At 35.6% G+C, this 72,089-nt stretch overlaps 1 protein-coding gene across 1 annotated transcript; it reads left to right on the top strand.

Annotated features, from left to right (window-relative positions):
- The first annotated feature begins 28,930 nt into the window (after positions 1-28,930).
- Positions 28,931-71,410, top strand: LOC145248136 (tetratricopeptide repeat protein 36 homolog). The gene is made up of 5 exons (XM_080109951.1): positions 28,931-29,158; positions 29,319-29,528; positions 53,315-53,503; positions 58,995-59,096; positions 69,090-71,410. The coding sequence occupies exons 2-5, from the start codon at positions 29,384-29,386 to the stop codon at positions 69,242-69,244; spliced, it is 591 nt and encodes a 196-aa protein (XP_079966077.1). The 5' UTR covers positions 28,931-29,158; positions 29,319-29,383; the 3' UTR covers positions 69,245-71,410.
- Positions 71,411-72,089: the final 679 nt, after the last annotated feature.

Below are 72,089 nucleotides of genomic sequence, written 5' to 3'. Positions count from 1 at the left end.
TTGCCATTGTTCCTATTTACAATGCCTCCCCACGGGACAGAGTTAGACACAGGGGCGTTTTTTAACGTGGAGAAAAGGAACAAAAATAAAAATTGTCTCAGTCGTGAAGGATTTCTCCTCCACTAACAGAGAACAAGAAATTGAAGTGCAGCATCTGAAGAACAGATACTACACTTTGAGGTATTTATTTGCTCCCCCACTGAGCAAATTAGGCACAAGGCCGATTTTTAAAGTGAGGAGTGAAGGGGAAATGGAGACCAACTCCCCGGGGAGTAAGGGAGCTGGATAGTGACAATTCGTATGAAGGGTTTCCCCTACATTGACCAAGGTCTTATATATAAGGTCTTATATATGGTCTTTGTTTGCAGTATCTGCCGGAACAGATAGTATTTATTTGCTCCCCCACCTAGCAAATTAGGCACAAGGCCGATTTTTAAAGTGAGGAGTGAAGGGGAAATGGGGACCAACTCCCCGGGGAGTAGGGGAGCTGGATAGTGACAATTGGTATGAAGGGTTGCCCCTACATTGACCAAGGTCTTATATGTGGAGTTGCCCCCACATATGGTCTTTGCTTGCAGTATCTGCCGGAACAGATACTACACTTTGAGATATTAAATCTTTTATTCATGTTAAAAAAATACATTCAAAATTAACGTTGAACAAAAAACTTAGGCACATGCCCAACTCAAAAGGGGGGAATTTTGGGGGTCGTTGGTCATCCTTGTCACTCCAGAACTAAACAAAGTCAAAAGTTTCTCCCAGCTAGTATCTTCTTTCACCATAATACCGCATTCACCCTTTCATATTGGGGGGGCGTCCTAGTAACTCCCAATTTTTTAAAACATTTTTTATTGACGTGTAAAAACAAAAAAGATAACAATAAAATGGTAACAATAATTCATTTGTGTCGAGGGCGGGGGAAGAAAAAAACAAAAAGTGATTAGTAGGACCCTCCCAACCCCGTCTAATTGATAGACTGCCCGTTCCACTAGGTTTGTAAAAGGAACCTCGCTTCTGCGGGTCAGTCTCTAGGTGGGGATGCCCTCTAGATGGGGGTGAATGGAGAAAAGAAAATTTTTGTGGGTAAGGGATGGAGGTTAGTTTGTATTTCTTTTTCTCCAAGATGGGTAAAATTTAGAGGAAGGGGTGAAAACAAAAATTGCAGGTAAGAGGGGATGGGGATCTTGGAGGCTTCCTAATCGGGGAGGGATAGAACACACACTCAGCTAGCTGAGAGACTACTTGTTTAATTTTACTTTACAGAACTGCGCGTTCCACACCTAGGCGGGGAACACGTATTCAAATTTGGCTCCTCTTCGTACACACAGACTTGCCACATGTATCCATCTTCTGTCAAATGCCGCGCGATGCAGCCTTTTTCTATCACATCTGATCTTCACCCGTAGTTGGTGTTTAAAGAAAGCGATCAGATCTTGATCAGAAAAAGACAACACCCCCCGGCAACCTTGCAGACGCGACGTCCAAATCACCATTCTCGCCACGGCCAGGATCGTAACGTAGACCATTTGTCTTTCCCGGTCCCACGGCGGCCTCACGTTGTCCACAACATTGGATACAGTAATTGGGCGAGGATGCTCAGGATCGATGCGAGCCGTCACCCCACTGACATACGACCAGTACTGGCGGAGTTCGCGGCAATCGAAGAAAGCGTGATCCGTAGTTTCCACGGCCGTTGTCCCACAACGGGGACAATCAGGCGACTCCAAAAACCCAGAACTGCATTGTATGTTGTTGAGTGGAAGTGCATTTCGGGCCAATCGCCAGGTCAGAGAGAACTCCGAATTGTTCAGATGACTCGAACCTGGCGCCCAGCTCCACGCGGAGCGGATCTCACTCTGCTGCCACCCCAAACGCGCGCATAGCGGGTCGTCAGCGGCCCCCTTCACTAGATCCCTGTGGAGTTCCCTACGGGTAGCAGTCACAAGGTCACTGGACCTTGGTAGTCGTTTTAGCGCGGCTCGGCACTCTTTCATGTAGGCAGATTCTCCCCGCGGCCTGCGACGGCTCTCGATGGAAGGGTCGAGAACGAGGTCGGGGAAGGCGGCAGTAACCACGGGGTGCCACGGTTGGTCCTCCTGCATATAGTGGCTCAGGAAGGCCAGCCTCTCAGCATCTCGATGACACTTCAAGTCCGGCATTCCCAAGCCTCCCTCACACGGACGTTGAATACAGACCTGTCTGCTCACCCAGTGTCTTCCTCTGTCCCAAAGGAGCGAGGACAAGTGTTCGACAAGAGCTTTTAGGTGTTGTGCAGGCAGGGGAAGTACGGCCAGTCGGTAAAGGATGAGAGGAAAGACGTAAGTGGCGCACGCCTCAGCTCTACCCTTTAAGGAAAGTTTCCTAGGAAGCCACGAATTGACTGCAGCCTCCACCTTTGACCGTACCTCCAACCAATTCTTGTCAAGCTGAAGACCCGGTCCGAACCACACGCCGACTTGTTGCGGTTTATCTTGGCCCCTGTAATTCTTTCGTACTGTGTGAGTGCCTCCGACATGACCTCAATGTCTCTGAAGCCCGACACGAAGATCGTGACATCATCGGTGAACGCGGATACCTTGGCAGCTGAGCCGCCAGGCAGAGCCATTCCGCGCAGGGCCGAATTTGCCTCCCCATGTCTCAGCTTGCGGAGAAGAGGCTCCAAAGCCAGGACATAAAGCAGGGGCGACAGCGGACAACCCTGACGAACTGACCGAGAGATAACAAAGGGTTTCGAGCGCTTTCCGTTCACTTGCACGACAGCCATGGGCTGTCGATACATTATGGAGATCCACTTGCAAAAGTCCGGTTTAAAACCGACGGCCTCTAAGACAGATGCCAGGAAACGATGGTCGACCCTATCGAAAGCTTTGGACTGATCTAAGTTTATCAGCGCGGCTTCCGTGTCGTCATCTATTCCCCCCTCTAGGATCATGCGGATCAGGTGCAAGTTGTTCTGAATCGATCTCCCCTTCACAGCGTAGTTCTGTTCCGGTTCAACCAACTCGTCGATAACAACCTGCAGCCGATTCGACAGGACCTTGGCCAAAATCTTCAACTCTGTGTTTAGCAGAGTTATGGGCCTGTAGTCGTCTAACTCTTCCCCTCCATGCCCGTCACCTTTCTTCAGCAATGTGATCACTCCCTTGGTCACCTGCCCTGGGATGGATCCCTGAGCAAACCAATGGTTGAACATATCCGTCAGAAGAGGCAGAAACATGGGCGACAGCCTCAAGTACAGTTCGTATGGCAGACCATCAAGTCCTGGCGATCTGTCACAGCTGACCTGCTTCAGCGCAGTAAAGACCTCCTGCTCCGTCACCCGGCCCTCGCAACCAGCCGCTCTAGCCGCCTCGAGGCGGGGAGAGTCGGCCAAATAGTCGCTAAACTCAAGGACCGGAAGATCGGGCTGCTGCGTAAAACGCTCCTTGAAATGTTCTCGAAACCCCTCGCAGATCTCCCGAGTCGATTCCAGGGTGCGTCCATTCGGATGTTTGATTTTTGCAATGTATTTGTCCGAGCCACGCCTAGAAACCTCACGACGCACGTCTGCATCAGAATTGACTGCTTCGTTGCCTATCTTTCTAAGCCTAGCTCTAACTACTTGGCCTTCGTAACGCTCGCTAGTCTTGCGTAGAAGGTCCTGCTTAGCTAGTTCCTTACTAACCCTATCACCCTCCCCCGTAGCCTGGGCTAGTTTCTGCTCTAGCTTCTTCTTCGTCTTGGCCTTATCTAGTGCGAGGCGCTGGGCATACTTGACGGAGAAGCTTCTGATCTTGGCTTTGAGACCTAACCACCACTTACTCCCGGTAACCGCCCCCACTAGTGCCTTTTTAATCAATTCTCTTAACTGATCTTGGAAGTCTTGTATCTCCAGAAGGGAGGTGTTTAACTTCCAGTACCCCGCTAACTTAGGCCTATTTCCTAGCTTCAGCCGGGCCATAACTAATTTATGGTCCGTCTGGCCTAGCCAAGTGAACGTGGGACAAGATAAGAAGTCTACTTCGCCTCTCCTAACTAACATCCTGTCCAAATAGGTATTTGGATAGGAGGAAACACTATTGGTCCACGTCCACATCTCCCGCCCTGGATGCTCGACCCGAAACCTGTCGACCAGACCGCATCTAGCCATCAGATCAGCCAGGCTGGACTCGCACCTCTCCGATCCTCTAGCTCCGCCTCCTACCTTATCTATGTCGGGGTCTAAGATGGAATTCCAATCCCCCATTAGCACTACCCGCTTCCGACAATCTACAAACGCGTCAAGCTGACTGAAGAATGAGACCCTCTCACGAGCGGTGCTGGGCGCATGAACCGCAATCACCCGAAACACAGAATCTTTTACGGCAACATCGGCCACAACCAGCCTGCCCACCGCATCTCTATGGACAACGTCGACCGTCGCCGACAGGGTACGTTTAACCAGCACGGAAACTCCCTTCCCCCGCGGGCTGCCATATGCTGAGAAAACCTCAAAGTCTCGGGCCAGCACCTGACAGTCCACAGAGGAAACGAAATGCGTCTCCTGAATCGCAGCAACATCCACTCCCAGGGACAAGAGGTCGTGCCGGAGGCGAGCCGCCCGGCCCGATGATCTCAAGCCCCTCGCATTCAGACTAGCCAAATTCAAAGCCATGGTACCTACCTTAAGGTGTGTTACACTCAGCTCCGAAGTCAGCCGGGGAAAGGACACCGACGTTGTGTGCAATGCTCAAGGTGGTCAGGTTTTTCATGTCCTGACCTTCTCTCACAATGCCGCCGACATCCAAAGGGTAAGTCAATTTAAGGGCCCTATAGAGTGACGGATGGACCAACACGGGGACCCTTCCCTCGCATTGTTTTGACAGTTCATCAAGAGAAGGGTCATTTTTTTTCACCAGTTCAATTCCCGGAAACGCCCCTTCAGCGGCCTGCAGCCTTGTCCACAAGTTGGTCTTGCAGGCCTCTGGAGTTCTGACAAAGGTTATTAGGAGTGGGGCGTCCGGGAAATTTGAGGGGATATTTACATCTTTCCCCTCTATCTGTTTGTAATCGAGCAGAGGTTTTAAGTTTTTCCTCTGCCGATGGGAAATGTCTGTGGCCACAGATAGAGGGTCTACATTACATAGTTCCTCAGGGGCAAGGACCTTTGGTCTGCAAGAGGCAGAGGAGTCTCTCCTCTCCCTCGGTTCATTCTTTTCATTTTCTTTTTGGGGTAGTGGCTCAGTTTGCCTTGGTGTGGGGACGGGTGTTTGTGTGGTGCCTGGTGTTGGTGTTGGTGTTGGTGTGGTGTCTGGTGTTGGTGCGGTGTTTGGTGTTGGTGCGGTGTCTGGTGTTGGTGTTGGTGTTGGTGCGGTGTCTCTTGTTGGTGCGGTGTCTCGTGTTGGTGCGGTGTCTCGTGTTGGTGCAGTGTCTGGTGTTGGTGCGGTGTCTGGTGTTGTTGCAGTGTGTGGTTTGGGGGTGGAAGTGGATTTTGTTGTTAGGGGTGGTGTATGTTCACAGGGAGTGGGAGCCACCTTTTCTTCCTCTTTTCTTCTTTTGTTTTTGTTTTTCATTCTTTCGAATGAACCGGGGAGAGGTGAGGTTGAGTTCCTCTCCCTCTCACTTGCGGATTCATCCTCAGAGGAGCAGTCTTTTCTCCGCTTGATCCCCGTCTCGATTGGTGTGGGGACCGTTGGTTGTGTCTGCTCCTCTATTTGCTGCTGCAGCTGTTTTTGTTGTTGCTGCTCTCGCTGGTGTCGTTGCTGCTGCTGCTTCTGCTGCACTTGCTGATTTTGCTGCTGCAGTAGTTGTTGCTGCAGTTGTTTCCGCGGCATTGGCTGCGGTGGCTGTTGTTGTTGCTGCATTTGCAGAGGCTCCTGCCTCGATTTTTGGGCTGGTGGTGGGACGGTGGCAGAAGGGATTATGTGTTTCCGCTTTTGTCTCACTACCGTGCTCCATTCTTCCCCCTTGGCCTCCTGGGTGGTTTGGGTTTTCCTTGGAGCTGGGGTTGGTGCTGCAGTTGCAGGGGTTGTTGCGGCAACAACTGTTTTGGTGCGGGCGTTGTCTCAGGGGTTGTGACCGCCTTTTGGGTTATTGGATTAGGGGTTACCCTTTGGGGGCAACTCCTAGCCATGTGGCCCTGCTTTTGGCAGAACCAACAGTGTGGACGACGGCCCTCCACCACTACCGTTATGCTGGCGTCTTTGTATGTCAGCAGCGGTGGTATTGCTTGAAAACCTTCCCTCTTCAGCCTCATTGCTATTGTGTAGCAGCCCAGGTGAGTCCCAGTTTTTGACCGTACTGGGGTCACCTGTTCTACCTCACCGTACTGGCTGAAGAGGCATCCTAATACTTCCGCAGGTATTTGGGTTGGCACATTAAATACCTGCACCCGAGTCCTTCTCTTGCCCTGGTATTCAGGTGTTAGTTTGACTCTCCCATGCTTTATTTCTTGGAGGGAGAGTCTTTCCGCATCATCCTTGGTGGGTAGGAGGATGTCCCACACAGCGAAGCTCCTCTGGTACAGGTATAGTACTGGGATGTTAAGTTTGTGGAGAAGCCCCGCCATGTCTTCCTTCTTCATTCCTAGGAGGCGGTTTTCCGGTATATCGGAAATGGCAAAGGACAGGACTCTGCCCTCAATCGCCTCCCAGGCCCCTGGTATGGGTTTTATATCTGCCCCCTCTATGTATTGTCTGTACTTTGTCAGGTACAGGTCTCTATACTCTTGAGGGGACAGTTGTTTTTCTACGGTCTTCCCCCACGCAGACCCTCTTGTTGGTGTTGGTATGGGGTCTTTAGTGGGGTTAGATCGTTTTTGGTCTTTTATGGAGGTCGCCCCTGCCTATTTATTGGCGACGCTTCCTGCCTCCCCAGATGTCTTGGTCAGTCCTTTTGTGGGAGTGTCACATTTTTGGGCGGCGGCTCCCTTTTTAGTGTCTTTTTCGAGAGCAGCTTCCCGTTTTGGGGAGTCGGCCTCTTGGGGAGCATGATCCTTTTTGTTTACTTTGAGGCCATCTGCCCCTTCCTCGTTTGTGAGGTCCAGGCGGTATGCCCCCTCATTTTCTTGATCTGCTCCCCTTTTGGGAGAGCAGCCCTCCTGGGGAGCGCTGTCCCCTTTATTGTCCTTTTGGTCCGGCACCTCCTCCTTTTTGTGGTTGGAGTGAGATGCTACGACCGATTTTGGTTTTGCTCCCCTTTGGGGGGAGTCGCCCTCGGGGGGAGCTGTTGTTAAATTTTCCCCCTCCTGGGGAGCGTCCAATGGTGTCATACCTGGGCGGTACGCCCCATCAGCAGTTGTTTTTTCTCCTGTTGGGGATTCGTCCTCTTGGGGAGCAGTAGCTCCCTGGCTGGGGGTATCCATATTGGTGGGCCCCTGGCTGAGGGTATCCATATTGGTGGCCCCCGGGCTGGGGGTGTCCGTTTTGGGTCACTCTTTTAAAAAATTCACTGAAAAAAGTGACGTGGAATCAGCGTCCAAAGTGGGGAGCCGACTTTGGCGCCAAAAAGAGGTGGCGCCAAAAGGCGGCAAGAGGGGAGATAGTACTGAGAGAGGGAGTGGGAAGTTAGTGGAGGGAAGAGAGAAGGTGTTTCCGACCCTCCCTCGCGGGAAGGTCGTAAATTATCAGCTCCGATCCCCCCCGTGGGGGAGGGGGGAGAGCAGAGAAAGACAGACAAAGTGGGGGTGCGGACAGAACGCGACCCAAAAAGCTGGTCAGGTGTTCCGGGCACGAGAATGTGTCGCCAGAACAGCACTGCCTCGCACGATGTAGGCATCAGAACAGATGGTATTTATTTGCTCCCCCACTGAGCAAATTAGGCACAAGGCCGTTTTTAATGTGAGGTAAAAACCAGCTCCCCTAAATGTAGGCAAAAAGGGGGCACTCTGGTTACCAAAAATAATAATTGTCCCAGTATAGAGGGTTTCCCCTCCATTGACTGGTACAAATTATCTTAAGTGCAGCATCTGCCGGAACAGATGGTATTTATTTGCTCCCCCACTGAGCAAATTAGGCACAAGGCCGTTTTTAATGTGAGGTAAAAACCAGCTCCCCTAAAAGGGGTCACTCTGGTTACCAAAAATAATAATTGTCCCAGTATAGAGGGTTTCCCCTCCATTGACTGGTACAAATTATCTTAAGTGTAGTATCTGCCGGAACAGATACTACACTTTGATCTTGTCCCGAAGGAGCAGTGTTAACGTTACGTTCCGCTAGTTGCACAGCCAGTGTAAACCTAACGCCGGCTTTAGTCGATTCGCAGTCAGATAGATACATGACCACCGTAAATAGGTTGCTTAGTTCTCGCCTATTGAAAGAACACCAGGGTCGGAAAGTGGGATAGAGAAGTCAACCACGACTTCCGTAATATATCGCATTAATATTACAGAGAGCCATGAGTCAGCGCCTGCGAGGAAGGGCACTCTGACCTGCAGAAAAATGCCTGAGCAGCCCCGTCGGTATTCCCCGGTAAGGGCGGATCAGGCGATTAGCAATTGCCCCCAACCCCTTTCTCAAATAGAGAAGGCAATGCCTGGGAGGTTAGACCTCCTAGAACTGCACAAAACTGAACTCCCACTGCAAAATCACGTGGCCTACTGACGTCGTCCAATAAAGTCTAACTGTTACGGTTAGACAATGGTTTGGTTCTGCTACAAAGAAACGACAGTGTTATGGTTACATTCAAAGTCAGGACAAACCTAACACCGGCTTAATTAGATATATAGTTTGATAACATAGTTTGTTAAGAGCCCGTTTTTTTTTATTATATTTTTTATTTTATTCAATTATTTATTTATTTTCACAAAAGAATTATTATTACAGAATTTTGAGATGAGGGTTGACTGTTTGCATTACTTGTTTTGGTCGGAGTATTGTTGTCATCTTGAATGTTATTTGTGAAATATTCTGGTCGATGTAGCCTTCGACCTTCGTCAGGCATGTTGGTCGCCATCCTGGCAAAGAAAGGAGAAAAGTTACTGGCTCCGTAGATGGTTTCGTATTCTTGGGATTATTTCTGTTTTTTGCTGTTGTTTTTTTTTTTTTTTTCGCCATGGTTTCGTATATATGAAAAAAAAATTAGAACATCACCATTGCAATTTTTAAAATATTGTTTACTTGAGATCATCGCTTATCCAGGTCCGAAGACTACTCAAGGATACGAATTAATGAGTCTTATATAGATTGCCAGACGATACTTTGATATTCGGTAATGACGGAACTTTGGTAGGATTTGATTATTTAAGAGGGCAGCTCAACAAGAAAATATTTACATTAGATTTGTAAACAACCATGCTATAGTCAGTTGGGAAGTACCCTCGCGATATTGTGTTACACTGAAGTACAGTTCTATGAAAGAAACTATGCTCACGGAATTTTCGTTTAGTTTGAAGGGACTGATAGACAGTAAGGGGGATTATTGACAGTAGTTTAAGAGACGGAGGTGCAATACCGGTTTATTTTTTTATTATTTTTTTTTTCATTTATTTATTTATTATTTATTTTATTTTATTTTATTTTTTAATTTATTTTTAATTTATTTATTATTTATTTTATTTTTTATTTATTTTATTTTTTTTTTTTTTTTTTTTTTGCTAAAATAATTTTTATATAAATTACAATAGAACTCATGGATACGATGGCCCGAGGATACGGTTTTTTCAGATTTTTTGGAATACGATGATTTCCGGACACTGGTTACGGTATTTGCTGCGCCTTGCGGTGTTATTTATAATGTTATTTGATTATATACATGTGTATTATATACTGTACTGTATTTTGCTCCTAATATTTAATGCCGTATCCCGGGGTTCTACTGTAGTAGTAGTAGTAGTAGTAGTAGTAGTAGTAGTAGTAGTAGTGGCTCACAAGCAGCTTTCACACAAGTCGATAAAGATCCCTCCTTGAAAACAATCTGTGATATTCCCTGGAAGTTGAGTGAAGAATCTCCCCAGATTTTCAGTACTCTCCACCTCTTTCGATAACATTTGCAAATAAATTTGCGTTCTCGCAACAGCTACTTACCATTGATTTCTCGCTGGCAGCGGCCATTGGTCTCCACTGGAATTTGAGTGGCAATAAGCCTCCCCAGGGTCCAAGTTCTCTTCGCACTTGTCCAGCGGATGTCTGGTCAGAGCTCTCTACTTGGTTTTTCTTTTCTCCTTAACCCTTCTCGACTATTTGGCATCACTCTTTTTTTTTCTTCTTTTTTTTTGGAGTGGGGGGGGGCGGTGATAGGGCTGTAGGATGAGGATAGGTGAGGGGATAGAGAATTTGTATGCAGCTTCAATGTTCTTGGTTCAGTGTAACGCTTCTTCATGTTTTGCCTGTGCAGCAGTTTGTCTGGCCGGTGTATGTGGCTCATGTGTATTAATCACCGCATTTAAGGGTTTTCCTTAATATTTCAGCTGTTTTCGTTATCGCTAGTCGTTGTATCTTTGCAGCCATTCCTGTGATTCCGATTATTATTATTATTATTATTATTATTAATAATAATAATAATAATAATAATAATAATAATAATAATAATAATAACAGTTCTTATGTTACATGAAAGGGCTGCCCCCTTCTCATGTAAGTAAGAAGACATACTAGATAAGTAAAAATGATATTAGGAACAGGTTAGAATCGAACCCTGTAAGGCAAGTGTTAAAGATAATTGAGAATGGAATGTTAGAAATTAAGCCAATTGTTAATTCTATTAGAAATAGTTAAATATTGTTTATGTCGGGAAAAGAGTCGATTGTCCATTCTTTCAGAAATCTAGATAATAAATATGTCAGTTAAATGAATGCACAATATATTGTTTAAAAATATGTTAGAATTAGAATTGAGGCTTCTTTGTTTGCCAAAAGTGTGTTGGAAGGACATGTGTAGAAAACGTGATATAGTCCCCGTTGGTCGACAGTACACTTCTGACGTCATAAACAAAGGAGATTTCTCAATATAGGAATCTGAGGGTTCGACGTTTAAAAAGTTGATGAGAGAGAGTCAGTTAGGAGAGATCGAGAGGAGAGCCTCGTGGAAGCGAAAGGGGGGGGGGGGGTAGACCATGTAAGATCAAAGTTTGAATTCCTGACATCACCGATCGGCCGATTGAATAATAAAGGAACCATTAATAATTTGTAACTGTTTGTCTCGTGTCGTCATTCCTTACAACCAAAAAGGTAATGTGTGTTTATCGTCATCTTTTAGCGACCTCTTGTATAACCCCCTTACAAGTAATGTGCCTCCTCCATCCTAAGTGAAGTATCCCCTCCCCGCAATATGTGTGAACAAGAATCATCCCAGTCTGATATAAATGTCTCTCCCTCATTATCATCGTTATTCGTGTATTATGATCCCTGTATTACATGTACCCGTTTTATGTCCCCAACATGAGCCTCCCCCTGCTACACAACACTTACACAAGCCATCATCAGTGATTACTCACAATAGCATCCCCATTCTTTTTTCAAAGTTTTTCGGGATTGTTCCTAGTGCTCCTACTATTATAGGTATTATTTTGATTTTCTTCATCTTCCATATCCCTTTCAGCACTCTGGATAGCTCTGTGTACTTGCTTCATTTCTCCTTCTTCTTATTATTTTTTTTAATCGGTCAGACTCTTAGAGCGTGTTTAAATTAAAATCGCATGTTGGAATAAAGTTTAAATATATAAGTAACGGATGTCCCTTCGTGACTTTTGTTTTTTTATCTTTTTTTATTGTTTTGTTTTGTTTTGTTGTTTCTTCTTTTTTTTCTTTTCTTTTCTTTTTTTTTTTTTTCTTTTTTTTTTTTGCATACCACTCTATAGCAGAGATCTCCAAAGTTTTAAACCGGGCTGGGAATGGGGCATATTGCTGAATTTTTAGAGTTACGTGGGCCGAAATAAAAAAGAAATGATTTTCAAAAACCTTATTCTGTTAATCATTTTCTGGACACATTATTTTCACACATTTGCGGGCCGTATTTTGGCGACTCTTGCTCTATAGTGCTGTTTCTTCAATCTCACTCTGAGCCTTGTGTCACATCACCTCACCAAGGCGTTGCCCGGTGATAGCATGCCCCCCTCCGCGTAAGAAATGAAAGTACAGCTGTTGTTGTTGTTGTTGTTGTTGTTGTTGTTGTTGTTGTTGCCCAACTACCAACCTCCTCATGTTAATAATGGCTTTCGAAATAGACACCCCCAACCTCCCTGTGTTAAAAAAACGGCTTTTGGAATAGACACTACATCTTGTGAGTGGGAGTATAGTTGTCAAAAAATTTGCCCCGTTAATAACTTTGATGATCGTTGTTAGGATTTCCATGCGTTAATACTATGAACGATAAAAAAAAGTGATGGTTGCAGAGTTGGTTGGCCCGTGCGTACTAATTTGGGTATGGTTCAGGGTATGGTATTTATGTTGGCAAGACTGAAGTTTAGCTGCCAAAATACTTTCGAACCCTCTGTCATTTAAAACGAACTAAATTCCTAGAGTTATCTGTACGTTACCATGTAAATATGTAAACGCTATTGAAAAAAGAAAAAAAAGATACACTATAAACAGAATGCTTTCTTTAAATAGTAAACAATTATTATCTATTTTAAACAATATATACAGAATTTTGCTTATATTATAAGCAATAGTTTATTATTTGAAACAATGTAAACATTTTTAAATTTGAATTTTAGGCAATAGAAACAGAAATTTTATCTATTTCTGAAATAAATATTGTTCATGGCGAATTAAACCAGATAGATAGTTTCTGGCTGCTGTTCCCGACTGGTAGTACAGGGGCCTAACTCTTTGGTAGCGCTTAGAGCGGCTGCTCCATCAACAGTTGTATAATATCGGGTTGTTTGTAGTGCCATGTCGCGCATGGAAAAGGACCTTACACTCATCTCGGTGGCCTATCTCGAGACCACAATCCTAGTAGATGGCAGGACAACTGATGATCTGCTTGGGTTGCATGTCTGGTATTCTGTATAACCACTTGTTCAGCATCCCTTACCTAAACTGAAACTCTTAAAAAAAATGACAGTACAATAAAAAAAAAAAAAAATTACGCTAAAACCAGGCCCAAACTCAAACAAAACCAACCTGCCTTCTTCCTTGAGGCTTGCATTTACGAACATCTGTGGGCTTAGAACTAATTTAAATGATATCGAAGCATTTCTCCTAACAAACACCCCGGATATCTTAGAACTAAGTGAGACTAACCTACACTCCTCCATCCCCTCTAACTAATTTAACATGCCTGGATACCTCCCACTCTGCCATAAGGACTCTGACAGACATATGCACGGGCTTCGAGTATATATTCGGATCACCCTACTAAACAAAACTAGAATCGGACGATGAAGTATTTATGTGCTTTAGACTAAACATGCAACATAACATTAGCTACTTTTATTTTCTCTACCGCTCTCCCTCGACCCAGGACTGTACCCTAATAAACAAAGTCTCTGACAGCATAGATACCGCACTCTCCCTCGACACCAGCGCACAAGTGTATGTATTTGGTGACTTTAATGCCCACCACAGCAACTGGATTTGGTTTTCTACTCACACAGACGCAGCTGGTATGACTACATATAACTTCTTTATATCTCATTCCCTATCACAGATGGTTACGTTTCCAACCCGTTTCCCAGACCAGCAAGAATAACACGCATCGCTTCTAGATCTGTTTCTGACCACGGTTCCCGATGACTGTGTAACTAATGCCCACAGCCCACTTGGGAACGCCGATCATGCGCGGTAATAATTGAAATAGCCCTAAACATTAGACCCAAAACTGAAGAGCTACTGCTAAAAAAAAACGAGATATTATAAAAAGGCTGACTGTGAAACCATCAGGGATCTCATCAGGGACGCCCCATGGCAAAATATCATTTCACTTCCTGCTGAACAGTGCGCAAATGAGACCACTGAATGGTTCAAAACGGCAATTGAAGCACATGTTCCCACGTGGAAATTTTATAGCAAGCCCCACTCTCCCCAATGGTTTACTTCTACTTGTGCAGTCGCCATCGCGCAAAGGCAGCATGCGTACCGCAGATTTAATCGACATAAGTCCAGTTCAAACAGGCAGAAATATATGGAAGCCAGAAGTAACTGTAAGAAAGAAATAGCGACAGCTAAGAGAGAATTCACTGAAACCACCAAAAAACCCATCGAAGCACAGAAATTAGGAACCCATGACTTCTGAAAAATCTACAACAATGTAGTAAATAATGGGAAATCAACACTCCCCCCACTATCCAACAATCATTAGGTTGTTTGCTCTGCAACAGAGAAGACTAACATGCTTGCCAGTCGGTTTGCTCTGCAACAGAGAAGACTAACATGCTTGCCAGTCGGTTTGCCTCCAACTCCACACTGGACCCTGCCAACCACCCCCTCCCTGGCTTTCCTTTGCGGACAGACGCCACACTAGACAATCTGACAATCACCCCTTCTCAGGTGCATGCTATCATAAGAAATCTTGACACTACAAAAGCATGTGGACTTGGTCTCATCCCAGCTGTGCTATTAAAAAAGTGTTCCGCCGAAGTAGCTCCAGTTCTCTCCAAACTTTACAAAAAATGCCTTAATGAATCTTGCTTTCCTGCCTGCTGTAAAACTGCTTGTGTAGTACCAGTTTTCAAGAATTCTTGCGAAAGAACTGGCCCAATAAATTACCGCCCCATTAGCCTCCTCACACTTTTTGCCAAAATATTTGAGTCCATAATTAACCAAGCTCTAGTCCATCACCTTACAGGTGCTAAACTTCTGACTGACCAACAATATGGATTTAGGCAAGCCCGTTCCACAGCAGACATTCTAACTGTAATCTCCGAGCGTATATACCATTCACTTGACAAAGCAAGGGAGGGTAGAGCGGTAGCTCTAGATATATCTAAGGCTTTTGACAGGGTATGGCATGAAGGTCTTCTCAGGAAAATCAGATCATACGGTATAACTGGAAGAATACTTAACATAATTAAATCGTTCTTAGATAAGAGAAAAATCCAGGTTGTCCTCGATGGTCGGACATCTAAACAATATGGTATAAATGTGGGAGTATCTCAGGGGTCTATCCATGGACCTCAATTATTCCTAATATTCATAAATGATCTCCCTGAAAAAATTGTCTGTGAGATGGGTATATATGCTGACGACACCACACTCTATAACAGACATGACAGGAAAACAAATGAACACATATCTAAAGAAATGGCAGAAGCACTAGAGGATGACCTCCGATCTGTAGTGGAATGGGGACATAAATAGATGGTCACATTCAATGCTGCCAAGACTAAACTCGTTTCCTTCAATAATTACAAGAAACCTTCTCTGCCACCAATAGCAATGGCCAATGCCTCTATCTGAAAGTACATCCTTTAAATTCCTCGGCCTAACGCTCTCAGGAAACATGAGTTGGAACAATTACATCGAGAGTATCGCCAGGACCGCTGCGAAGAAGGTAGGTTCTCTCTACCGTGCGAGAAAGATACTAACGCCCGAAAGTATCCTATACCTCTATAAAGCCACCATTCGCCCATGTATGGAGTATTTTTGTCATATTTGGGCTGGTGCATCTACCACTAGTCTCTCGCTCCTAGACAAGGTTCAAAAGAGAGTCGCCAATCTGATAGGTCCTGAACTGTCATCCAAACTTCAGCCCCTGCTCCATCGACGAAATGTTGCATCCCTCTGCCTTTTCTACAAGTACTTTAACGGTGAATGCTCTGACGAACCGTAAGCACTTGTGCCCCCTCGAGGTAAATATCCCCGACAAACCTGACAAGCAGCTAAATCCCACCCCTTCACAGTAAAGATCCCTAGATGTAAGAGAGCCTTCTACTCCAGTAGTTTCTTCCTCAAGACAGCTAAACTTTGGAATTCCCTTCGGGTCCCTGCTTCCCCAACTGCACTGACATGCAGAAGTTCAAGTGCAACGTGAACCGACATTTTGCTGCCCAACTCTTTACACAGTACTCCTGATGCCCATGTCCCTGATAGTAGCCCCCTACAACAAAGTGGCAATATGCCTTGTTTGGGGTGAAAATGTAATAAAAAAAGAATAAAAAATAGATTCGTGACCTATTTGCACGCAGATGCATGCAAATATCGTCACTGATAAAGAAAAAGACTATAAAGAGGAAGAAGAACACGTTAGCGAAGACGATCACGTTAGAGACGTGGATGACGTTGCAACCATACAAATAAGTCACATGTGGCGGAAGAATAGGAAAATAAATGTCGTTGTTACAAAAAAGCGAGTCGAGTTATTACTTGTTCTATGTTCCTTGCGACGTAGACTGCATACAACGTGTTGGGTCTATATGTGCAAACGTGTGTACCGTTATACATGCATGAATAATAAAAATTTTGAAATAAATGGAATACAGAAAGAATAGACGGGTCACCAGGTAGCAAGTGCTACTTAAAGCATAAACAGAGTTTTGTAAATGAAAAAATTTTTAAAAATGAAATTTTATAACGAAACATCTTTATACAATATAAATAGAATATACAATAATATATAAAAAGTATATTCAGCTATTTATACAACAAACGTGTTTGGTGAAGAAGGCTTAAAAATTTGTAGGTCATATATTCATAGTGTGGATATGCGTGCTTAATACACGTGTGTGAGTATTTGGCAGCGTGACGTTGTGTATGCATGTGTGCTAAATTAGCTTGTTCTTGTTAGTACGTGTATAGCTGTAAGTACTAATCCGTCTATGTTCGTCTAAGTGTTTCTAGTGTGTAGGTATGTTTTTTTTCGTTTGTTGTTTTTGTTTGTTTGTTTTTTTGCGATTTACCTCCCTTTGCCCAAAAGCTCGGACAGATTGAGTGGACGTTCTTAGTTTTTTCCGCATGGCTAACCGGTGAAATCACTTTCACTCTAGCTTTTGGCTATTTGTTTTATAGGAGTCTCTAACTTTACGCCAGCCTACTATTTTCACGTATATGTATTACTTTTAGGGCCTGAAACGAGCTTCAGTGGTTAAAAATTCTTTTTCGCCGTTCCTGTGAAAACTTCCTTGCTTTGGGAAATGAGGAGGAAAGCTATCTCTCTATCTATCTCGTATACTCATTATCTATCTATCTATCTATCTATCTCGTATACTCATTATCTATCTATCTATCTATCTATCTATGCTGCTGGTTCTTCAAGGTGTCCCATCACCCCACTGTGGGAGATAAATAACCTTTGTGACGTTGCCCAAGTGTAGACATCTATATATATATATATATATATATATATATATATATATATATATATATATATATATATATAAGGCGAAATGCGTGTGTATGTATGTATGTGTGTACGCTATTTGTGTATGTCCGCAAAAGGCTTTTTTGCCATGATTCTCGTTCGGCTAGCTCCTTCTTAAAACTTTTAATATCGCGTCTAAACCATAATACCTACGACTTAACAACGGGGATCGCGTGTGTATTTAAGTTGCACGACTTTTACCAGCTAGCCACGTCTTCGAAAAGTGAATGATCTAGCTTGCAGAGCAAAATTAGGTCAGACATCACGCCACTTCCTCGCACCTGTTTATTTCGCTTTATAAACCTTCACTTCACGCGCTTATCAGTTCCTCTCTCCTCGTAGCCGAGACGGTTAGGTGTCTGGCTTTTTCCCCCTTTCGTTTCCACCTTCGGGGTTCAATCCTACCTTCCTACTAAAACCTTTTTCTTTTACCCAGCCAACGTTTTTTTAACAAACACACCTCCAAACACCCGGGCAACGCCGGGTACTCCCCGCTAGTTTGTTATAAAAGAAGAAACTGATTTTATTTGAAATAATCAGATATCTACTAGCACGCAAAGCACGGAGAAAAAAAGGAGGAAAGCAATCATAGCCCTTTAGCAGTCGCAAGAATCACTTCGCGATTTAGTTTCTAGAGTTTGGGTGGGGGTGCTAATTTGTTTATGTTTGTTATTGTGTTTTTGTTTTGTTTTTTTTTTAGTTTTTTTGTTTTTGATGTTGTTTTATTACGCGATTACGCTTTGAACAACTGATCAGTTTATTGAAATTCAGATAATAACCTCAGGGCACGTATACGAAGTGTATTATTATGGACGAATACATAGTTGAAGCCTGTTTTTAAGACGAGGTCCATCCCAATTAATTCCGACTCTCTAATTATTTCCTGGAAAAATAAATCGAATTTTTCTTTCTTTTTTTTTTTTTTTTGCTGTTTTTAAGAAAATGATGCCACGATCAACAGAATGAATTGACGATCCTAATATTTGTAAGAAAAAATCTAATTAATGACAAAAATCTTAAAAGAGACTGGTTCTACCTTATGGATTAAAAACTTGAGAATTAGACCTGCTTTATTTTATATATTAGACTAGCGGGAGGTACCCGGTGTTGCTCGAGTGTTTGTAGGTGTGTGTGTGTTTGGGGGGGGATAAATCAGAACAGAAAGGAAACTTAACGATAGCGATTTTAAAAATTGAAAAAAAAAAGAAGGGGGTGGCCTTGAAGCCAATAGGCTGAGCCTGAACACCTGCGCTACGGCGACAGTGGCAATGTAAGAGCGATTAAAAAGTAAGTCGAGTCAAAGAGGTTTGATTGACAGGTGGCCGCTTAATGAGATCATCGCGGGAGCGTTACGACGACGTAAGCAATGGCTATTCAGCAGTGAATATTTTTAGTGCAGGACAGTTTTTAATGATTTTTTTTTTTAAGGAAAGCGGTTCCCCCGTTTATTATTAGGGGAGGAGTAATAAAGCAATTGTCTGATATGACGGCGAAGCCAACATTGACCAATCGAATCGAGTTTCGCTTTTTTCCTTTTTTTTTAATTATTATACCGAAAAACGAAAGCAACACGCGGCGATCCAAAAATGTGGAATATTTAACGTTTCAAAGTCGGGCAAATTAAATAGACAGGCGACTCCCGTTGTTAAGTCGCATATATTACTATTTAGAGGTCATATAAAAAGTTTTAAGAATGAGGGAGCCGAGCGAGCAGCCCCCGGAAAAAATCCTTTTTGCGGAAATACACAAAAAGTGCACATACATACATACATGCATACATACATACATACATTTAGCTTTTATATTTATAAATAAAAAGGGTATTTTTTTAAGGCGGTGAAGTTTCAATTAAAATAAATCACATAAATATATCTTTCTTGTGCAAATATGTGGTTTATTCCAAAGATTAATTTTTCGCATTTATAATTTAAATAAAATCTCAGTATGTGTATATGCAACAATCTAGAGGTTCAATCTTCACAAACTCTATATAATTAAATTAAGCTGTATTTTAAAAATAAGGCGTCAAATGTTGCCTTTCCGATGATCTATTGTGTCTGGTTTATCAGCGTAGACATAAAACTTTACATATCTCCAAGGAAAATAATCTGATGGGGTTAAATCGCCCGGACAAGGTGTCCAGTCGAAATATCCAATTTAGTGAAATTATTCACCTAACAAACGTTTCAAAATAATTTGCAAAATGAATTTACAGAAATTGCTCGAGCGTCAGTCTCATCATGATGAATTGCCAAATCAAGTTGAACTCAAAATAACTGATAATTGCCAAATCCGCAATTAAAGGAAAAAAGAGATGCCAATTTAAAGTTTGCTACCTCTTAAAAAGAACCCTGGATAACAAATACTGACTAGAGTTTTGGTGTAGTACTTAATAGTAATTAGTAGTAATTAATTACTAGTTAGAAGAGGGTGGAGAAAGGGAGATAATAAGGAAAGAATGATAGTGTAAAAGAAAATATATTTAGAAAATGAAAATGCTTGGCTAGATAGATAGATAGATAGATAGATAGATAGATAGATAGATAGATAGATAGATAGATAGATATTAGGTTGAGAAAAAGTTATTGAGGAATTTATAATTTTGATTTCAAACGACGTATTTTCATTATAATACCTTAACTTTATATATAATTCTAAGGAGAGTCTTTCTATCTAATCGTTTAAATTACAATCGTTTTAAAACAATTATGTCTTCTTTTCAGAACGTTGAATACAAAATAGAAAAAAGCAAATGCACACAATTTTCTTATTTCAAAACGGGCTACGCCGAAAAGCTGCTAAAACAGATCGCGATATCAACGAAACGTTTGACCCAGGAACCAATACTGAACGCACATCACAATAGTGGTTTAAGAAAATTCTGTGGCGGCAATCTTGAAAATGATGAGCGTAGTGGTCGACCATCAGATGTTGATGATCAATTAATAGCTTTAGTCGAAGCGAATCCACGCACAAATGTTCGAGAACTTGCTTCTTAATTAGACGTAATGTATTCGACGATTTTTAACCACTTGAGAGAGATTAGAAATATTAAAAAAAAAAAAAATTAATAAACGGGTGCCTCATGAATTGAATGACAACTAAAAAAAACGCCATTATGAAGTGTAATCTTCCCTTCTTTTATGCGGCAAGAAGAAACCGTTTCTCGACCGGGTGGTGACTTGTAATGAAAGTGGATTCTTTACGAGAACCGGCGACGCTTAGCTCAGTGCTCAGATGTCGACGAAGCTCCACGACACTTCCAAAAGCCAGATTTGCACCAAAAGAAGGTCATGCTGACTCATTGGTGATCTGCGACTGGTCTCATCCATTAGAGTTTTTTTTTAATTCAGGCGAAACCATTACGGCAGGGAAGTACTGTCAACAAACTGATGAAATGCATCAGAAACTTCGACTACAACACCCAGCATTAGTAAACAAAAATGTACAATTTTCCTTCACGACAATGCCCGACTGCACGTTGCTAAACTCTGCATCATCCTCCATACTCTCAAACCTCTCACCTACCGATTTTTTCAAGGATCTCGACAACTTTCTGCGTGATAAATGCTTCAAAAACTTAAGCAATATCCAAAACGCCTTCAGTGACGTCATCGCTACCAAAACGCAATATTTTTACGTTACTGGCATGTGTACAATTGTTTTGTTTGACAAAAATGTGTTCATTCTGATGGTGCTTATTTCGATTAATAAATTTTTGTTTGAGTCGAGATATGTTCGTCGAAATTTAAAAGTTAAAAACCGCAAGAACTTTCTTGTCAACCCTGTAGATAGATAGATAGATAGATAGATAGATAGATAGATAGATACCATTGGTTTCACATCCAACACAAAGTGAACTAGTCTCTGCTCTCTCCTATTATATACGTAATAGATGTCATTTATGGTTCTAGTAAAATTTGTTTAAAAAAATAGAGCGAGCTGTTCATGTGATGTGTTGAAACTTAATAAACTGGGAAAACCAGTTGACGGAGGCAGATATTACGTAATAACTTTAAAGTAAAATCAAGATACAATCCTCACCACACAATCAGAAAAAAGGGATAAATAGCAAAAGCAGTTTCAACAAACGAAGAAAGTTTGTAAATTTCATTCGTTTTTTAAAGATTTATTTTGCAACACTTTTTACTTACAATTCATTATGGCAAATGTTTAGGTCAATCGAGTTTATATTTTAAAGTAAAATTAAAATTTTATTCTTATAACTTTGACCGGTTGAATTACACTTAAATATATTTTAATCCCCCTAGCCAAACTTTCACAAAAAAACACTCGACTAGCTAAAACCACTATATGCAATTCCCCCCCACTCTGTAACTGTGCCTTAATCTAAACGCATATGCCATAAACAAAGCTTCTTTCCCAGAATTGTCCGTAATTTATGTCACACATTAAACGTCAACCATTGTTATTTGTTATCCAATATTTGAATTTGAATAGCAAAACAGCTGATATTTCCCCCCAAAACCTCTGGCCTTGATAGAGGGGAGACTAAAACTTGCTAATATGATTTCAAATTATTTGAAATAATAGCAAGGAGAGACTTGATCCCAAACATTTTAGATTATTCCCAATATTTGTCTATAGATTTGGTGAAATAAATACATGTTAAATCATTTCTATATTTCAATTGAAATATAGAAATGATAGTATTGAGCTCTATACTTATATGTGTGTGTTTGTGTGTGTGTGTGTGTGTGTGTGTGTGTGTGTGTGTGTGTGTGTGTGTGTGTGTGTGTTACAGGAAAGGCTGTCCCCTTTCCATGTAAATCAGAAGAACATTAGATAAGTGAAAATGAGATTAGGATAAGCCAAGACTCGAACCTTGTAAGCAAGATTCAGAAATTGGAATGTTAGAATTGTTAAATTCTATATAAAATAGTTAGATATTGTTTGTATTGTAAAAATAATTGATTGTTCGTTCTTTTATGAAAACTGAATTTAAAATGTCTGCTAAAAAGAATGAACAATACAAATTAAAAATATATTGTACAAAAATAGGTTAGGTTTAAAAAAAAATAGGTTAGTTCGAAAGTGTGTTTGGAAAACGTGTGCTTAGCCACGTGAGTTGATCACGTCTTGGAACCACACTTGTGACGTCATATCAAAAAGGGCATTCTCAATATAGGAGCTAGAATTAGTCGGATCGCAGAGTTGAGGCAGAACAGTTGAGTCTGCTAGTTAGCAGAGATCGGGAGAGTCAATCAGTGGTCAGCTGCCCTTTGGAAGCGAAGGGTAGAAAGATTTAACCATGTAGAACAAATGTGAATTCCTGACGTCATCATCATTCGACCGGTCCAATGAAATAAAGAATCACCATCATTTTTGTAACTGTTTGTTTTCGTGTCATCATTCGACAGATTGAAGGTAATGTGTTAAACATCTTATTATGAACATTGTGTAACCCTTACAAGATATGCATCTCTCCTCCTCCTCTCTATATGTTTTATAAGAAATATAAGAACTGTGCATCTATCACCCTATCATCCTCGCTATATGTGTTAAGAAGAAACATTACCACTGTTATAAATGTCTCCCTTTCCATCTCATCATCATCGTTATATATATATATATTCATATATATATATGTGTGTGTGTGTGTGTGTGTGTGTGTGTGTGTGTGTCCGCCGTCTCTCTTCAATATGAATGTTCCCATATATCTCTTTTAATATGAACTCAGCGTCATCCTTTAATATATACCCTACACAACATATATATATATATATTTATATATATATATATGCGTGTGTGTATATATGTATATATATATGTATATGTATATATATATGTATATATATGTATATGTATGTATATGTATATGTATATATATGTATATATATATGCGTGTGTGTATATATGTATATATATGTATATGTATGTATGTATGTATGTATGTATATGTATTCAGGCAAACATTATTAAAAAACAACAGAGATACCTTGCTTAATGATTCTTTTTTTCATTTTTTCGATCTTTCGTAAGATTTTTTTAACTTCAAGGTGGAAGGTATTTACAAATGTTCAATGCTTCACACGAGCGCTTTCGATTCTTTCTTGAATCATCATCAGGTGGAGATAAAATATTAAAAATAGAAGTGAAATATATAGTTACAAATGATAAAAAGAGTCAATGAAAAGTCGATTAAAATATACATTTACTAGTGATAAAAAACTCGATTAAAAATTAGGATGATAAAACGCAATGTTAGTAAAACCAGTCGTATACTGGTTATGCTATACATTTCAGCACATTATTGCTACTTTCAAAATTAATGCTATTTATAGATGGGTGCTGGGTTTTTATATATAGTGCTTCAAGTTTTTTTTAAATTTTTTACAATTACTTTCTCGTAGCAAAATCCTTGTGTTGTCCATGAGGACCTTTCTAAGATTAGAGGGGGGACAGCTATGTTGATTTGTTTGGTATATTGAGCTAGTACTGTTCAAATGCATCGTTAATCGACGGGACAATGTTATTTTTGTATGTTCAATATATGCGTTTTTATTTTCGGAGTTACACTCTCCTAAGGGGCACTTTTTCTTTTTTTAATTTTTTTATTTTTTTCTTTTTTTTTTTTTTTTTTTTTTTGCTCAACATACATCTCCAAATAACCGGGAAACAATATTGGTTTGCTCCAACATTTTTGTCGCCGGCGAGGAGCTATTTTTAACGATGAGGTTCTGGGTTCGATACTTCTTATAGTATATAATAATTAACGATGCTTTTGAACAGTACTAGTTCTATAGGAACCTATATATAAGATTTCAAGTGCGTAGACCCAACATTATCTGGGGAGTTTGGTAGAGTTCTCAAAAGTCAAATCGTTGAACTTTGACCCCTTTATTGCAAAATTTCTCAGTACGCTATATATCAAATTTCGAGTCTGTAGACTAAAAATTGACAGAGTCATTGCGTATGGAAATGTACACATACACACACACACACAGACATTTTCACTTTTATAGATATACTAGCATTTCAGTCCGGCGTTGCCCGGGTGTTTGGATGTGTATGTTGAGCAAAAAAAAAGTGGTAGTAGGAAGGCAGGCTCGAAACCGTACCGCAAAGGAGGAAAAGAACGGGTTAAAACCTAACGTTTATGCTGTTACGACCACCGCCAAACCGGAAGCGACATTTTTTTAAAGGAGAGGATAACTTTAAAAAATATCGGCGAAAAAAGTGACCCCCCCCCCCTGTAAAAAAGTGTCTAGTTGAAGGGGAAGATATTAATGTTTTTTGCCAATTTTTCGATATTTGTCGTATGAAAGGTCGAACTTTAAAACGATACTGATCTTGGTAAAATCCGTCGCCTCTATTGAAAGTATAAGGCAGACATGCAAACAGAAATACATACATTTATATATTGGTAACTAAAAGTTTTCGACCCAAACTGCTGAAAAAGCTTGCCCTATCTCTGAATACCCTTTATGTAAAATTTCAAATATTTAGACCAGAACTTGTCTGAGTAATTTGGAAGAGACCGCAGAGGTCAATTTTTTTTTAATTTGACCCCTATTATGACCCCCTTAAAATTTATTGTTTTGGGCTCAAATCAAGTTATTTAGATCCATGTCCAATGAACCTATATATATAAAATTTCAAGTGCGTAGACCCCAAATTGTCGGAGGAGTTTGTTAGAGTTCTCAAAGGTCAAATTGTTGAATTTTGACCCCTTAATCACCAAATTTCTGGCCAAAAACCGATCACATCGATTTTCCCAAATCTCAGTACCCTGTATATCAAATTACGAGTCTGTAGACTAAATGTAGATTAAAAATTGAGAGAGTTATTGCGTAGGGAAATGTACACACACACACACACACATGTTCACTTTTATATATATAGATAGATAGATATACTAGCATGGGTGCCAGGCCTTTCCCGGTTATTTGGAGATGTATGTTGAGCAAAAAAAAAAAAAGTGGTCATTTTTTTAACTTTGACCCCTATTATGACCCTTTAAAATTTATTGTTTTGGGTTCAAATCAAGTTATTAAGTTAGATCCATGTCCAATGAACCTATATATTAAATTTCAAGTGTTTAGACCGAAAAATGTCGGAGGAGTTTGTTAGAGTTCTCAAAGGTCAAATCGTTGACCTTTTGCCCCTTAATCGCAAAATTCCTGGCCGAAAACCAATCACATCGATTTTTCCAAATCTCAGTACCATGTATATCAAATTTCGAGTCTGTAGACTAAAAATTGACAGAGTTATTGTGTAGGGAAATGTACACAGACACACACACACACACAGACACTTTCACTTCTCTCTCTCTCTCTCTCTCTCTCTCTCTGTGTATATATATATATATATATATATATATATATATAGAGAGAGAGAGAGAGAGAGAGGGGGGGGGGAGAGAGATAGAGAGAGGTTGGACAAAATGAGAAAAATACCTAACATTTTGTGCATCAATTTATTGAACGTGTTTTAAACAATCAAATCTTGACATATTTTAATGTTTTGTTTTTTTGTTTATTATTTATGTCATATATGCTTAATTAAAACAAATTTCTTTTACAGATATTTTAATATATAAAATCTTTTCCTATAAAAATGGCAAACCTTACGGACATCCAAAGAGTCCAAACTGTTGCAGCTCGTATGGCAGGTGCTAGTGTAACAGAAACTGCACGAATATTTGACGTTTCAAAAACCACTGTCTCAAAAGTGATGACTGCTTTTAAAAGGGAAGAGAAAAACGTCATCAGAAAAGCATAAGTCTGGTCGAAAGATTAAGATGTTTGAAAGATCCCGTCGGACTCTTAAGCGGATTGTTAGAGAAGTTCATAGACTACGGTTCCTAAAATCACAGTAGAGCTCAATAAACATTTACAGGGCCCAGTTTCCACAAAAACTGTTCGCCGAGAGCTGCGCAAATCTGAATTTTTCGAAGGACCTGCTATTAGAAAACCTCTGCTCTCAAAACGATTGGAGTGGCGTAAAACCTCTAAAATTGTCCCTTGAGCAGTGGAAAAATGTAATTTTCTTTCACGAATCATCGTTTTCCTTATTTCTGACCACCGGCCGAGTCTACTTTTGGAGACAACCGAAAGAAGCATTTTATCCAAACTGCCTTCTCTCAACCTTAAAAGAATGGTGGGGGTTCTCTGATGATTTGGGGTGCTATTTCTTGGAAATCCGCTAGACCAATGATTACTCTTCATGGAAGAATTAACAGTCGAGACTATTTAGGAATTTTGTGTGACCAAGTTCATCGTATGGTTCAAGAACTGTTTCTGAAGGGGAACGACTACCTTTTAAGATGATAATACCCCAGTCCATACAGCTAGAATTATTAAACATTGGCACGAAGAGCATTCCAGTGAAGTTGAGCATCTGACGATTTGGTCACCACATCCTCAGATCTTAACATTATTGTATATGCATAGTCGATTTTGGAGATTCAAGTAAGAAATCGATTTCCCTCGCCATCTTCTCTAAAAGAACTGGAGGATGTTTTAGGTGAAGAATGAGATAACATTTCTTTAGAAAAAATACACAATTTGCACGAATCAATACCTCGTAGGCTGTAATTGCCGCAAAAGGTGGATCTACACTATATTAAAATAAGTTTTGTTGATTTTTAAGGTGTTTCTTTTATTTTGTCCAACCTCTGTATAAATATACAGTAGAGCCCTAGGATACGGCACTAATCCTTTTCGGTTTGGGATTATATGATGAAATCGCTGTATGGCGGGGCCTAAGCAACATTTTATACAATACATATTAAAAATTGATAACAAAATACAGTGCAGTGTATAATACACATGTATATAATCAAATAACATTATAAATAACACCGTAAGGCGGGGCGAATAACGTAACCAGGGGCCAGGAAACATCGTATTCCACATCGCAACTTTTAAAAAACGTATTCCGGGGTTATCCTGTATATTGCAAATAAATAATTCAAAGTGTAGATGTGTTTAGGAATCCATCTCCCAGGCATTACGTCCGTCTTTATGGGTGGGCATTAGTGTATTACTAAGTCGTCTGACGCGCCCTCACTGGAGAATACTTACAAGTCAAATAATGCCAGTTTTGTCTCCCAGTCTAGAGTGCTGTCTTTTTATGGCAATTGAGCTTTCTTGCGTTAAGCCAACCTTGTGTCACATCCAGACTTTGTAGGAATCAGAAAAATAACTCTTAACGCATTACATCCTTCTTTTGAAACGACGAATGGTTTATTAATTTTTGTTTCCTTTCAAGGAGGGGGTATTGCTTCTCGTTGGAAATGCCTAGATTCATGAGGGAGCGTCGACGCAATTACGCAGGTATTTTCTCAGAATTTTTGTGAAAAGGTTTAACAATTTGAATATTTTCATCTTGGCTAAGATCAAACTGTAATATCTGTTCGGACACTAAACTTCATCCTTTCTGTTCTCAATTAGTGAAGGAGAAATATTTGTAGACTGGGTCATTTTTTACTTATTTATTTATTTTATTTATTTATTTATTTTTATTTATTTATTTTTTTTTTTTGTCTGAATCCAGAGTGCCCTTTCCACACATTAAAAATCGACCTTGTATGTAATTCTTCCCTCGTGAGGAGGCTAATAAATAGGGATTATTTTTTTCATCTGAGTAATTATTTTCACGACGTTTCGGCCGATGTAACTTTCGACTTTTTTTAAGTGTCTATGTTTCTTTTTTTTTTTTTTTTTCAAACTTAGATATCTTTATGCGCCGAACTTGGGAACCTGAACTAGATTTTTTTTACTGAATTGTTTATTTAATCCACGAGGGGTTGGGTAATTTGTTCTCATTCCGTCAGCCATGACCAGGTAGAAGTCTGAATTTTATGTTATTTTTATTTTTTGTCGCCTGTAAGAAGGATTGAACCTTCAATCCTGAGAAGACTTTCACTTAGTCACTGATCGTTAACTAACGCTAATAACCGTTGGCGTTACGCCATGTATCGATGTTTGTTTGTTTTTGTTTTTGTTGTTTTTATTGTTGTTTCGATTTTTGTTTTGTTATGTTGTTTGTTGTCTTTTGTTTGTTTGTTTGTTTGTTTGTTTGTTTTTTAAGTTCGAAATTTCGTACAGATTCCCCGAGTTCAACTAAAAGGTTTTCAAGTTTGAAAAGATTACTCAGAAGAAGGTCGATGTTTACATTGGCCGAATCGTTGTAAATATATAATCAAGATAAGAATAATAGTCCGAATAAGATAAATAATCATAATGTATAGGTTGCGACCATGGAAGAACGCGAGTAAAAATCAGTTTAGGCATTAAAAATAGTTTTATGTTTTATTTTCGTTACATATTACTAAATGGGGAGTCATTTCCATTAACAATCAAATTAGTATTATGCATCTAAAATTGAGAAAAGCATGCGTGAATAAGCGAAATTACACGACATCAGGTCAAATTCGGTTGCCATTTTATTTTGATTTCGCTTATTCGTATAATTTCGATATTTTTTCAAGCGTGCTTCTTTTCTCCTATATAGATGTATAATACTAATTTGACTTTAATGGAAATGATTTCGCATTGAATAAAAGATAACAAAAACAAAAACTAATTCTAATGCTTAACAGGGTTTTTTATGTATTACCCCATCCCCCACCCGCCGTGGCTGTGACTTTTAAACATTATCCAAATAATACAGGTATTTTTGTTTCCATCCAAATCGCCCCGTTGGCAGTGTTGCGATGGGGGGGGGGGCTGTATGTTTTCGTCGCATTAAAACATCGACTTAGCGTCTATATTTTTCCTCGGAGGTCGGGGTGGGAGACGGTCGTGTAACTATAAACATCTGGGGCACTGTGGGGCACTGGGGAATATACCGTGACCCACGGGGGATATAGATATGAATTAATGAAAGCACGCAGGTAAGAAGTGAGAAGCAGCAGCAACATTGTTATCAAATCTACACGACTGTTTGGCCTTCAATAATAACCGAGATATTTACAAAAAACCGCAACCTTCCCACACGTACGTAAACAGAAACCTCAGCCAGTTTTGGTTAAGCAAATTTTTTTTTTCTTTTTTTTTTTTTCGGAGAAGTGCATAACTTTCTCTTTCCGCTATTCGTAAATATTCATAAAAAAGAACATAAGTAAGTAAAAGAAAGTTTCCATTTTTCTTTAAACAGGCAAAGAATAATAAATAAATAAATAAATAAAATAAAAAAAAAAAAAAGGAATAACGCCCTACAAGATGTCCGAAGAAGGTCGCCATGCCTCCGCGATAAGTGAACACGATAAGGCCGTGTTGGGGAGGATTTTTAACCCTGAAACTCCGTATTTTGACGATGAGAGAGGAGAAGAAGGGACATTTGCGACGAGCTGTAATAACCAATGCTGTAAGTATTTATTTCTTCTTATTTATTTATTTTGCGTGTTTACCTAGCCGACGTTGCCCGGGTGTTATGTTACTTTAATTTTTATCTCGCTTTTTTTTTTTTTTTTTTTTTTTTTATTTACGCCATATGTTCGCATATTTTTGTTCGAAATTGTCTACGGTACCGGAGCCGGAGCATTTTTCAGTTTAGCCAAGAAAATAAAAAAAACGGTAAAAAAAACAAATACATGTAACAAATAACAAATATTACCAAAGGCAAGATAAGTTGTTCTTCTGCCTATCTGGCTAAGGGTGCTTTGCTTGGGCCTAGATTTTGTAGTCGATAAATGAAGTTTTCAGAAAAAAAAAAAAAAAAAAAAAACAATGGATTAAACTGATTCTTTTTTTTTTTTTTTTGTCAATTCTAATAAGTTACAATGGTAACTTCCAAATCATGCAGTCGAAATTACCTGAATATTATTATTCAAAAAATTATTATTAAAAAAAAAGACTTTAATCATGTTAGCAGGTGAAACATTGCCGCCGTCTTGTTTAAATCGAAAAGGAAAATTACCTCCCTTTTGAACTCTCCTGTGTCTTACGATCGTTTTCATTAAATTCTGTTTTTTATTGTCTTTAATAAATAATTTTCTACCGTATTGATTTTCGTAATTTGGATATAATCATCTTAAAAATACGAGGAATACGTAGATACCATTGTTTTCATGTGAAATTCAGTTTTACGATGTCCGAAATTTTGTCCCAATAGTGTAGAAACGCTGTGTTTTAACTTATTTAAAAGTGTTTTTTTTTTTTTTTCGAAATACAAGTAGTGTTGAATGGCAAGTTAGAACAAGAAAAAGATGGCCGACATAAGACGGTCATTTGGGGAGTCCCGATACTCGCTCAAAAATCGAAAATTTTCTCGTAGAACATTAGAACACCGGCGACACCGCCAATAAATGTTACTAATTGTACAGAAATGTATTGTTCTATCAGAAGTATTTTGTTTAATTTTCGATTTTTGAGCGATTAGTATAACTAATGCTTGTTACTATATCTATATTATTACTAAAAATCAATTTTAAGTGAGTAATAAGAATTCGTTGGCATTACAACAAAAATTTCACACATCATGTTGAGGCTTTAAACGGATCAAAACAGTACGTGGCATGTTGAAATTTGTATAAATTCCAAAAATTACGAAAATTGATCCAGTAGATATACTAGATATTTTTTTAACAAAAAAGTCATCCGCAATTGCGTTCTGACATTTTTTGTTTAAAAATGGCGGACCCATAATTTTAAGTCAGGGGAGATAAGTCAGTTTGCCATACTGAATCGGTCACACAACTTCTCGGCATTAAAACACACAACAAAAATTTGGTAATTCGATAAATTTTATTTTTATAGTAACTATTTTTCTACTGGATCATTTTTCGTAATTTTAAGAATTTATACTAATTTCGACATGACATGTAAGGAGGTAGTAATGTTTCCGCCTGAAACGCATTGCTTTAAAACATCACTAATCACTTTGGATTTCAATAAATAACGAGCAACCGATTAAAAGTTAATTTTTTTAAATAATCTATATGAACACTACTGTATTTCTTCACCACCACCACCACCACGAACACCCCCCCCCAAAAAAAATGAGATTCGAGGGGGGGGCTGTATATGTAAACACATATGTAGTACATATAAACAGTCTGAAAAACTATTTGGTAAAATAAATTAAACAAAAAATATTTTAAAATTAGAACGAATTTAAGGTATAAATTTAATGTAAATTGATCACCCACTTTCACACCAGATAGCATTGTAAGGACACTTCTCCAATTTGTTTTTAGTTAAATCTGAATATTTTTTGTTACTCGAAAATCAATTGTGAGTAGGTTGGTTGGTTGGTTGTTTTTGTTTTACGGCATATCAACCCTTTTCGGGTTATTTAATGCCGAATCCAAAGATTTTGAAGAAAATTTTTTAAAAGAATATATTTGCTGTTTTCACGTCGGTTTCTATTTAACCCATAGTTGGGACCCTAACAGGTACTACCACTCCGGGTCAGAGTGGACCTCGGAGCAATGGTAATTAAAGGGTTGCTCCAAACTCCCCAAAGCCCACAAGCTGGGGCCTCACTACTGGATATAGTTTAAGGTCATATCCAGGACCCCCATTGAGAAACTTTTACCCTCTGCAGGGGGGGGGCAGTCGGCGTATTCTAATGCTCCACCGACAGGGCCATCAGTTGTGAGTGCGTGTGTTGGGGGGAAGTTTTTGTGAGTTGTTTATTACCACCCAGACTTAGTGGTAGTGTTGGGGAGGGGGGTATGTTATAATCATTTTTTTGTTTTTTGTTTTTTAACGCCAAGTTTTTCAAGACTGATTACATGTAATCGTCTATTCTTGTATTATTCCACTTCGGCATTTCTTAGAAGTCTTGCCATTTCTTGGAAATGAACCTTCCCTTTGTCATTTCTTAGAAATTTATGTTCCTTTGTTTAGAAACTACTGATTCTAAAATCGGTCCTCATTTTATGGCAAATTTTTATGCGGAGCTAATCGCCCAACTATAAACTCGGTTCTTGTATAGAATGCTCCCCTATATTACAAACAATAATAAAGAAAAATCGGTAAATGTGTAGTTTAGCGGCGTAAATTATTTTACAGCCAAAAGTTATAAAAACTATTTATTTATTTATTTTTATATAAAACACATTATTAGACCCAAAGTCTGAAATAAACCCAGAAAAAAAAAAATTATTTTTTCAGCATTTTTATTGAACTAAATGTATGACATTCGAGGCCGCCGTATTGCTTTTAAAATTTGGTCTTTCTAAGGTTTGACATATTGTCCGTTTTAAGGCCAAATTTAGCTTTTTTTACGCTCTCTCATGGAAATATGTTTTTGGCCGCCATATTTTTTTGTAATGAAAGAGCGTAAAAAAGGACAAATTGAATCTTTAAAAAGACAATCTATCAAACCTTAGAAAGGACAAATTTTAAAATCAATACGGCGGCCCCGAATATCGTACATTTAGTCTAATAAAAATAATGAAAAAATAATAAAAATGAATTTTTTTTTCTGGTTTTATTTCAGCCTTTGGGTCTATTAATGTTTTATATAAAAATAGTTTTTATAATTTTTGACTGTAAAATAATTTACACTGCTAAACTACACATTTACCGAAAAATCCGTATAATATACGTACTTGTGACGAAATGAAAATAGCATATTCCCAAAATCACGTAAATTGCTCAACTAGTTTTATTTTTTATAAAGATTAGCTTTTTTTAAGCGATTAACGGGAATTCGTAGGCATTACAACATAAATCGCCAAGTTTTGAATTATTGTTGAGTTATCTCTCTTTTTGTTTTTTTCTTACTTTTATTTAGAGATTTTTTTTTTCAAAATGGTGGATAAGACAATCACCTTTTCGATACTTATAAAATTTGATTTTCTTATTTAAAAATAAAACTACCTGATAATTTACGTAATTTTTGGAATATGATATTTTCGTTTCGTCACGAGTACCTAAGTCATACAGATGTTTTTTTTTTATTTTTATTTTTTAACATAGGGAATACTCTGAACAAGAACCTTAAATTCTAATATAATTGTTTTATTTTTATTTCATTTATTTATTTATTTATTTATTTATTTTTACCACGGAAGTTTTCATGTTTGTTTTCATGTAATCGTCTAAAAACGTAGAATCTCAGTTTTTTGTTTTTGTTTTTGTTTTTGTTTTTTGTTTTTTTTGTATGTGCAAAAGTAGTAAATAACAGATTCATCTAATTATGTAAAATTAAAAAAAAAAGAGAGATCCATTTATTACACGTATTTATTTTATTTGAATCATTCAATTTTCTTTTAAATCCGAATTGTTATTATTTAATATTTTTAATGTCATGAAAATTTGCATCTTTTCTTTTTTTTTTTTTTTGCTTTTTTTTGTTTTGCTTTTTTTTTTGTTTTGCTTTTTTGTTTGCTTTTTTGTTTACTTTTTTCTCTTTTTTTCTTTTTTTTTGCTTTTTTGCTTTTTCTTTTTTCTTTTTTTTTTCTTTTTTTTGCTTTTTGCTTTTTTTACTTTTTTTTTTTGCTTTCTTTACTTTTTTTTTGCTTTTTTTTTGCTTTTTTTTTGCTTTTTTCGCGTTTTCAAGCAATTTTTATTTGGTTGAGAAGAAAGTTCTTGCGGAATTTTTAATTTTCATTTCAAATAGGTTTTCGCTTTAATACCCTGACTTTATACATAATTTTAAAGAACATTTTTTGCTCTATCTAATCGTTTAAATTACAATCATTTAAAAACAATTATGCAGTCGTTGAATACAAGATGGAAAAAAGCAAATTCGCACAATTTTCTTATTTCCATTCAAGGTAGGCCGGAAAGCTGCTGAAACAGCTCGCGATAACAATGAAGCGTTGCCCCAGGAACCACTACTGAACGCAAATCACAATGGTAGTTTAAGAAATTTCGTGGCGGCGACGAGAATTTTGTAGTGGTCAGCCATCAGATGTTGACAACGAACAATTAAAAGCTCCAGTCGAAGCCAATCCACGCACAACTGTTCGAGAACTTGCTTCTGAATTAGCCGTACCGTATGCAACGATTTCTAATCACTTGAAAGAGATTGGAAAAACAAAAAAAAACTTGATATATAGGTGCCTCACGAATTGAACGACGACCGAAAGAAACGCTGTTATGAAGTGTCTTCCTTTCTTTTACGCAACAAAAACGATTCGTTTCTTGATCGGGTTGTTACTTGCGATGAAAAATAGGTTCTTTACAACAACTGGCGACGCTCAATACAATAGCTAGACGCCGACAAAGCTCCACGATATTTCCCGAAGCTAGATTTGCACCAAACGAAGGTCATGGTGACTGTTTGGTGATCCGCGACCGGTCTCATCCATTACAGTCTTTTGAATGCAGGTGAAATCGTTACGGTGACGCGGTACTGTCACCAAATGAATGAAATGCATCAAAAACTTCAATAACAATACCCACATTAGTCAACAGAAAAGGGCCAATTCTCCTCCACGACAATGTCCGACCGCACGTTGCTAAATTGACCCTGTAGAAGTTGAACGAATTAGGCTAGGAAACTCTGCCTCATCCGTCATACTCTCCAAACCTCTCATCTACTGACTTTTTCAAGCATCTCGACAACTTTCTGCGTTAGAAACGCTTAAAAAACTTAAGTGATATCAAAAACGCCTTCAACGACTCCATCGCCACCAGAACGCAAGATTTTTATGTCACTGGCATAAATACACTTGTTTTGAGTTGGCAAAAGTGCGTTGATTCTGATGGTGCTTTTTTCGATCAATAAATTTTTGTTTTTAACCGAGATATGTTCATCTGAATTTAAAAGTTAAAAACCGCAAGAACTTTCTTGTCAGCCTGAAAATTTTCTTTCTATTCAGTTTGTTTAATTTTTAGACGGGGGTTGTTTTAGTGTGCAAGTTTAAATTAAAATGATGTACCTATTTACTATGCCTCCCCACGGGACAGAGTTAGACACCAGGGTCGTTTTTTAAGGTGGAGAAAAGGTACAAAAATAAAAATTGTCTCAGTCGTGAAGGATTTCTCCTCCACCGAAAGAGAACAAGAAATAGAAGTGCAGCATCTGAAGAACAGATACTACACTTTGATCTTGAACGTTGCTTTATTTCCCCGAGGATTTTGTGGTGGCTTAAGTGACAATCCTACGAAATGAAAATGTCTATAATTGATTACACTTTTTCCTTCTCCGTTTCGATGGAATTTGCTTTCCTCCTCACTTCCTAGAGTTAGTAAGTTTTAGCATTCACATGTGAACTAAAAGCATTTTCAACCAATGAAAATCATTTCAAGCTCAGGAAAGTAACACGTATATGTGAAAGAAGTAAGTCAAAACGAACTTGGAAATTTACAAAAGAACTGGTCAAGAAAATCAGTTTTGGACAGATTACACCAACTGGCTGAACGAAAGAAACCCAATAACATTATTCTCTACAAACCACCGTGCGCTATTTGGGCCTGAGTGGCAAGGTGAAAGGACCGAATGGCTCTCATAACTACACACACACTAACAAGAACAAGATAAACGCACACACATACATAATGTCTTGCTGCCAAATAATTACACATGCATATTATTTGATATGAGAATAATAAATGCGGAATTTTCGATTCCCATAACAACAAATAACAGTAAAAATTTGAAAAATAAAATTGATTCATCGTAAATTTTATTAAAAAATCTTAATCTTCGTAAAACCGGTAAATTTTTAAAAATTTAAAAAAAAAAAAAAAAAAAAAAAAAAGCTAAAATCGGGAAAAATGGAACTGAATGCTATTGCTACGTGATTACGTAAACAATGAAAACGGCACGATTTTTTAAAATTCTCTCAAAATTAAATAAATTGATGAATTTCGCTAATTTTTTACAGGCTTATTAAAAAAAAAAATAAAAACTGAAATTGAATAATATAAAAAAAATTTCACATTTTGCCCTCCCCTCTTAACGCGATGTTAGCAGAATTTTATTGGGAGTGGGTTGCTTTCATAGTTTGTTTTTTTTTTTTTTTTTACATATTAAACTATACTGAAATGGTGAACTAAGATATCTTTACTTTTGGGCTCCGATTGTTGCCGATTTATACGATTTTTCTCTATTTTTCGGAAAAGAAATTGGAAAATATATTAAAATTATTAAAATTTTACAAAAAAAAAAAACATGTATTATTCGTTAATTACGTTTCATAGTTTTGTATGTGAAATTTCAAAAGATTTCCGAAGTAATTTCTTTTTTTTTTTTTTTTTTTTTTTTTCAATGATTGAATTTTTCAAAGTTCATGAAAAAATTGTGGACGATTAAATTAAAACTTATTATGAATAAACAGACAATTTTACTGTTAATATTTTTTTAATCGTTTAATCTACGACGTTTTTGAATAAGGAATAATTAAAATATATAATCAAGAAATCGAACGTGAATAATTTGTTCTATGGTAGCTTGATGGCACAAAAATCTGTTCGCACTTTGCTGATAAAAGTCGTAGCGTTATTTGTTTCTTTTGTCAGAATAAAAATATAAAGTTTAAAACAAGTAACTGAAACACTTATGAGTTCAGAGTTAATTAAATTTTTTGTGCACGGCATGCTTTACATCCGGTTAACGACTTCCGGTTGCGCATGCATACATAAACATAAACCCATAACAGCGTAAACAAATAAACACAGATCGCTTAAACATTCATGCATTTTCTTCTACACTACCAACATAAATAACCCTGAAAATATGTTTTTTAATTGCGTTACAAATAATCAACGCGACAATAAAACGTATTGTTTTACTGTGTACGTTTTCAGCGTCCCAATTTCTTTTTCGCGTTTAAATTATCCAAATAAACAATTGTTAATACTTTTTGCTTTTGTTTTTACATCGTTCATTTCCGCATTGTCTTAATTAGTTTTATTGACCTTATTATTAACACATAAATTAAATATTTGATCCAATGGGTCATGAACGTTTGTTGAAAATAAATGAAAAAAAAAGTTACATTTTATTTTCATTTTCTATTTAAAAAGCCATTCTTAACATGGGGAGAGTTTTTAACTATTCTGTACTTTCAACTAACAATTTCATTTAAAAAAACATATATCAAAATTTGAATTTAACTTTAAGTATTATGGTATCTGTTCAATGCACATTTATCTATAGGTATGGCAAACCACTTATAATTCAATGGCTGTAATTGTTTTTGTTTTTTTTTCAAAAATAAACAATTATAAGAAGAACGACTCATACAAATCTATCTCTATTCTTTTTTCATTTTAATGTACTTTCATAGAAATATTTCTGCTATGTCAAAAAAAAAACTATTTTCTTTACGTCACAAATATCGCGCTCATACATTAATTCTATAGCTAATATAACATACTGACCCAACGGGTCACGGGTAGTCTAGTATTAAATAAACACGTGACTTACAAAAATTTTGAATTGAAAATAATTTTCCGATAAAGTTAATTTAAGGATTTAATTAATATTTTTAATTTAGGAATTCAAAATTGATATTTCTTAGAATAAAGAGTAATTTAATATAAAAAAAAAAATAATTTAAACATTACTTTTTTTCGGGCTACAAATTACGATATTGAAAATTAATAATAAAGGAAATGTTAACGGCCCCCGTAATCGTTTTAGGTGTTGTCTGCTTAAACGTAACAATTTTCTGGATATACACATCTATGTATGTTTTTTTTTATAGTATTTAAATCAACACGTACATCAAATCTGTTGCCAAGGCCGCTGGAAAAATGGTGGGATCTTTCTATCGATCCGGTAGATATCTCACTGCTGATGCAATTCTCTATCTATATAAGAGCCAGGTACGTCCAAGGATGGAATACTGTTGGCACATCTGGGCAGGAGCTGCTAGAATGGACTTGTCCTGCCCTGATAGAGTTCAAAATAGACTTCGTAGCCTCGTAGGAGATGTCCTTTTCTCTTCCTTGCAACCTCTATCTCACGGAAGAGATGTTGCGAGTTTGTCTCTGATGTATCGTTATTTTCATGGAAAGTGTTCGTCTGAACTTAAGTCTATGGTCCCCCCCCCTCGCCTAACTTTCACTAGAAACACTCGTTTAGCTGTAAACACTATCAATAATTCTCCCCACTCTTTATCTGTGCCTAAAACTAAACGTAGATTCTATAAACAAAGCTTCTTTCTTAGAACTGCACGCCTGTGGAATTATCTTCCGTTTTCCTGCTTTCCGGCTGACTACAATATGGTTGTGTTCAAGTCTAACGTAAATAAGTTCTTGATGAGTCGTTCCATATAAGTTATCAAATTTACCGAATTTTCATTACTAATGATTGTCAAATTAATACTGTAAACTCTTTAACCCTTATCCTTGAGTGGCCTCTTGGCCTTGATAATGTGGTGATGCATGTGTAAAAAAAAAAAATTCAAGCCAATGGTAAAACTTTTACTTGAATAATGATTGAACACTTGAATAATGATTGAACACTTGAATAATGATTGAACACTTGAATAATGATTGAACACTTGAATAATGATTGAACAAAAACTTTAACAGGATATAATGTTTATTTGTACTTTTTAAAATTTTTCCCCTGTTTTTTTTTTTTTTTTTTTTTTTTTAATGTTTAATAAGGCCTGTTTTCCATATATTTATGGTGCCATTGTTATTTTCTCATTTTTTGTATGTTTTGGTTATTTTGTGACGTTCATAAAAAATGTCGTCCGTTTTTATTCAGGGTAAAATAAAGAATGTTTACATGCGATATACACCCGGATCCTTCCTCTTCACTATAGAGTAAAAAATTACGGTTCATTAGTTTCGTTTTACTAGTTTTTACTTGTTTTGTTTTGTTTTTGTTTTTTGTTGTTGGGGGGGGGAGTTATGGGTGTCGAAAATTAGTGTCATACTTACATGATATTCACTCTATGAACATATTGACTTGTGACGATTATAAACAGAACGACTCATAGAAATCTATCTTTTTTCATTTTAATGTGCTTTCATAGAAATATTTCTGCTATGTCAAAAAAAAAAACTATTTTCTTTACGTCACAAATATCGCGCTCATACATTAATTCTATAGCTAATATAACATACTGACCCAACGGGTCACGGGTAGTCTAGTATTAAATAAAAACTTAACTGATACCGTAAGAAAAATACAACAAAACGACTTTTTTTTTTTTTTTCTAGGTTTACAAATTTTTCATTTTACTAGTTAAATATTTATACATATATTAAAAATAAATAAATAAAAAAATTTTTTTTTTAATTAAAACACACACACACGATATGATTTGGGAATCTTAAGTAAGACGACCCCTGGTGTGATGAATGAGAACTTTGGCTGGCATCAAGCGTAGACAAGCAAAGGTACAGTGACAAGGATGACCATAGACACCCCCTCCCCAATTTTTGAGTGGCCTTGTGCCTATATTTTTGTCTATCACTATTGTGTGGTCAACCTTTCAGAGTAAATAACAAAAATATAACTCAAAGTGTAGCATCTGTTCTAATGCTACACTTCAATTTTTTATTCTCGTCACAATTTTTAATTTTTGTTCCTTTCTCCACATTAAAAAACGACCTTGGTATCTAACTCTGCTCTCGTGGGGAGGCAAAATAAATAGGAACTATTAATTCAACTTTTTTACCCATCACATGTTGTATTGCGAACTTTTTTATTATAGAAAATAACTTTTATTTTTTGTATGTAAATGTTTTATGATATTTCTTATTTCTTGTTCGAACGTGTTTTTCCTCGCGTATACACACCCACATGTACGCACGCACACATCATCATGCACACACTCACAAGCATATATACGTATACACACACATGTACGCACGCACATATATTCACGTTCACGTATATACACTCACATTCATGTGTATACACACACACGCTAACGTACACACATGTACGCACACATGGGAAACGTCACTTCCCCTGAAAGGAATTCTAGACATGCGCAGTCAGAACACTCACCCTGATATAAAAGTCAACAACTATTCAGCTTCCTTTTTCTTCCCTTTTTGCCTGGGTTCGTCAACCAGGTAAGTTCGCGTCCACAGCTCTTGGCTTGAAGACTTTTCCACGTGGACGACTGCTATCATGAACGCACGACTTTGCTGAGGCCAACACACACACACACACACACACTCTCTCTCTCTCTCTCTCTCTCTTTCTCTCTCTCTCTCTCTCTCTCTCTCTCTACATGCGGGACTGCCATTTCTCGTCCTTTACTTCATTCCTTTCTTTTCCACGCGTGTAGTCGTCAACGACTGAATGAACACTTGTTCCACCTAAACCCTTTATTTTCAACAGAAAATAAACGACATGTTTATTTTATCCAGCAATTGAGTTTTGTTTCCTTCTTTCCATTCGTTTCATTATTTTCTTTTGTAGCTAGTTAGGATATTTATATCCTGGTCCGCAACATTCTCAAATCCTCATTTATGTTTTAGGTAGCATTTTCTATCTGGTGATTCGTCTATTCTTCCAATATTTCATTTATTTTTCATATATATATATATATATATATATATATATTAAAATCCTGAGGTGAATAGGAACACAGATTAATTAATCGTGTGATATCGAGTCTTACAAAAAAATTTTTAGAAGTTAATATTATATAAGATAATCCTAGCTAAAAAGAGAATAGCTCAATATACTTGATAGAGCAAATGGAATTTATTGTTTGTTTTTTTTTTTAATTTCATTCAGAAAAATATAATTTTTCCAAACGAAAATTTATTGTTTTGACAAAGAAATAATTCAGAGTTTTTTCCCCTTAACCCATGGATTTTCGATGTAGGCTCATCTCTATTTTAAGTACACTCTTAAAATATCTGATTTGAAAATTTCCGACATTCCTGTAATTTTATCAAAAAATATCACGGAGGTTTTTAATCTATAATATTTTTAATCTATAATAGAGAATAGCTTTCAGTTAGGAACAACATCACTTAAAAATGAGGCGGAATGAATCCCTGACCTTCCATACTGAAAGGATTATCACTAAGGGCGAAGAATGCTTTACAATAAATTGGAATCTACCTACAATGTGGGTTTATTCAACAAACTCCTTCACTGACCACATCATCCCACTCCACACAAGGATTACCACGACATGGTTTTTAATCCCATGTTTATTTCTAGTTTAAATCCCATGTTTATTTCTAGTTTAACATTCATTGTTGTTTGCTAGGATTCGATGAACTCTAACAAGCTTGTAAATTGTTAGTTCGGTTTGTAGGACAGCCGACGTCATTGGCTACGGTTGAAAATAGACTGGAATTCGGGTTTTAAATTTAATAGTTTGATATGCTTGATACTAAAATGTTTTGGTAAGGGAGTACGGGTTTGTATTACTGTACACATAGATTCGAAAAAGTTGTCAAAAAACACATATATAACAAATAAATGTTATCAAAGGCAAGATAATTTACTTTTCTACCAAACTGGATATAATTTTCGTGTTTTTATTCAATGTAACATGTTTATTCAGCTCGAAAAGCATACAGTGTTTAGCGGTGTATTGGAAAATTCAAGATGGCGGCCGATTCTCTCTTTAACACGGTAAGTTTGGGAAAAAGTGGTATAAATATAAAACTAGACAAAATACTGTTAGAAATTCGCTCAATATATGTTACCGTGACATAACTTTACATATATTCGGTGGTTTTTAATAGTATTTTGTCTAGTTTATTATTTATAACACCTTTTCCCGAACTTACCGTGTTAAAGAGAGAATCGGCCACCATCTTGAATTTTCCAATACATCGGTAAACACTGTATGCTTTTCGAGCTGAATAAACATGTTAAATTGAATAAAAACACTAAAATTATATCCAGTTTACTAGAAAAGTAACTTATCTTGCCTTTGATAACATTTATTTGTTATATATTTGTTTTTTGACAACTATGTGTACAGTAATACAAACCCGGGAGTACTTCACTTCTCATCTGCCGAAGTTGGAAAATGCTGAAAAGAAAGAAGTACAGAAGACACACAAAATAAATTAATTTTATTATTTAATTAAACAATAGTAAAGAAAAGTCCTTGTAAAACTAATTGTGTTTGCGGCTTTAGAAGTCCAACTATAAAGTTGTTTTACGTCCAAGAAATAGACGGCCCTATAGAAATGAGGAACAATGAAATGTGGTTGCGTGTTCACATCACGTCGGGTTCACTAACATATAGAAATTAGACAACGACGAAATGGAAGTTTCGTTCTATATTAATAAACTTTATTTGTTATCTTTGTTAGTAGCTTTATTAGAAGAATACAAGAGAGAAACGTATTAGTAAAAGAATTCCGTGTTCATACGCGCTTGTATTATAGTAGTCGTGAAGAGTTCGTTGATAGAGAGAAAAGTGTTCCATGTATTTAAATATAGAATTAATATCGTGCCGGCGTGTTGAGGGAGTCAATAGTTCAGTGTTCGTGCGTGCACGTGTTTACAACTAGTAGCCGTCGGAACAAAAGAGAAAGAAAAGGCAAAGTCTTCAGGGTGTTGACGTGGGTGAATACGAGTTGTATTGATGTATGTTCTTTAGCGTGATAAAGAATGTTCGTTTCAGGGTACCGCACCGTCATAGCTAGCTCGTTGTACTCACGTCCTGATGTTTGCTGTTGGACAGACCAGCTAGAAAGAGGAAGAACGATTCGTGATTTCGCGTTTTGTATACTCGGTCACGTGATAGGGAGCTGGCTTGTGATTGGCTAAGCCAGAAGGAAATAGATTTTAAATCTCGAAGTTATGAGAAGTAGCTTCTGCCTGTTGGAGCGGTTGCTACAGCCTTCAGAATGTTCAAATTTAGGTAGTCACATTCAAATTAAAAAGAAAAGTTTTCCCACTTGTTGACTTGGCGATTTCGCACCACTTCAATGTGGATGACAAAAGGTTTAAGCGGACATACAAACACACAACCACACGCATGTTGATGCAAAAAAAAATCAAAACTATATATAAACAGTTTTACTTTATTTTACATATTTTTTATGGAAATATGTTTGTTTCTTTTGTTTTATACTTTTGAAGGAGGATAAACGGAACTTTTATATATATACTAGCAGTTCCGCCCGGCTTTGCTCGGGTCCTATGTACTGTTCATAACTTTATGCGCATATATATATATTAAAAAGTGTAGATATGTACAGTAATGCCTTTCTATATAATAGGCTTTCTTAACTACCATAGGGAAAAGTTGTTAGAAACTGCAGAAGGCAAATTTTTTTTAACTTTGACCCCAATTTTGACCTCTTAACATTTCTTGTTTTCGGCTCAAATTAAATTACAAGTTTGATCCATGTCTAAGTAACCTACATCTAAAATTTGAAGTGTTTAGACACAAAATTGGCGGAGGAGTTTGGTAGGGTCTGCAAAGGTCAACTCTGTCAACTGTGACCTCTTGGCAGCCAAATTTTCGCCCAAAAACTGATTAAAAAGCTTGAGTTTGCTAGAGACTGCAAATGTCAAATCCTTTGAACTTTAACCCCTCATAAGCCAAATTTTCAGCAAAAAAAAAAAAACGATTAAAAAGCTTGCCCTATGTCTGAATACACTTTATGTAACATTTCAAATGTTTCGACCAAAAATTGTCTGAGTGGTAGAGACCGCAGAGGTCATTTTTTTTTTTTAACTTTGAACCTAATTATGACCCCTTAGCATTTATTGTTATTAAATCAAATTATAAAGTTACATCCATGTCCAAGTAACATATATCTAAAATTTCAAGTGTTTGGACCCAAAATTGACGGAGGAGTTTTATAGAGTTCTCAAAGGTCAAATCGTTGAACTTTGACCCCTTAACAGCCAAATTTCTGACTGAAACTTGATTTTTTTTTTAAATTTCTTATGTCAAATCTCGAGTCTGTAGACCTAAAATTAACAGTTATTTGGTAGGGAAATGTACACACACACACACGCTTCACTTTTATAGATATAATAGCATTTCAACCCGGCGTCACCCGAGTGTTTGTAGGTGTATGTTGAGCAAAAAAAAAAAAATTGGTAGTAGGAAGACAGGCTCGACCCCGTATCGTGAAGGAGGAAAAGAACAGGGAAAAAAACCTGACGTCTTTACTGTTGCAACCACCATCAAACCGGAAGTGACGTAGGTTTAAATTAAGTCTAGACAATCGAAAAGAGGGGATGACTTTCGAAAATTTCGGCGAAAAAAGCGACCCCTCCCTGTAGAAAAGTGTCCAGTTGAGGGTGAAGAAATTAATGTTTTTAGCCAATTTTTCGGTATTTGTCGTCTGAAGGGTCGAGTTTCAAAACAATACTGATCTTGTGAAAATCCGTCGCCTCTGTCGAAAGTTTTAGGCAGACATGCAAACATACATACATACATTTATATATTGGTAGCTCAAATTTTCGACCCAAACTGATTAAAAAGCTTGCCCTATCTCTGAATAATAATGTTTTTTATGTAAAATTTCAAATGTTTGGACCAGAAATTGTCTGAGTAATTTGGTAGAGATCGCAGAGGTCAAATTTTCTTTTGAAACTTTGACCCCTATTATGACCCCTTAACATTTATTGTTTTGGGCTCAAATCAAGTTATTAAGTTAGATCCATTTCCAAGGAACCTATATCTAAAATTTCAATTGTTTATACTCAAAAATTTTCGGAGGAGTTTGGTAGAGTTCTCAAAGGTCAAATCGTTGAATTTTGACCCCTTAACAGCCACATTTCTGGCCCAAAACTGATAGATTATTATTCAAACATTTTCCGACAGAAATAATAATCTTGGAGCATATTCAATTCGACTACAAATATTTTGTTTGTATTTAGACTTAGTAAAACTTTTGTTTCGCTAAAAATTGTAAAATTTGATTTTCTTAGTTAAAAAAAAACTTCTTTAATCTTTGGAATATGACATCTTCATTCCATAATAGGCACATACATCATAAAGATTTTTCACTGTTTTTGTTTGTTTTTAATTAAGTTTAATTTTAATTAAGTACTAAATTTTGTAAGTGTTATAAAAATTGTTGATTCCAAAAATTCAAAACTATTTGGTAATAAATATATAAATAGTTGGTTTTGTCTTCTTTTTTTTTTTTTTTTTTTTTTTTTTGAACTATTATCCTCATCTTTATAGTTGCTGTTTCACGACGTTTCGATTAATTATTTCTCTGGCCTTCGTTAGGTTGTTAACCGCGATAGGAATACTGAATCTTTAACTGTATCTTCACTAATTACTGCCTTCCATAGTTGTTGTCGTCTCAGGCAAGGCCAGAGGAACAGTTGGTTGAAACGTCATTAAATAGCAAGTATAAAGGTGAGGATAATAGTCCGTAAATAAATAAAATATACAAATTACTCATCTCAAAAAGAAATTTCCAATAATTAAATATGAAGTTTTTGTTTAGACGTTTTTTTATGGAAATATGGAGGATTTAGCAGAGAAGCCAACAAACGCAAAAAAAAAATGTTACAAAGTCAAATATATAATAAATAAATGTTACCAAGGGCAAGATAAGCTACTCTTCTACTTATCTGGATAAGTTTTGTGTGTTTTAACGGAATTTAAAGCGTTTATTTGTTTTGAAAAACAAACGGTGTCCAGCCCAGCTGGTAAGTTAAACCGGCAATCAAGATGGCTGACAAAAACACGCCGTATTCGGGACGTCAATACTGGCCTAAAAGTTCAGAAATAAACAAAATACTGATAGAAATCCACCCAATAAGTGTCACGGAGTGTCACATTGACACTTCGTGGATAGATTTCTATCAGTATTTTTGTAATACGATGTGTTTTCGTCGGCCATCTTGATTACCGGTTTAACTTAACAGCCGGACATCGCTTGTTTTTTCGAAACAAATAAATGCTTTGAATTCCTTTAAAACACACAAAACTTATCCAGGTCTGTAGAAGAATAACTTATCTATTCATTTGTTATATATTTGAATTTGTGAGCCTTTTTTTTCCGTTTGTTGGTTTCTCTGTTAAATACCCGAAATGTATATAATTAACGTATACTTTTGGAAGAAGATAAACAAAAGAGACGTTGCGAGCCTATCTTTGTCTTATCGTTATTTCCATAAGTGCTCGTCTGAGATCCAATCTCTGCTCCCTCTCTTCGCCAATCTTCCACAATTAACTAGCTGAAACCTCTGTCAATAATTTACCCCATTCTTTATCTGTGCCTAAATCAAAACGTAGATTCCATGAAAAAAGCTTCTTTCTTAGAAGTGCACGCCTGTGGAACTCTCTTCCATTTGCCTGCTTTCCCACCTGACTACAACTTGGATGTCTACAAGTCCAACATAAACAAATTCATGATGAACCGCCCACTTAACTAAGACACTTTATCAAATCTCCAATACTAACGATTACTACGATACTATCCCATTGATTACTGTACACGCAATAACCCTTATTCTCGAGTGGCTTCCGGGCCTTGATAAGTAATGCCTTCCATGTAAAAAAAAATAAAAAAAAAATACTTTTTAAAAATGCTACACAGTAAAAACTTCAATCACAGAAATAATAAACTCGAAACATTCTTTTTTATACAACAACAACAAAAAATGGTTTAATGGAATTATTTAAAAGAAAGAAACGAACAATTCTGTGGTCGAGACTAAACGTTTTGCTTTATGACCAAAAATTCATTTTTTTTAGATTCTTATAAGAAAATATAGTTAAAGATAAATAATTCAACATTGTTTGCTGTTGTTATCAAGGAAAAGGATTTGTAAAAAAAAAATATTTAAAAATTACTTGAAAACGGGTGCATTTTTTAACTTGAAATTAAAGTCATGCATGAATAAATAATTGAATACACTTTAAAAATATATAACTTTGCAGTTCCCCCCCCCCCCAAAAAAAAATACCCTCATTTATTTCTAAGTGTCCAAATTTAAATTAATTCCTAATCTTTCGGAAAATAAAATACAATCACTTTTGGACCAGTTTTATAATCCTCGCAGCAATTTCTTGGAGAATTGAAGCAGAAAATAACGACCCTTCGTAAGAGTGACGCTCAGAGAACATTTTTAGGGCAGGTGCTCAAGTGAAAAAAAAAAAAATACGATGTTGGGGGTACGGGCCTGCAATACATTTCTCTCTAAAGGGTATTTTTAAAACAAGAGTGAAAGGGGCAGTGTTTGGGCACGCCTAGCACTATCACCCTCTGAACATCCCTGCTTTGTAATAGTGAGTGAGGTCCATGACTACTATAGGACTACTCGATCAGAATTTGGGGGGAATTTTTGACACCCCTAACACGAAACTGCGAATAAAATATTAAAAACTCGTAATTTCTCTTTTAAAAGTGGGTTGTTTATTTTCTTTATGGATTATACTTCCAAAATAAACTATTAAAGTTGTATAAAAAGTAATAGAAATATTATTTTTTTATTTAAAAAAAAACAGTAATGAAATCAATTGAATTTTACGAGTTAAGTATTTTTCAATTTTTAAACTTTAAAAATCTATCAAAATTTTTCTATCGATTCAATTTTTACGATATTTTCAGGGTCAATGTGAACTTTTATGCTCTTTCCAATAAATAGAATATAATATTTTAGACAAACTTTTTTTTTAATTCACCCCCCCCCCCATTTTGGGATGTCTATTAAAAAAGTAAATAATTAATTTACTCACCAAAGTTTTACATCACAAATTGAAGATAAAAGATCAATAAATAATATATTCAAATTTAAAACAAAAAAAGAAGTGTTTTTTAGAAATTTACCTGTAAAGTTCGAATTTAAAACCTTTTTTTAAAAAACCACATTGTTTTTTGTTTGTTTTTTTTTAATGAAACCTTGGTTCTTGCTCCTTTAATTGAAAAAAAAATTAGGGTTTGAATTACATTTTTTTAGTAGTCATAAGCTTGGAAAGACAGGGGGTCTAATTATTCAATATATTTCACGCATTCGTAAGGTCAGTTTCTGACACACCTAGGACTACGCCTGTGACGTTGTAGATCACGTGACTTTTAGTGACGCGGTCTATTATATATGTACGTCGGCCGTGATTTAAATACAACGGCGGCGTTTTCGCTATCGTAATAAAAACAATAACAAAAAACTTTATTTATATAAATCTCTCCACGTTTGGGTAACTTTGAGAGCGTGTTTCTTACGTTGTCTTGAAATAAAATAAAATAAAATAAAAAACAGTATATAATTTATAAATCCACTAGTATTAAAGACAGCGGATGATGGGCGGGGGTAATCAAGTGCCTTTGTTATGACATTTTAAGTTTTCTTTCCACGATGACCTTTATTTACTTATGTATTTATGCGCCAGTAAAAACACGAATGAAAAAAAAAAAAAAAGAAATTCGGGCGCTTCTCCAGAACTCCCCCTCCCACTTTGTTAAAAAAAAAAAAAAAAAAAAGGAAAAAAATGTACGACGTACCTGTGACAGAAAGAAAATATCGTACACTAAAAATCACGTACATTTATTAAGTAGTTTTATTTTTATTAAAAAAAAAATCATTTTTAAGCAAATTTTTAGTTTTGCCAATATCCCCTTATTACCGATGTTAAGAATGGCTTTCTAAAATTTGAAGTGCTTATTAAGATAGTCGACAGATCGATTTTATAAATGTTTTAAATAGTACTTATTGTCGTGTCGAAAATAGTAATATATCCAAAAATTACACAAACTCATTAAGTAGAACAACTACTATTGTGTTTTTAACATTAAAAAAAGTCTATCGCTACCGGCTAAAACAAGCAAAATGTCACTCACAGTTGCGAAAAGGGAGATAAGTATGCCCCTGTATTCGCAGTCTTCATATCTAGGGAAAATGTTCTGTTCCGGTAATAATCACTTTTAACTATAAATAATTTACTACTCGATGAATTTTCGTAATTTTTTAATATATTACTATTTTCGACATGACAAGTAAGTACAGTTGTTTTTGCTTAGAACAACATTTTTAAAATCGATCTGTCGACTCTATTTTAACAAGCACCAAATTTGGATTTGAAGTTATCTCCCTTATACCTTCAGACTGTTTTCAAGAATGGCGTCGCTAGATCGTTGCTCGTAGTTTGGCCATAAAATTTTTCTTATTTTATTTTTAAATAATGACTAGACTACCCGTGACCCGTTGGGTCAGTATGTTATATTAGCTATGGAATTCATGTATGAGCGTGACACTTGTGACGTAAAGAAATTTTTTTTTTTTTTTTTTTTTGACATAACAGAAACATTTCTATTAAAGTATATTAAAATGAAAAATCACGGATGGATCACTCAAACATGAAAAAACAAAATCCTCCCTATTCGTGTAAAGTTACCTATTTTTCCGAATAGTCGCTAAAAAATCGAAAATTTAACATGATTTTCCTACGAATCGAACGCCGACGAAAGTCATTTAGCAGCAAAAACGCGCATGAACCTACCGATGAGAAATATAAGCATGAAAACCCCATATTGGAATCATTCAATCAAGTTATAGAAACTTAAAATCTAAAAAAACATAATTAATAAAACCTGAAGCAAAAAAATAAAACCTAAATAAATAAAATAAAATAAAACTAATATTGAAACAGATTAGTAAATGTGTCAACAAATTCACTGTTCTCACAAAACTATTTTGTATCTAGAAATGTAAACAAAAAATAAAAAGGAAGGAAGGAAGGAAAAGGGGCGGATAGAGAGTAGTAGTAGTAGTAGTAGTAGTAGTAGTAGTAGTAGTAGTCTTGGCTTTGCTACAATTGTTCTTATGTTTGTCAACGGGTTAAAGTTGTTTAGTTGTAAGAAAATAGCGACAGTATAGTTGTAATAGTTGCAAAACACCCCCGCTCTTCCCATGTTAAATAATAATTTCGAAATAATAACGTTAATATTTCAGTGCGCAGGTCAAAATCTGCAAAAGAAGCAATTTGTGTTTATTTGTTTACGTTGTTATGAGTTAATGCTTATGCGCACATGCACAACCGAATGTCGAAAACCGGAAAGTGGGTTACATCACTCGTTACAAGGTCATTAAAAATACTACTTGATCAATTTACATAATTTTTGGTGCATGAAGTTTTCTTTCCGTCACAAGTACATACATCATGTCGGTATTTTTTTTTTTACTTTTAACACTCACCTTTAAAATGACGACTTTTTCAGGTTTTTGAGTATGCTAAAAACGAATATCACATTTAAATTTGGCACAGACAAGTAGTTTCTTGATATTAATAACTTTATCATCCAATGTAATCCATTATGCTTTCACTGGCGGCCATGTTTTTCTCAACTGAATAACTATCAAATCGCATGCGTATTACAAACGCCCCCTCCTCCTCACATTAAGAATGGCGAAGGTCACTGGCATTTATTAAGAAATACATTGATGAAAAAATGTCCAGAAAACTACTTGTCTGCCCCAAATTTGAATTTGATGTTTGTTTTCAGCATACTCAAAAACTTATAAAAGTCGTCATTTTAAAGATGAGTGTTTAGATGGAAAGACAGTAAAAATTTCTCTTTTTTTTTTCATGGAGGTGGAATTCTAAACAAGCACCGATATTTTATTTTCACAAAGAATAAAACGTGTCTTATTAATGTTAGTTTCCTATTCACCATTTTCTCGCCTCCCACACTTCAGTAGGTCAAGATTCTTTTTAAAACTCACATCTGAAATCTCCTAATACTCTCTTAGTCATCCATTATTTGGTGCAATTTCATTTTATGGTGCCCAAGTTTTTTTGTTTTTTTTTACACAGGCATCACCACATTATCAAGGCCAAAAGGCCACTCAAGGATAAGGGTTAAAGAGTGTACAGTAGAAATTAGACAATATAGTAATCATTAGTAACGAAAATTCGGTAAATTTGATAACTTATATGAAACGGCTCATTTGCATTGTGATATTCTTAGTTATCCAATCAGCATCCTAGATTTTTGTTCTCTTCAAACTCTTTCCTCATAAGAATAGTTTGAAATAAGTGCATCAATATGACATTTATATAAGCATTTGAAAAAATGCACCTCCTTGACTAATTCTAAGTCTGCGTTGATTTTGAGTATTGATCCTATTTTTGAAAGATTTTGGTATTGATCCTATAATTGAAGGATTCGTGTATCGAGTCTATCATTGATAGATTTAATGTATTGACACTCATTTACAGATTTCGAGTATTGATACCCTTATTGAAAGATTTTGAGTATTGGCTATCAGTGAAGTATTTTGTGTATCGACCCTGTCATCAAGATTTGGAGTATTGACATTATTATTGACAGATTTTATGTACTGACCCTATAATTAAAATACTTCGGTATTGACCCTATAATTGAAATATTTTGCTATTTAACTTATAATTAAAATATTTTGCTATTCACCTTATAATTAAAATATATTGCTATTGACCCTATAATTAAAATATTGTGCTATTGACCCTATAATTGAAATATTTTGATACTGGCCATATAATTGAAATATTTTGATACTAACCTTATAATTGAAATGTTTTGATATTGACTCTATAATTTATGATATTTCAATATTGACAATATAATTGAAATATTTTGATACTGACCCTATAATTGAAATATTTTGATTTTGACCCTATAATTAAAATATTTTGCTATTCACCTTATAATTAAAATATTTTGCTATTCACCTTATAATTACAATATTTTGCTATTGACCCTATAATTAAAATATTGTACTATTGACCCTATAATTGAAACATTTTGATACTGACCATATAATTGAAATATTTTGATACTAACCTTATAATTGAAATGTTTTGATATTGACTCTATAATTTATGATATTTCAATATTGACAATATAATTGAAATATTTTGATACTGACCCTATAATTGAAATATTTTGATTTTGACCCTATAATTAAAATATTTTGCTATTCACCTTATAATTAAAATATTTTGCTATTCACCTTATAATTAAAATATTTTGCTATTCACCTTATAATTACAATATTTTGCTATTGACCCTATAATTAAAATATTGTACTATTGACCCTATAATTGAAACATTTTGATACTGACCATATAATTGAAATATTTTGATACTAACCTTATAATTGAAATGTTTTGATATTGACTCTATAATTTATGATATTTCAATATTGACAATATAATTGAAATATTTTGATACTGACCCTATAATTGAAATATTTTGATTTTGACCCTATAATTAAAATATTTTGCTATTCACCTTATAATTAAAATATTTTGCTATTCACCTTATAATTACAATATTTTGCTATTGACCCTATAATTAAAATATTGTACTATTGACCCTATAATTGAAACATTTTGATACTGACCATATAATTGAAATATTTTGATACTAACCTTATAATTGAAATGTTTTGATATTGACTCTATAATTTATGATATTTCAATATTGACAATATAATTGAAATATTTTGATACTGACCCTATAATTGAAATATTTTGATTTTGACCCTATAATTAAAATATTTTGCTATTCACCTTATAATTAAAATATTTTGCTATTCACCTTATAATTAAAATATTTTGCTATTCACCTTATAATTACAATATTTTGCTATTGACCCTATAATTAAAATATTGTACTATTGACCCTATAATTGAAACATTTTGATACTGAGCATATAATTGAAATATTTTGATACTAACCTTATAATTGAAATGTTTTGATATTGACTCTATAATTTATGATATTTCAATATTGACAATATAATTGAAATATTTTGATACTGACCCTATAATTGAAATATTTTGATTTTGACCCTATAATTAAAATATTTTGCTATTCACCTTATAATTAAAATATTTTGCTATTCACCTTATAATTAAAATATTTTGCTATTCACCTTATAATTACAATATTTTGCTATTGACCCTATAATTAAAATATTGTACTATTGACCCTATAATTGAAACATTTTGATACTGACCATATAATTGAAATATTTTGATACTAACCTTATAATTGAAATGTTTTGATATTGACTCTATAATTTATGATATTTCAATATTGACAATATAATTGAAATATTTTGATACTGACCCTATAATTGAAATATTTTGATTTTGACCCTATAATTAAAATATTTCAATATTGACAATATAATTGAAATATTTTGATACTGACCTTATCATTGGAAGCTTTTGAGTAATTGACCTCATTATTTAAAGATCTCATGCACTGACCCTATAATTAAAAATTTTGAATCTTATTAGATTCCTGTTAATGATTTTATTATTGATCGATTCCAATATTTCACTCTATATGTATAATTTGCATTTTTTAAATCTTGATTTCTAGTGAATGAAAATGTCAGTATCCATGAAGAAGAAGCCAAGTCCTTGGAAGTTGATGCAGTCAAAGAGGCAGAGAATGGTAACTTATCATCTGCAATTGAAATATTAGGCCGAGCCATTGACCTGGCCCCCTCACGAGCATCAGGGTATAACAATCGGGCACAAGCACTTCGTCTCAAAGGAGACACAAAAGGTAAGAAGTTTCATTATAAAACTAGCTGATATACTAGTCTACTAAAAAGAAACTATAATGACTCAAAAGAATGCTCATCCTGTAAACATGTCTTGCGCATATGAATGGCAGACGTTGCAGTGATATATGCTTGCCTAATGGATGGTTGGTTGGTTGTTTTTGTTTTACGGCATATCAACCCTTTTCGGGTTATTTAATGCTGAATCCAAAGATTTTGAAGAAAAAATTTTTAATAGAATATATTTGTTGTTTTCAAGTCGGTTTCTATTTAACCCATAGTTGGAACCCTAACAGGTACTACCACTCTGGGTCAGAGTGGACCTGGGAGCAATGGCAATTAAAGGGTGGCTCCACACTCCCTAAAGCCCACAAGCTGGGGCCTTACCATTGGATATAGTTTAAGGTCATATCCAGGATCCCCATTTTACTCTCTGCAGGGGGGCAGTTGGTGTATTCTAATGCCCCACCGACAGGGCCGCTTGGCCAATGGAAGAGGGACTGGCACAAAGAACAGAAAGTATCCATGGCCGGTGTCCAACCACCCAAGACATTTTCTTTGTTTGAAAAAGTACCATTCGCCCATACATGAAGTATTGTTTTCACATCTAGGCTGGTGCATCTACTGCAAGTCTCTCCCTCCTGGATAGGATCCAAAGAAGAGTTTTCAATCTAATATATCCCACTTTGTCAACTAAGCTCCATCCCCTGTCCCATCATTGCAATGTTGCATCACTGTGTCTGTTTTACAAATATTTTAATGGAATATGCTCTGATGAACTCATTGCACTTGTGCTCCCTCGATGTACTTACCCCTGACAAACCCGCTTAGCAAAAAATTAACACTCTTTCATTGTTGAGGTCCCTAAATGCCAGAAACGCTTCTACTCTAATAGTTTTTTCCCTCAAAGAGCTAGACTTTGGAATTCCCTTCCTGCTATCTGCTTCCCAGACTGTACTGATATGCAGAAGTTTAAATGTAACATAAATCAACATATTCATTTTCCCTAAACATGGTCCCAAATAGTAGTCCCTTACGTCCAAGTGGTGATGTGCCTTGTTTGGGATGAATGTGAGTTTAAAAAGAAAAAGTAAATGCCTTATTGAATGGAAAAGGTATGCTGAAACTGACTTTTCTGAGAAAAACAATGTCTAAGACTATCTGCAGAGAAATGGAAATCATCAGGATGTCATTTCTAAATAGAAAATAATAAGAAAAGGCCGGAATCAGTCAGGGGTGAAAAGATTCTAATAGATGGGAAGCGGAAGCCGTCCAAAGGAGGTGTAAGAGAAGGTGTTGGAGCCAAATGTTTGAGGCCGGCAGTTGATTTCTACTGAGCTGTCGGGTAAGTAGGTTGGTGTACCTCTCCGGGCAGGTTAGATCCCATGAGGCTCTTTGATGAAGCACTGTATCAATGTATTAATGGAATTTGTGTGGTTTGGTCGGGTTTGTTCAGTATCTACAACTGGAGTCAAACCACTCGAGAGATATTTTCGTTGAAGAAAATAAGTGCATCAGTGAATGAGAAAGCCATGCTTTTGTGAGAAAAACAATGTCCAAGATTCTATACAGATAAGTCCCCTTCAATGAAGATCGCCTGAAGAAGGTTAGAGGTTATGTCGAATAAAATGTTATGAAAATGTGGTGATGCCTATGTAAAAAAAAAAAAAAAAAATAACACTCAAGATAAGAACAGTAGTCTGAAGAATCCAAATAATACGAATAACCAATTCTCATCTCGACAATTCAGAAAACTAATATCAGTTTGGTATGGGCCCAAAATAATACAAAAATGGGAATATATCAAAAAATTCTACCAAAAACTGGCTAGGATGACTAACCACTTCACATTCCTACCCAAATGTTGTGATCTTAAGTTAGTGCCACAAGGCTTAATGCTGAAACTATTAGTCAGCCTCAGGAGAACAGAAAGAACTGCAAAACGAGTAGGGGATGAGCTTGTCTGAGATAGAATCCACAGCAGCCAGTCAAAGAAAAATCAATTACTGATAAAAATCTCATGACTTTACCCCCTTCCTGGAAAGTATATCACGAACTGATGACAAAACCTGCATCCAAGAATACCTGGATATATCATATAAAAAAGGATTTCAAGTATCGCCAAATAAAGAAATTGAAAACTATGAGAGCTAAGGATGTAAGACTCCTTTTCCATCATTCACTATTTGTCAACATCCTGTATCTCTATAAGGCCACCATTCGCCCATGTATGGAGTACTGTTGTCACATTTGGGCTGGTGCATCTGTTATTTGCCTCCAACTCCTGGACAGGGTTCAAAAGAGGGTCGCCAACCTGATAGGTCCTGAACTATCAACTAGGCTTCAGCCCTTGTCCCATAGATGAAATGTTGCATCCCTTTGCCTGTTCTACAGGTACTTTAATGGTGAATGCTTTGACAAATTACAAGCACTTGTACCCCTCGACATAAATACTCCCGACCAACCCAACAAGCAGCTGAATCCCACTTCTACACAGTAGAGATCCCTAGGTGTAAGAAAGCCTTCTACTCCAATAGTTTCTTCCCCGGAACTGCTAGACTTTGGAACCCCCCTCCGGGAGTCTGCTTTCCCAACTGTACTGACATGCAGAAATTCAAGTATAATGTGAACAGACATCTTGCTGCTCATCTCCCTACATAGTATCCCTGCAACTTATGTCCCCGATAGTAGCCCTCTACTTCAAAGTGGCACTGTGCTTTGTTTGGGGTGAAAATTGAATTTAAAAAAAAAAAGAATTAAATGTCAGCTAACTCCCTCTGAAGAATCAGTGCTAAACTAAAGTCTCACCACAACCATTAAGTCGATTCCATACTTAGATATGATAGCTCTAATAGAGGAGGCTAAGATGGAATGTGGAACAAGAACTCGAGAATTCAAAGTCTCCAAAACCTAAGCTCTGAAAGAAAGAAATATTGGTCATCAAGTGATGATAGTGTTATACTATCAGCAGACAAAGAAAATGTTGATGGAGACTGTATCAAAGCAGCATTCTCCTTATGTGGGTTGAACTGGCTTCCTCCAAAAGAGGAAGTTTCATGGGAGTATGAAATTTAGAAGCAGCCCTCAGTCACATGTATATCCCCATCAAAGAAGATGACAATATCAGATTTTTGTAGATCTTGTAAGAACATGTTGACATCCTCTTACATACAGCGCCTAGTATTCCCAAATGGTCACCCATCTGGTACTGACCAAGTTCAATGTTGCTTAACTTCGGTGATCCAGTGAGAAACGGTGTGTCAGCATGATAATGCTGTATGAGTGTTAATGGATAGAGCAGAATATTCCAAGAAATAGGCAAATCTGATAGGATCTGGTGCTTACTGTAAAGCAAAAAAGGAATCTGGAATTCAGAAACGTAATGACTCCTATTTTTTCTTTTTTTTTTTATTGAAAATGTTACAAGTTTCTCTTAATTTAAATCTTTGCATCTTATTATATTCCTTTATACATAAATTCTTTGGATTCCTCTTAATTCTAACTTCTACTTGGGTCTTCCCCCCCCCCTCCCACTATGGTCTTCATCTCCCTCTTCCTGCAGTCTCGCATTCTTGTCAACTCTCACTTCTCCTACCACTTGGCTGGCCTTTCTAATTAGGTATCCTCTCTCAACCAAATGGTTCTGCTTTCCTTCCCTTACTTCACCTCCCTGCCCCTTCCTCTCCCCATTTAAACCATACTAACACTGTAAGGTTATTACTTTTAAGTCAGCTACAGACCTGACTTGTCTAATGAGGCCCTCACTGGGTTGAAATAAATTTATAATGAGCTTGAACTAAGCTTGTGTTGGAATTTTCTTTTTACTCTTCGCATTGAACTCTCACACTTGAGATTTCCTTCAACAACTATCTGATCTTTTGGGAACACACACTTATATATATATATATCGCCCGGTGTTAATCGTGATACCCTGCACTTATGGTTCTTGAAAGGATGAAACACTAGTGTCGGTAGGTATTTAATAATTATAATATATGTATATATAACACACACACACACACACACACACACACACACACACACAGTTATAAAATATATATGGTAATTAAGCTACACTGAATATTCTGCGTTGCATCCACTCTAGGACTCTTCAGGCTTATGCGCATAAGCCTGAAGAGTCCTAGAGTGGATGAAACGCAGAATATTCAGTGTAGCTTAATCGCCATATATATTTTATAACTTATATATAACATAAAATAGAGTTATTTTTTTTTAACAAAAATTGGCAGAGCTAATAGGACCTGGTGCTTACTGTAAAGCAAAAAAGAATCTGAAATTCAGAAACGTAATGACTCCTATTTTTTCTTTTTTAATTGAAAATGTTACAAGTTCATCCAAAATGCAGTCCATATAAAACAAGCACAACATGGAGCTTAGCAGACAATGCAAGACCTCTTAGGTTCGAAATTCTTTTTTGTCCCAAATGAAGAGGCTAGTGGTCACTGCTCCAGCCCAAATATGGCAACAATACTCGATATAAGTTTTTTTTACATAGGAGTCACCACTTATCAAGGCCCTGAGGCCACTCGAGGATAAGGGTTATTGAGTGTACAGTAATCAACGGGATAATATCGTAGTCGTCCTTATTAATGGAAATTTGGTAGATTGGATTACTCAAGGAAACGGTTCATCAAGAATTTGTTTATGTTGGACTTGAAGACAACCAAGTTGTAGTCAGCTGGGAAACAGGCAAACAGAAGAGTTCCACAGGCGTGCAGTTCTAAGAAAGAAGATTTGTTTATGGAATCTACGTTTTGATAAATTAAAAAGTGGGGAAAGTTATTGACAGTGGTTTCAGATAAATGAGTGTTTTTCGAGAAAGATTGGCAAGGAGAGACCAGAGATTGGAGCCCAGACAAGCACTTGCCATGGAAATAATGATAAATCAAAGACGGGCTCGCAACGTCTTGTGGGAAAGAGGTTGTACGGAAGAGAAAAGGCATCCACCACTAAGTTACGAAGTCTATTTTGTACTCTGTCAAGGCAGGATAAGCTGCTTCTAGCAGCTCCTGCCCAGATGTGGCAACAATACTCCATCCCTGGGCATTCTTGGCTTTTAAGGATAATGATTTCTACTCTGAACGTGATTAACGGTAACAAGTTCTGTCAATGGTCGAGACAGCAGGGAGGGAATTTCAAAGATAAGTGGTCCGTGGAAAGAAGCTATTAAAGTAAAAAGTCATCCAGCTTTTATGGACAGAGAAAGGTGTGATACAGTTCCTACAACCAAATCCTGTTTGGAGATCACCTTTTTAGGGACTCTAATTTGGGATGATTATTTTTGAGAGAGCCAGTTTTTAGAGAGACATTTTTAATGAAAATTGTTTTTTGGGTTTAGTAAATATTTCTATCGATGTTTTAATTTTTATTATTTCATTTTTTGTTTTCCTTATTAAAATTGATTCTAACAAACCAATCGACTTATTGATTCGCCATGTGAATTATTGGTTTCGATTTTGTTTTCTTCTCAAGGTGCAATGGAAGATCTCAACATGGCGATTGATTTCTGTTCAAGTGGTAACGAGGGAATTTGCCAAGCTCATATTCAGCGGGGAATGCTGAGGCGCTTAGAAGGTGAGTCTCTCACTGGTGGAAGTATGGTTTTTTGTTGTTGTTGTTTTTTTGTTTTTACATAGGCGTCACCACTTATCAAGGTCGATAGGCCACTCAAGGATAAGGGTTAAAGACTGTACAGTAGTCAAAAGGACAATATAGTAATCGATAGTATTGGAAGTTTGGTAAATTTGTTAACTTAAGTGGAACGGCTCATCAGAAACTTGTTCACGTTGGACTTGAAGACAACCATATTATAGACAGCTGGAAAGCAGGAAAACGGAAGACAATTCCACAGGCCTGCAGTTCTAAGAAAGAAGATTTGATCATGGAATCTATGTTTAGGTTTAGGCACAGATAAAGAGGGGAGGGGATTATTAATAGTGTTTTCAGCTAGACGAGTGTTTCTTGTGAAAGTTTGGCAAGGGGGGACTATAGATTCTCAGTCGAACACTTTCCATGAAAATAACTATAAAGCAGAGACAAATTTGCAACATTTCTTCTGTGAGATAGAGGTTGCAGCGAAGAGAAAAGGACATCTCCCACCAGACCACGAAGTCTATTTTGAACCCTATCAAGGCAGGACAAGTCTTTTCTAGCAGCTCCTGCCCATATGTGGCAACAGTATTCCATCTTTGGACGTATCTGGCTCTTATATAGATAGAGAATTGCATCAGCAGTGAGATATCTACTGGATCGATAGAAGGATCCAACCTTTTTTCCAGCGGCCTTGGCAACAGATTTTATGTACGTATTCCATTTAAGATCAGGAGTAAAGGTTAAGCCCAGAAGCCTGTCAAAACTTGAGGCCTCCCCGAGACGAGAGCCATTCATTTCAGTTGATGCCAGATGAGGATCAGAACGTTGATGATGTAAAGATAGAAGCTTGGTTTTAGATGCATTAAAAGTAACCAGCCACTCCTTTCCCCATAGTACAACGTGATCAAGATCAGAGGAGAGAGAATCAGAGAGAACTTGGTCATTTACTATCTTAGATGTGCTACCATAGATGGTAATGTCGTCAGCAAAAATGTCTGCAAATTTTGTTAGTAGTACTAGTAGTAGTAGTACCTTCTCAAAAGCATTTGACAAGGTATGACACGGGATTTGTCTGACATGTTAACTCAACATTGATCAAAAAAGACCTTAGTGTCTTCAGAAACCTCTATTGGGAGCAGAAAGTGGCCATCAAGGTTGACAATGATTGCAGCAGCTACAGACCAATCCACAGAGGAGTGAGATAGGGGTGTATTTTCTCACATGACATCTTCAACATTTACAGCAAACTGATTTTATGCAAAATTGAAAATCAAGATAGTGTTAGTGTAGGTGGTCGTGACATCAACAATCTAAGATATGCAGATGAGACTGTCCTCGTCACACACTTGAAAGACAAATTGCAATGAACATGGAAAACAGTGACAGACGAAAGTGAGAAGAAAGAGCTTCAATTTAATGCTAAAAAGACAGAATGCATGGTTATCTCCAAAAAGGCCGCAGTATCAAATTGTAATATCAGATGTAAAGGTGCGGCCATTAGATGGGGGGGGGGATACACTCAACTACATGGGTTGTATTTTTACATCTTATGGTAAGAGTGATGCGGAAATCAAGGAAAGAATTGCAATGACAAAATCCGCCTTCCATAGCATGGAATACATCTTACAAAACAGAAATATAAAACTGAACACAAAAATCAAAATCTTGAAGACATACATATGGTCGATTCTCATCTACAGTTGCAAATGTCGGACAGTAACGAAGGTGGCTGAAAGTCATTTGGAAACAGCAGAGATATGGACAGAAATGAGGACAAACAAAGAAGTCATGCGTAAGGCAGATTACAGCAGATAACTACAGGCTGGATTGCTTTTTTCCGCTAACATTTTTGCAAGTCATCGTTTGTTAAGTTCTGAGATATTGTGTTGAACAAAGATGGCGGCGTAGTTCAGATCAGTAACCAAGATGGCGACTAAGAATTAAATGCGGTCCATGACGTAGTAAATGACGAACTGATTGAATCCAAAATTCGACAATTTTTATAATAATTTTGGGACGTTTTCATTGGTTGTTTAGCACAGCCGTTGGTTATAAAAATGATTGGCGAATCCATTCGTCTCATACTCCCCATCACAAGTCAAAAACATTTTACATCGTCACCGTTGAATTGACTACATTTAATTTCAACAACAAAATCTTCCAGTTGCTAATAATAAAATAATAAATATTTTGATTTTAAACTACCAGTAAAACTTAAATCCAGATCACCTCCCACAAATATGTTTTTACATTTGAAAAAATATATATACATTTGACATGTGTTTTTATAACAATCGTGACAAAATAATAACTTTATAATTAAATATTAGAGCTTGATAAAAAATCAAGAATTGGAATCGGGAATTGTATTGGAATTGGGGAAAAAATATTATCTACCTTTATTTTCCCTCTTCCCTGACCCATATTGACCACCACTCAGTTTATTCTTCTATTGAAAATAATGCTGTAAGTCATTCTACCTAACCTTTATGTAATAGATAACACTGGAAATGGCTGAAAAAAAAAACCAACCTCTCCATGATGAAACCTGGCTCAAATGACCCTCACAGAATAAATACATATATTTTTTTAATTTCTGATATTACACATGTGGGCAACGCTGGTATAGACAATGCCAACTTTGTGGTTGTTCGTTTTGTATTGTTTATTTACTTTTAGCTGGACATATAAATGCCTTCCATAGCATGGAGTACATCTTACAAAATAGAAACATAAAACTGAACACAAAAATTAAAATCTTGAGGACATACATATCTACGGTTGCAAATGCTGGACAGTAACGAAGGAGGCTGAAAGAATAATCAAAAGAACTGTAGTAGTCAATAACACACAACAACAACAATAATGATAATAATAATAATAGCAGCAACACTTACCAAGGGTCCAGCTTATGCACAAGACTGACACCAGATTGAGCTGGACTGAGGGCTTGTATTTATGTACAAGCATATCCAATCAGGTGATTCAGCCAATCATAATCCAAAGAATAGACTGGCCCATGTGTGCGTAATGGAATCTCCCATTGTGCCATATATAGTTCTCCTCTTTCATGAGAGGTAACTTTAGTCTTGGCCAAGTTATCCACAACTTGAGCGCTGACCGAAAGTCCACTACACAATCCAATAGTAACGAAGGAGGCTGAAAGTCGTTTGGAAACAGTGGGGATATGGTTTTTAAGAATTCTACGAATCTCATGAACAGAAAGGAAGATAAACGAAGAAGCCATGCGTAAGGCAGAGTACAGCAGATAACCACTCAATACTGTCCACGTCAGACAGTTAAATATCTTCAGCCATTTAATGCAGCTTGGAAAAGTGTTTGAGGTTAGAAAAAAATCACTGAAAAAAAAAAAGCAAAGGAAGACAATAAACAAAATTCATTGACAGTGTCAACAGGAAACACGACTAATAGATCTCATCAGAAATAGTGAATATAGAGGGACAGGAGAGCTGCAATAACAGACCTGATATCTGAAGTAGTAGTAGTAGTAGTAGTAGTAGTAGTAGCAGTAGTAGTAAATCACTTGTTACTAAATACTTGTGACTTGAATAATTAATGTATGTGGATTTAGTACTTCTACTCGAACTACTGCTAATAATAATTTGAGGGTCATTCCAAAAATAAAGCCTCTTATTTTTTTTTTTTTTTTCTTAACTTAAAACATTGAAGAGCTATGAAGACACGAGTGGTGCCATTAAAACAAGCGACTTTTTGGTCTCCAAATTTTATTTTCCTACATAGTCACCACCATTCTCAATGCTCTTTTGCTCACAATGAACAATGGCTGTGCATGTGTGTCCAGAACAAGCTATGTCATATGAGGGTCATTCCAAAAGCAAAGTCTCCTTCTTTTTTTTTTTAACTCAAAAAATCACAGATCTACAAAGACAAGAATGGTACTATGAAAATGAGCAACTTTTTGTGCTCTAGAATTTATTATTTTGCTTATTATTTTTTTGCTTATTATTTTTTTGCTTATTATTATTTTGCTTATTATTTTTTTGCTTATTATTTTGCTTATTATTTTTTTGCTTATTATTTTGCTTATTATTTTTTTGCTTATTATTTTGCTTATTATTATTTTGCTTATTATTTTTTTGCTTATTATTTTTTTGCTTATTATTATTTTGCTTATTATTTTTTTGCTTATTATTTTTTTGCTTATTATTTTGCTTATTATTATTTTGCTTATTATTTTGCTTATTATGTTTTTTCTTAATTTAAATCTTTGCATCTTATTATATTTCTTTACACATAAATTCTTTGGATTCCTTTTTTTTTTTTTTACATGGGGGTCACCACTTATCAAGGCCCGAAGGCCACTCAGGGATAAGGGTTATTGCGTGTACAGTAATCAATGAGATAGTATTGTAGTAATCATTAGTATTGGGGGTTTTGATAGAGTGTCTTACTTAAGGGGGTGGTTTGTCAGGAGTTTATGTTGGACTTGAAGATGTCCAAGTTGTAGTCAGGTGGGAAACAGGCAAGCAGCAGAGAGTTCCACTGGCGTGCAGTTCTAAGAAAGAAGCTTTGCTCATGGAATCTACGTTTGGATTTAGGCACAGATAGAGAGTGGGGAAAATTATTGACAGTAGTTTCAGCCAGACGGGTGTTTCTCGTGAAAGATTGGTGAGGGGGGACGAGGAATTGGAGCTCAGACGAGCACCTGCCATGGAAATAACGATAAGACAAAGATAGGCTCGCAACGTCTCTTCTGTGGGAGAGAGGTTGCAGAGAAGAGAAAAGGGCATTCCTCTTAATTCTAACTTCTACTTGAACCCCCCACCCCCGCTATAGTCTTCATTCCCCCCCTCCCCCGTTGTCTCGCATTCTTGTCAATACCCACTCCTCCTCCTACAACTTGGCCGGCCTTTCTAATCTGTTATCCTCTCTCAATCAAATGGTTCTGCTTTCCTTCCCTTACTTCACCTCCCTGCCCCTTCCTCTCCCCATTTAAACCATACTAACACTGTAAGGTTGTCACTTTTAAGTCAGCTATAGACCTGACTTGTCTAATGAGGCCCTTACTGGGTTGAAATAAATTTATAATGAGCTTGAACTAAGCTTGTGTTGGAATTTTCTTTTTACTCTTCGCATTGAACTCTCACACTTGAGATTTCCTACAACAATTATCTGATTTTTTTGGAACACACACGCACACACTAATATATATATATATATATATATATATATATATATATATATATATATATATATATATATAACACAATAGTTTTTTTTAACAAAAATAGTGTCTAAGTTTTATATATTTATTTTCATTCCAGAAATGTTACAAAAACTTCATGTTTTATTAAAAAATAAAAAATCTCTATTTTCTTTAAAAAAAAAAAAAAAGAAAGAAAAAAGAAAATAAATATTTTGTGTTATAAGTTTCTTATATTTATTTTTAAAAATCTTTCTCAACAAAACAACAACAAAAAAACATACATTCAAATATTTCAGAATTTTGGCTTTGTTAAAAAAAAAAAATCTTTTTGATTTTCAGTTTGGTCCTGATATTGAATTTGTCTTCCCCTGCTATGCAATCTCCAAATATCTAAACTGGAAATCAAAAAAGTTGTACCTACACACAAAAAAGATGCTTACTTTTACTCACAAGGCTTCCTATGAAACTGGATCTTTGGTTTTCTGGCTGTTACATGACACTGGTTTACTATTCCACATCATGAGCTTACTAGACTTGTCACCCTATTAAAAACTGGCAAAAAGTTATAGCCTGTTGACTTAGATTGAGTGCTTTATGCTAAATTAATGATTAAATATGATTACATTTGTGCTTATTTTTGCATTAAATACTAATCTCTATTTATCCCTAACTTTACATCGAATGGACACTATAATATCTAGTTCACTGCATTTTAGCATAACAAAAGTCCATGCAAAATTTTAGCAAGATCGGCTCAATCGTTTCTGAAAAAACTTCTATAGTAAATGTGGTAGTGTGGTGACTAATCCCTATTAATCTGTAATTGTCCATCGAATGGATATGATAATATTTAGTTAGCTGAACCTTATTATAACAAAGATCCATACAAACTTTTAGCCAGATCAGTCCAGTAGTTTTCTGGAAAAAATGGAACGGACAAACAGACTAAAAGAAACATAATATAGATTGAGTCTGTAACCATCACCAGAACCTTATGCTGTCATATGTTCATTAGAAGCAATGGGTTTGTATTACTGTACACATAGATTCGAAAAAGTTGTCAAAAAAAACAAATATATAACAAATAAATGTTATCAAAGGCAAGATAAGTTACTTTTCTATTTTCTACCTAACTGGATATATTTTTCGTGTTTTTATTCAATGTAACATGTTTATTCAGCTCGAAAAGCATACAGTGTTTACCGATGTATTGGAAAATTCAAATGGCGCCTGAGACTCTCTTTAACACGGTAAGTTCAGGAAAAGATATTATAAATAATAAACTAGACAAAATACTGTTAGAAATTCGTTCATTATATGTTACTGTGACATAAGTTGATATATATTCGGTGTTTTTTTAATAGTATTTTGTCTAGTTTATTATTTATAACACCTTTTCCCAAACTTACCATGTTAAAGAGAGTGTCGGGCGCCATTTTGAATTTTCCAATACATCAGTAAACACTGCATGTATTTCGAGCTGAATAAACATGTTGCATTGAATAAAAACACAAAAAATGTGTCCAGTTTGGTAAAAAAGTAACTTATCTTGCCTTTGATAATATTTATTTATTATATATTTGTTTTTTGACAACTTTTTCGAATCTATGTGTACAGTGAAACCAACCCGAAGCAATTGTTTATATGCAGAGAGCACATGACATCAAGTGCTTCTATCGTTGCAACACAAGAAGCACAGATGTGTGGATCCTCGTCGTTTGAAGTTGGTTACATTCAGTAGGAGATCATAAGTAAACATTTTGTTTCTGAAAAATTGAAACTTGGCAGTCGTAAGTCGAACTAATATGTATCTTTTTTACGCATGCAAAAATATACAGTTATACATTTCAGTTGGTTAATTTGTACAGCTTTGACATCCAGGTGGCCTTAGCTCATGGTAGCGAATAGCACTGGAGAGCTAAAAGTTTTGGTTTCGATTCTAGCTGATGGCACCAAATCAAATTTTTTTTTTTAACTTTTGGAAGCACGACTGTATATTAGGTACAATATAATAATCAATAAAAAAAATTGGCTCTATAATAATAAATACGAAATCTGCATGAATTAAAATATGCGTTGTAAAATTAAGCGTATTTTACAACTGGGCATATGATAAGATTGATTTTTCAGGTTATTTGGATTCTTTAGACTACTGTTCTCATCTTGAGTGTTATTCGCACAATATTTCGGCTGATGTAACCTTCGGCCTTCTTCAGATGTATTTTTATCAAACTCATGAATCTGCATAGAATTTCAGACAGAAACCGCAGGGTTAGCAAACTCTTGTTCTGTCAGGCATAATCTGATAGTCTTGAATAATTCACAATTGTATTCTTTGTACTGCCCACACTGAGGATTGAACCTTCAGTCTCCAGAATAATGTCTCTTAATATTTAAATTTTTACCTAGTACTTTATCTGGTATGCCATGAGTCCTTCCCAAGTTCAACAAGACCTGAAGAAGGTCAAAGGCATTATTATTGAGTGTTATTCAACATTATTATTGAGTGTTATTCAAACTATTATTATTCAAACAAATTATTCATTATTATTGAGTGTTATTACAAACTATTATTATTCAAACAAATTATTCATTATTATTTAGTGTTATTCAAACTATTATTATTCAAACAAATTATTCATTATTATTGAGTGTTATTCAAACTATTATTATTCAAACAAATTATTCATTATTATTGAGTGTTATTCAAACTATTATTATTCAGACAAATTATTCATTATTATTGAGTGTTATTCAAACTATTATTATTCAAACAAATTATTCATTATTATTGAGTGTTATTCAAACTATTATTATTCAAACAAATTATTCATTATTATTGAGTGTTATTCAAACTATTATTATTCAAACAAATTATTCATTATTATTGAGTGTTATTCAAACTATTATTATTCAAACAAATTATTCATTATTATTGAGTGTTATTCAAACTATTATTATTCAAACAAATTATTCATTATTATTGAGTGTTATTCAAACTATTATTATTCAAACAAATTATTCATTATTATTGAGTGTTATTCAAACTATTATTATTCAAACAAATTATTCATTATTATTGAGTGTTATTCAAACTATTATTACTCAAACAAATTATTCATTATTATTGAGTGTTATTCAAACTATTATTATTCAAACAAATTATTATTATTGAGTGTTATTCAAACTATTATTATTCAAACAAATTATTCATTATTATTGAGTGTTATTCAAACTATTATTATTCAAACAAATTATTCATTATTATTGAGTGTTATTCAAACTATTATTATTCAAACAAATTATTCATTATTATTGAGTGTTATTCAAACTATTATTATTCAAACAAATTATTCATTATTATTGAGTGTTATTCAAACTATTATTATTCAAACAAATTATTCATTATTATTGAGTGTTATTCAAACTATTATTATTCAAACAAATTATTCATTATTATTGAGTGTTATTCAAACTATTATTATTCAAACAAATTATTCATTATTATTGAGTGTTATTCAAACTATTATTATTCAAACAAATTATTCATTATTATTGAGTGTTATTCAAACTATTATTATTCAAACAAATTATTCATTATTATTGAGTGTTATTCAAACTATTATTATTCAAACAAATTATTCATTATTATTGAGTGTTATTCAAACTATTATTATTCAAACAAATTATTCATTATTATTGAGTGTTATTCAAACTATTATTATTCAAACAAATTATTCATTATTATTGAGTGTTATTCAAACTATTATTATTCAAACAAATTATTCATTATTATTGAGTGTTATTCAAACTATTATTATTCAAACAAATTATTCATTATTATTGAGTGTTATTCAAACTATTATTATTCAAACAAATTATTCATTATTATTGAGTGTTATTCAAACTATTATTATTCAAACAAATTATTCATTATTATTGAGTGTTATTCAAACTATTATTATTCAAACAAATTATTATTATTGAGTGTTATTCAAACTATTATTATTCAAACAAATTATTCATTATTATTGAGTGTTATTCAAACTATTATTATTCAAACAAATTATTCATTATTATTGAGTGTTATTCAAACTATTATTATTCAAACAAATTATTCATTATTATTGAGTGTTATTCAAACTATTATTATTCAAACAAATTATTCATTATTATTGAGTGTTATTCAAACTATTATTATTCAAACAAATTATTCATTATTATTGAGTGTTATTCAAACTATTATTATTCAAACAAATTATTCATTATTATTGAGTGTTATTCAAACTATTATTATTCAAACAAATTATTCATTATTATTGAGTGTTATTCAAACTATTATTATTCAAACAAATTATTCATTATTATTGAGTGTTATTCAAACTATTATTATTCAAACAAATTATTCATTATTATTGAGTGTTATTCAAACTATTATTATTCAAACAAATTATTCATTATTATTGAGTGTTATTCAAACTATTATTATTCAAACAAATTATTCATTATTATTGAGTGTTATTCAAACTATTATTATTCAAACAAATTATTCATTATTATTGAGTGTTATTCAAACTATTATTATTCAAACAAATTATTCATTATTATTGAGTGTTATTCAAACTATTATTATTCAAACAAATTATTCATTATTATTGAGTGTTATTCAAACTATTATTATTCAAACAAATTATTCATTATTATTGAGTGTTATTCAAACACTCAAAATGGATTTTATATGTGATCGATTTTTCTAATCAGTATTTTTTTTTTCTCTCGACCTGCAGGTGATGATGCTGGTGCTCTTGCAGACTTTCAGAAAGCCTCCAACTTAGGCAGTGAATTTGCACGCCAAATGACCGTTATGCTGAACCCTTACGCTGCCATGTGCAATCAGATGCTGTGTGAAGTGATTGGAAAATTGATCTCTGGAGATGAATAACTTATCACAGCCAATTTTATTTTATTTCTATTTTTTGTTTGGTTTTAGAGTTACTTTATTTCATATTTTATAACAGAATGTACATTTTTATTTATTTATGAGTGACAGGGTTATCTGACGTTGCCCGGGTCATTGATGTGAAAACAGAAGAGCTAAAAAAAAAATATCTCTCTCTCTCTGTCTGTCTGTCTGTCTGTCTCTCTCTCTCTCTCTCTCTCTCTCTCTCTCTCTCTCTCTCTTTCATACATAAACTTTGGCAACCGGTTCAACATAATAAAAATAAAAAAGGATGACAGCTAGACAGTGTACTTTTTTTTTTTTTTTTTTTTATTAATGATTGGCAGGACTATCTGACATTGCCCGGGTCATTGGTACAAAAATAGAAGAGTTAAAATCTCTCTCTTTCTCTCTCTCAAACACACACTCTATACATAACTGCTCCTCTCTCTAGTGTAAACTTTGTCAACTGATCCAATATAATATAAACAAATAAAAAAGGAAGAAAACAATTGGGTGTACATTTGATTTATTTATGATTAGCTTGACTTTCTGACGTTGCTTAGGATATGAAATTTTTCTTTCTCTCTCAGTCTAAGTATCCTTAGTCATGTTATTGCTTAAACAGATTTCTTCCTCTCCCCTCTAACTGTCTCTCTCCATAACTGCTTCTGTCTCTTTCTCTCTCTTTCTCGTTGGTAAACTTTGGCAACTGGTCTAGTATAACGTAAATAAATAAAAATGAAAACAACAGTGTACATTTTTATTTCTAATTAGCAGGGCTACCTGACGTTGCCCGGGTTATTGATACAAAAATAGACCAATTAGAAACTTCTCAGTCATGTTGCTTTTTAAATGGCTGCTGCTACTCCTCCTCCTTCTCCTCCCTTTCAGCTGCCTGTGTTTCCCCTTTCTTTTAGTCTGTCTGTCCCTACTCTCTCTCTCTCTCTCTCTCTCTCTCTCTCTCTCTCTCTCTCTCTCTCTTTGAAAACTCTCTCTCATATAAACTTTTAGAGCTGGTTCAATATAATATAAGAACAAAGGATGAAAGCAACAGAGTGTACATTTTTATTTATCTATACTTAGTAGGATTATCTGACATTGCCCGGATCAATGATACAAAAATAGATGAGTTAAAAACTTCTTCTTTACTCAACACATCCTTGGTTATGTTGCTATTTATTTGCTTTCCCCACAAGATTAAAAATTACCTTGTGTTACATTTTGATGTAGGGGAAACCAGCTCCCCAAAAGTAGAGAAAAGTTTCCCCCACATTGACTGAAGACAAATTAAGTGTAGCCATCAGAACAGATACTACACAGTGATCTTAGCCCAAAGGCCAGTAGGTTTTCCTGTTCATTCTTTGTCATGCTTCTTTTTAAAGATATCCCTCCTGATCCCCCCCTCCCTCTCTCTCTCTCTCTCTCTCTCTCTCTCTCTTTCTCTCTCTCTCACGCGCGCGCGCGTGCGTAAACTTTGGCAGCTGGTCCAATATAAGAAAAAAGGATGAAAGCAAATTATCCGCTTACAAACTGTTTGACCTAATTTTGTTGTCTTTTTCGAATATTTACCAGTAAAGCCCTGAAAGAAATTAATTTTTCTGAGCTCCCTAACCCACCCCCAGCCTCGTAATTGGGTCTTTTATTTCTTTATACAAATCATGAAAGCCACAAATTCTAGGCTCGAGTTTTGCTCTCATTCGAGAAGATATCCAAACTCGGGATTCAAAACCCAAGTCACGTGCATGCAAGGTAAGTACCCTGCCACTTGGGCCACTATGTCATATATAAGAAAGTCTATTGACTGACTAACACAGATTAAGCAAAGTTCGACTGTAAAATATATCTATTTCTTCTATTTAATCATACATTTAATTGAAAATGAAGGAGGTCACAAAATGAGTTTTTTCTTTTCCCAAAAAGTTGCCAAAAGCTTTCATTCATCTTTTATCAAGTCATCCATTTTTAAATAAATATTTGCTGTAAAAACCTGATTATCAGTCAACACCAAAGTATTAAAAACGATAATACAATCAAATTTCAAAGTGAAAAAATTATATATTTAATAATATATATAACAAATACAGTTCAAACGGGTCAGAGGTTTTCAAGTTATATATAAAAATCTGTATTTTTTATTTTTTTGTAAATAAAAAGGTGCATATCTGAGATTATTTTTTTTATGATTATTTAACTTTATTAAATTTTTGTTGTCGTTGTTGTTGTTGATTAAGTTATAAAAATTGACGTTTTTCCATAAAGAGAATGTTTAAATTAATACAGTTTTGATCTTTTCATAAAAGGTTAAATGTTAGGTGCATCTGGGTTTTTTTTTTTTTTTTTTTTTTTTTTTTTCAAAAATTTTGGTTTTCACAACCAATTATCTTGGGTGCTCTATCATGCAAACTTTTAACTTCCTTTCACATATCTTGAGTGTATATAAAAATATTTTTTTTAAGTATATATCCCTTACAAAATAGTCAAAATAAGCTCAATGAAGATGTATTATTGCCTTCAGAGCACTGATGAATTATATTCCAGTTAATACAAAAAATCAGTCCACAATCATGATTTTTTTTTTTTTTTTTAGATATAGGCGAATTTTTATATTTAATCATCTTACACATGTTTCATTGTGCATATAGAGACAGATAAACATTATTTTGAATACCTACTAGACACTGTTCTTAAGTGTCTAAGTCTTTCTGCACAAGAGTTTGTGAGGACAATCTTGCATGAGGAAACTTTTTTCTACAAGTAAACCCTGACTAAATATTCAAAATTACAAAGTATTCATGGACTAAGTAAGATATCCTCAGTATGGTTAATCCACCCTGGCGTTTCCAGG

The sequence above is a fragment of the Euprymna scolopes genome, chromosome 26 (genome assembly GCF_053919585.1).
Source record: "Euprymna scolopes isolate OS-2025 chromosome 26, ASM5391958v1, whole genome shotgun sequence".
Lineage (NCBI taxonomy): Eukaryota > Metazoa > Mollusca > Cephalopoda > Sepiida > Sepiolidae > Euprymna > Euprymna scolopes.
This window is presented reverse-complemented; position numbering and strand designations above follow the sequence as displayed.

What these genes read in the sequence shown, in the direction of transcription:
- LOC145248136 (XM_080109951.1), top strand. Translation starts at nt 29,384, where the DNA reads ATGTCCGAAGAAGGTCGCCATGCCTCCGCGATAAGTGAACACGATAAG. An exon ending in TCTCAAAGGAGACACAAAAG is followed by an intron (nt 53,504 to 58,994) that starts GTAAGAAGTTTC and finishes TTTCTTCTCAAG; the next exon opens with GTGCAATGGAAGATCTCAAC. An exon ending in AATGCTGAGGCGCTTAGAAG is followed by an intron (nt 59,097 to 69,089) that starts GTGAGTCTCTCA and finishes CTCGACCTGCAG; the next exon opens with GTGATGATGCTGGTGCTCTT.